Source organism: Chinchilla lanigera, unplaced genomic scaffold (genome assembly GCF_000276665.1).
Source record: "Chinchilla lanigera isolate Chin_1 unplaced genomic scaffold, ChiLan1.0 scaffold00107, whole genome shotgun sequence".
Taxonomy (NCBI): Eukaryota; Metazoa; Chordata; class Mammalia; order Rodentia; family Chinchillidae; genus Chinchilla; species Chinchilla lanigera.
Window position 1 is genome coordinate 374,548 of NW_004955508.1, and position 72,089 is coordinate 446,636.

The window sequence follows — 72,089 nt, forward strand, 5'->3', positions numbered from 1 at the left end:
TTATGTAAGGGACTTGAACATCTGAAAATCTGGTAGCCAAGGGTGTCCTAGTAAAATACCCCCTGGGTACTGAGGGATACATATACACCCATGTCTGATATAAGTACATATACATATTCATCTAACGGGGCTTTCAGCTTTGCTATTAAATATTATTATAAAGTTTTCATGTGGTAAATGTATTCAACTAAAGCCAATTTTTGTTTCAAAAATATGTTATATTTGAAGAAAATAATTATGAAAATTCAAGTCTCATTTTAATACTTAAACTAGTGACTTAGCAAAATCTGTTCTATTGGGGCCAGGGATATAGCTCAGTGGCACAAGCATCTGCCTGGCAAGTGCAAGGTCCTGAGTTTGATTCTTGGTACAAAACAAACCAACCAACAAACAAAAAACAACTTTAAAAACAATAACAAGAACAAAAAAACCTGTTCTATTTTTTAAATATGTAATGAAAGAAAAAAATGAAATAAAATGCAAGAAAATGTGCTGCTTTAAATTGCTTGGTTTTTGAATGAAATTTGCTAAAATTCATTTTTAATCTGAAGTAGGAATGGTAAATATTTGGAGATGTCATATATGAAAGTTCATGTTCATTATCTAACATCTTGAATCATCAGAAGTTGTGCTAAAACTTTTAGAGTTCATACATTTAAAAAAAAAGTAAAGTTTTTTTTTAAAACATCATTTCTTGAACTACTGCTATCCATTAATGTTGATAACTTTGTGCGAAAGGGCATGTAAAAAGAAAATATCAGGCTGAAAAACTGGCTAAGACAAAACCTTAGAAAAGTATTATTTTCCACTCAAATAGGCATTAAAATTATGACTGTAAATTAATTACTAGGGTACTGCAACAATCAATGAGATAAAATTAGTTTTTTTCAATGTGACATGTCACACTTCCCAGATGTGGCCACAATATCTTCCATTATGTTTCCTATTTTTGCAAAAGTAAATTGTGTATGATTTTGTGTTTTTGAGACAGGGACTATGTTGCCTAGGCTTCCTCAAACGCATGATGACCCTTCCTCAGCCTGCCAAGTTGCTGAGATTGCATTTGTGGACCACTATGCTCTGCTACAAAATCAGTTTGACACACCCCTCAGCAAGAAGTTGTGATGATTTCTCTTGTTCTAGTACCACTTTGTAATAATAATAACAGAAGTGACTTTTTCAGCTAGATCATAACATTCAATATTTACCCTGCCTGATTCTCTTAGAACATATTCTTTGAAACCCATAACCAGGCCTTGAAGAAGTTCCAGCTGTCAGTGAAGGAGCTTACATGGAAAGAAATAAGGGTCCAAGACCCACATCACTGATCAAGTCCTAGTTATCTTTCAGGGTCTAATTACCAGTTAGACCTGTCTCTTTTGCATATTTGTAAGAAAAAAAGTTATTATATTCAGCTATTAAAATTTGGGGGCAATTTGCTTCACAGAAGTAAGTGGAGCAAATCTTATTACTGAAATTGGAATATCACCATGCAAAAACCTGATGACATAACATCAGCTTTGTGGCCATGATGAGAATGCCCAAAACATTTATAGAAAAGTATTATTAACAAAAGCCTGAGGTGACTTTAAGAGAGTGTTTGCAATGAGGGCTTAAAGAAAAGTAAGGAGAATGCTATGGGAAGCTGAAGAGAAATGCACGCTTATTGAGGAATGATGAAAATTGGCAACAATTGAAGACAGAATGTATGAAATACACTTAATTAATGTGATGATGTAGACAAAAATTGCGGGTGGGACAGAATATTGGAGTGCTAACCTGTGTCTTTCAACTCTGCATAGGAAAATACAAAGGCAGAGAGATACGTTTTTTAAAAAACTTACAATTTTAAGCAAACATTAAATTTGAATTTTTAAGGAAATTTAAATAAACCAAGAATTAATAGGATTGGAATTAAAAGAGAAAACTGTTTCTCATCTCCATACTCACCAGATGGCAAAATATTCTAAAATTAAGAAATGGCTTCCAGACACATGCTGTGAGTAGACCTGTGAGATCCAGGAAGATCTCAGATATATACGGAAAGCTTCACGGGCCCTGACAAAGAGTTCCTCTGTAAACAGTAAGATCACAACTTTTAGAAATCTTATACCCAATTTCCCATGGAAATTTACAGTGGACTAGAAAACAGAGAAGAGCTTAACAAAGTATTGTGTAATATGAAATGATAGATTACAACCTAGAAAGTTTCTGAAGAAATTGCAAAATCTTCTACAGAAAATTTCAGAAATAGTTCAAAATAAGAGGTTGTCATAGACTCACAAAAGTCTGTGGGCAAGAAATGGCCAGAGAAAAATAAAAACAGATTTTTTTTACAGAAGAGAAAAGATGACATAGGAAGTATAATCAGTAGTCCATAGGGTAGAGAAAAAAGTTACCAAGAACAATTCCCAGAGCTATATCTGAACTAAATTCAAGGGATTCACAACATGTGCCTTTCTTCATTACACATTTTATACAGTGCTAGCTTCTGCAGTCTTCAAATTTCCTGCTTTTTAAGTAATTGTGTCCAAGTAGTTGTCTTATTGCTGTTGCATTTCCTACAATTTTTTGTGTGTGGTGGATAAATAATTACTCTTTTTAGTTTTCAGTTCTTTAAATCAAGAAACATGATATTTAAAAAGCTGTATCTTAGTAACTGTACCTAAAGGCTTCATTCTTGCCTGGACTTAGTTAAATGATGTATTCTACATTTCAAACTCATTTCATGGGATAGACATTGAGAAAAAAAATAATAAATTTTACACATAGGATGAAAGTAAATTGGTGTGGTCAGAAGGGAATCTGTGACATTGTATTTGCTGAAAAGTGTTGGCCATATTCTCTCCCACCCCACATATTTTTTGCTGCAAGCTGTTTGACATTTCAATTGAATCCTTTATTTCATGTTACTTATACTTGGATTTGGATAAGGTATTTACTGTAGTGAAAGTGAGACCTTCTGATGTCTGAACCTGCCATCATTTGGGACATGGTATTAACCTTTGGTGCAAGCCACAAGGAAAGCCACACCAATCATAGGGAGGCCCTTATTGAACTGATCGTCCCAGTCCTGCTTGTGTTATCCCAACATGCACCACTGGAAGCAAAGAGCTGTCCCTGTCAAACCTTCTCAAATGTCAGAATGGGGACAAAAATAAAGGATTATTTAAAGTTATTTCAAATTAGGGAATATGAGATATACAGATGAATGACTGACATTTTCTCACCTGAAAATTATTTCAGAGTTCACCTATAATGGAAAAAAGTAGAAAAATTAAGTATTAAATAAAATTTCTGTAGCTAAAATATTGCATTCCTAGGATTTTGAATGATATTATTTCTTTTGAAGTTAAATCTTTCCAACTCTTCAACACCTTGCATGTAATACATATTTATTTTAGATATAGTGTGTTATGTGCATCTGTTGAATGAAATAAAAAAGTGGATTTCACTTAAAATTATTAAAACATTATTTTCAGTATGTGTAATGGCTTTGAGAAAAATACTGAATCAATTTCTCGGAATAGTTCTGCATTCATTGATATAAGAAGGAAGTTTAACTATAATCAACCAATTACCTGGTTTATATCAGGATTAATGAAATTATCTAATAGTTATCATCTACTGCCTGATAAGCATAACATGTCAAATATATTGAAGAGCTTTTCAATAAAATGACATGAAATGCAAGCATAAACCAATCCATAGCTTGGAGAATTCCTGAACCTAAAAGCTATGTTCTGGAATTCCAAAGTTATTCTCTGAAAAAATGAAACTGACAGTTTATTTATGGAATTTGTTATTATAACAAAACATAGAGTAATAAAACATAAACAGTAAAACATATTTTCAAAATTATACTGATTCAGTAAGGAGACCAACTGGTATTATTGTGTGGCCCTATATATTCAATTTCATAGAGTAATTTAATTTAATTTCATTAGCGCCATCTGCTAAACCTTTCTCAATGTTGATTTCTTGCCAAATGTAAAGGAAATTCTTTGCAAATCCACGGTTTCTCATTAAATTATGAAAGCCAAAAAAGAAAAACAATATTAAGAGTGATCTGTAAGAATCTGATTTTTAAAAAATGGAAACTCAGATTTAGTAACGCTAGCAAAATCTCACAACATCACAAATCTCTTACTTGGGGAAACAGGGAAACAACACCTAGGGTTATATATCATTTCATCTTTCAGTAATAATTTACATGTAGAAAAGAATACAGCAATACTATCTCACTAATGAAGCAATTTCAGGAATAAAAGTCAACTAGTAAAACGTTAGCTGCATTATTTTAAAAAGGCTATTTGCTTAAAATGAAGAATTTCACATTATATATGTGGTTATGATAAAATGTTTAAAATTTAGAAAATGCTTACTTATTACTTCAGTTAAAAATAACTTAAGATTTGCTTTTCTATATTAGCCACTTTCCTATTGCTGGAAGAAGCTTCTGGGTACCTGCCAGTTAAAGAAAGACAAGCGGCTCACAGTTTTCAGAGGATTCAGTTTGTGGTTGACCAGCTGAAAGACAGAAATGGCATGGCAAAGGGACATGGGAGAGGAAATCTGCTCATTCTGTGGCATCCTGGAGGCAGTGAGAAAAGTAAGGAGCAGAGGACAAGAATAAACCTTTCAAAGTCATGCTTTCAGTGACCTACCTCTACCAGGCTCTATATCCTAACAACACATTTAGCTACTGATTTAACAATGAATGAATTGACTGATGAGTACATTGACATGCTGAGCTGATCACCTTCCAAGCACATGAAATGTTGGAGGGATATTTATATCTAACCCATAATATTCTGCTCCCGGCCAGCAAAAATTCATATCTATCTCATCATGCAAAATACACTTTGTCCATCTCTGAGTTTCCAAGGTAAGCATCATCATGGTTCCAGCACTGCTGAAAACTTCAAGTCCCAAATCTCCTCTGAGACTCAAGGCAAACTCTTCGACGTGAGCCCATGTAAAAATTAAAAAGGAAGTTAAATACTTCAAACATGCAATGACACAAGACAAACAGGCCCATTCCAAAAGGCAATAATGGGAAAGAGAAACAAAACACACAAAATCAAGACCAAAATCAACCAGGGCAAATATTAGCTCCATGTCAGGATTTGCTGACTTGTGAGTTCCAAATAGCATAGGCAGCCCCTAAGCTAACTTGCGAGCTGCAGTCCACAGAGCCTGTCTCCAACCACTGCATGAAATTTTTCTCAGCAAATATTCCATATTCCTCAAATTCCTAAATTCCTAAGGTCTCCACTGCATATGTAATTTCACTTCCCAACTTCTTGTGACATACTTCCCGGAACATGTTGCCTGGCCTCCAAAGACTTCCACTGAAATCTGGATGGAAACTTTTGTGGCCCCATAAGTCTCAGACCATGAATATCAGCAAGAAGAGCACAATGTGGATGAAGACAAGGTTTGCTGTCATTGAGCAATAGCCTGTCCTGTTAAAATATGGTTGTAGTATCTGAGTGGCTAGATGGCTAACCTCAGAGAAACATATCCCTAGGTAACTTCAAATGAGGAAGGTGCCCTGCATCTCTCTTCTCAAAGCAGTTTTTCTAAAGGACATGCCTGCTTACACCCTTGAGCTTATGATTCTCAGGGTCTGGGCATTTCTATTGCCTTGATACAAAGTATTTGGTTTATTTTTAATGCCAATATTTTAAAAAACCATACACAACTTACCTCCAAATTTGCAAGGTACTTCCTTTTTTGATCCCAAGTCTCACTGAAGATCTGGCCAAAAACATCTACAGTACTTACAACACAACCTGAATATTAGGCTGTCTTCTTATTTGCTTCATCATATTAATTAGTCAGCCACTTTTGAATACAGCCTCAAACAAAGTCTAAGGCCATGGATAAAATGTAGATAAAATCTTTGCAGAATAAAGCACACATAGTGTTTAGTCCATTTTTGTAATATAGTCCTTATTCCCACCTGGAATCTCATGAACCTGGCCTTTACTGTACACATTATTTTCAGGATTATGGTTTTCTGCACTTTGACCTGTATTGCCCACCAAGCTCTGGTTACAACATTCTAGTGCTTCTGTACCCTGCATCTCTGAAGTTTTCCAGACTCCTCCCACAAATCAGTTCCAAATTATTCTGAACTATGTGGTCAGGTATAGTCACAGAAGCACCCCACTCCTGGTACTAATTTTCTGTATTACTGAGAAGATCTTCTTAACACCCACTACTTAAAGGAGGAAAGGTTTGTTTTGGCTCAGAGTTTTCAGAGGATTGAGTCCATGATTAGTTGATGCCAAGGCAGAAATGGCATGGCTGAAGGTCACAGTGGAAGAAAATTTTCACCTCATGATAGCTAAGAAGCAGAGAAAGAGAGGAGGAGCCGAGCACAAGACTACACATTTCAGATGATGTCCTCAGTGACTTCTCTCTAATTAGTGCATTCAGCCATGAATTCATCAATGGATTTACCTTCTGATGAGCATAGAACCTTCATGATCCAGTCACCTTCCAAGAAAAACCCCACCTCTGTGTATGTAAACATTTTGTGGAACTTTTCAGAGCTAAACCACAACACTTTCTAATAATTTTATTAAAGTTTTAATGTACTTTATATTCAATTTTCACCTTTCTCCTTTGCCTTTCTCTTCATTACAAATTTTTGACATAGTTTGCTATATTATGAACTTTTATTTTAAATCCTTTGACACTTAAATATTTACTCATTTTTTTGTGCATAGGAGTAAAACTTGGCATCTTGGATACTAAGCAGGTGTTATGCCACTGAATTATAACCTTTGCTATATGTGATTTTTAAAAATTCCTGACAAACTAATTCACATAATATTTTGATAAAGCAAACAGAAATCATGAAGATTTTAATGTGTGTGACACACAAAATGTGCTGTTGGTTAATATCATGTTGTGGTAAACATGGAAAAGAGGTAAACATTTGTTATTTTAAAAAAATATTTTCCTCCCATATTGTCCTCTTTCAGCTACATTTGATTTTCTGAGAAAAATATCAATGTTAGACTAAATATGAGGAGTTAAAAATAGAGATGAGATTGTAGATAGGAAGAAAATTTGTATAGGAATTAATTATTTCACTAGTCTATATTATCATGGCAAACTTTCATATATTAATAGATCACAAATGTTATAAATTTTGACACAGAAACATAGTTTATTGTGTTTGACAAGCAGCAGGACCACAGATATTCTATGGCATAGTTTTTAGTTTTGTTTAACATTAAAAAAGAATTAACTACATATATTTAAAAGTTTACAAAAACAGTGAATTAACAGATTTAATTTAGACTTGTAGCTTTATTGTTAAGGAATTATGGTGTTTTGATCTGATTTTTGCTCCTATAATAAAATACCCAAGACTGGATACTTAGGAAGAAGTTATTTAATGCCTACTTTTCAAACTGGAAAGTCCAAGATTAGACAAGTCTTTCTTTACTCTCTGTGTGAGGACTTAAGATATCACAGAATAGTGGGAACATGTGCAGAAAATCACATAGAGAGACAGGAAGCCAGAGGAATTTGATGCTAGAGTCAGTTCTCTTATAACCCTCTCTCTCAGGAACTGTCCAGGACTCAGAACTAATAAATCCTTTCCAAGGGTTGTCCCCTTAGTGATCTAGACACCTCCTATTAAGACTTACCTCTCACAGGTTTTACCATTTCTAAACATCACAACTGTCTGTACTACATTTCCAGCACATAAGCCACAGAGAAATACACTCAAAACACATCCAAAGTATGTGGATAGACACAAGGGATTTCTAATCAAAAGACAAACTTTGGAGAACTGTGGTATAGCCTTCCAACCATGTCGGCAAATAACCAAAATTTACATACATAGGCTAATAACATCAAGTACAAAACATGCTGCCTAATTGTGTTCGGTTACTTTGTTACAGACAGTGTTGAACATGCCTAAAATATCCAGGAAAGTATCAGCAGCATTCTTTGTCAGTGTTCAAAGTGTCATAGATTGTTTCAAAATACCCAGCAATAAACCATATTAAATTTGTGTGCCCAAGTATTGAATGGGGATTTTTTAGAACTAAGGGGAATGACATGCTACCTTTTAAAAAGTAGCTCATCCGGGGCGCTTGAAATAGATTATCTTTGATCCTGTAATAATCTCTCAAGGTAAATATTATCATCAAAACCATTTTATGGTACAGACACTAAATGTTAGGAAATATGTTCGGAGTCAGTTTGTCAAAGCCTAGAAGCCTACTTACTGCTACTCTGATTCCAAAGTCTCATACATTGTTTTGCAGCCTATGTCTTTAACACCTTGATGATAAGGAGCAGGCGCTGTCACAGTTACAATTTTTAAAATTCTCAGTATTAACTACCATTCCTAGTGAGCTTGTACTTTTTCTTACTTTACAATATCCCCTTAAATCTCTGTGTAATAATACAGGATTGAAGGGATTTTTATTAAATCCTCTGTTATTATAGAGGAAAACATTGAGAACTGGAGCAGTTAAGTAACTTGTCCCAAATAATGCAGCTCATAAATCTTCTAGCTGGAATGTAAGCCATGGCTATATGAAGCCACAGCTCAAGTCTTCAAGCTTCACACAGTGTGGATTTCAAACTGAGGCTTGAAGAATGAGAAAGCAAAGCCAGAAAATAAGATAGGATCATCTTTTAGAATCGCTCTCATTTCTTTGAAAAGATTCAGTGAGAGCAGGAAAGTCAAGTAGATTTCCTTTCCATTTATTTGTTTCTTAAAAGAATGTGTACACTTGGGTCTCTTATTTTTAAGTAAGGCATTCAGGGATTTAGTTTCAGTTTTCTCAAGAAAGTAGTCATAAATAGTAAAAAGATAGATAGATAGAGAGCGAGAGAGAGAGAGAGAGAGAGAGAGAGAAAGAGAGAGAGGGAGGGAGAGGGAGCTCTTGAAAATGTGGAGCTTGTAGGATGTAGCCCTAGAAGTAATTATTATCTTTGAATGTATAAATTGTGAACAAAACTTCTACCATTTTAGGAATATCTTTAACATTTGAAATGTCTAGTGGGGCCAACAGGAGATGGACAACAGTGTATGAAAGGAACTACAAAATAATGCAAACTGTAGTACTATTGCCATGTCATCATCAGGAAGAAAGTGTAAGCACATTAGTCCAGGTACTGTAGAACTGACGGTCTACAGTATTGGAATAAAATATGAAATAGCAGAACACTAACATAATGTAGAATGAACAAATATAAATATTTGGAAGTTGGATGCTGTAATCCCAATTCTTTTTCTTTTTGCTGATGCTGGGGATTGACCCCAAATACTTCTCAATGAGCTACATCCTAAAAACGTTTACCCAGGTATAGCAGGAGATGTTGGCAATCACCTCTCAGTCAAATGTTCCCAGTTTGTTTAAAAAGAACTCTCAAGCAATTCTGTTGTCTAAAATAATCTTCCTGAAGGCAGTAAAAAGTGTCTACTGGGCTGCCAAGACAAAGACAGTAAGGGAAGCAATATCTGCTATGCTCAGGGACACTTTCTATTTTTCATGAGCACTGACTCTTCAATACGGTGCCAAGGACACAAACTAGTCATCACTCCTCCTGGCATGCCTTTAGTAACCTTTAGGTGGTATTTCAATAGTGCATTTCATTTCAGAGGTAATATGTAGAGGACCTTTAGCATGTTCAATTTGCAGGATCCCACTTCTACTAGATTTTCAGGGGTGACATTTCCTATCCTATATTTGGATCATCCCCAGACTACAGCAGAGACTACAACAATCCTTGGGTGCATATAGCACCCTGTCTCCTGCTTGACTGTTTACAGATCCCTTCATGAGTATGGAAGTACTGGTGCTTGTTGGCCAAATCTCATTGAAGATGCGGTTGATTAGCGCTATCTCAGTTCTTGTCTTTGTTGTTACTACTGGAATAGTTCTTTTCGTGTCATCAAAGGCATATCCTGCATTACCTCCAAGGCTTAGTTACCTGTGGTCACATTAATCATGATGGACATTGTGCCACAAAGTAAGGTAAGTTAAAAAAAAGAACACCTCTCTTTTCACGTGGTGGGGGCCAAGTATTTTCTCAGTGACCCTGGGATTGAGTGTTGTTGGTGCACACTATGGCACTAGAAAAGCTGGTGTAGGTCTCCACTGGCAGGATATGAAGGGCCATGTGGACTGTGACAAGATCTGTTGTGGTGGATCCAACTTGGGTTACTGTCAGTTGCTGGAGCTCAGAAAATTCTAGGAAGGAAAAATGATTGTAGGCCTCTGTTGTCATTTCTTTATGGAAAATCAAATTGACATGTCCCACCTGCTATCCCATCTCGGTTCTCAAATGTTCCCTACCTATCAGAGAGGAGGGAGTGCACTGAGGTAGTGATACAGTGCCTGTCCCTGTCTTGAGGTTATTATTTTGTGGACCCCATTTCCCTTGTTGCTTGATCCAGACCTCTACTACTCAGTTCACAAATGGATGTCATGTCTTGTGCAAATATGACATGTCTGAAAGTCTAATTCTATTCCCTTCTCTAGAAGGATTAGAGATCCTTGGTGCTGCTAAGGAGAACTTAGCCCCTTGATAATCTTTGATGCGGTCCTCCATCCTAGGGGTATCCTGTAGAAGGCAGGCACCAAGGATCACAACTAGATTAGAGTTAGAGCTCCCTACATGAGAACTATTGTGGCCTGAACAGCAAAGTACTAGGGCACTTACACTTTCATTTATTGATTCATGTGAATTTGGGATGTATAATAAATATATTCTTTTTCCTTTTGCTTCCCCTCCCTTTCCTCCTGTATCCTCTATCCCCATGTCTCCTTCCTATTTCACTACTTTAAATGGAAAAAGGAAAGAGAATAATTGAGAACATGAGACTGAGTCCAAACAGCAGCCAAGTCAAGTAGCCACCTGGGTCGCCTCCAGTCCAACCAAGCTCCATGTTTCCCAGCATGCATGTCAGTGCCATATGTGCCCTGGGCTGGGGAGCAGTTAGTATCTTCACTGTCCTTGTCAGATTGAAGTATTATTCTGTAAGTAGTCTGCCATCGGGATCTTGCTACAGAATTGTGAGAGTCGGCTTCTTGGTCAATGGGTCTGTTCATCTGCAGGTGATGAGGCACATGGAATACTCATTGTATTCCATGAGAGTGGACCTATTGTCATGTTGCTTGTTTAAGGAAGGATGCCCTTTGCTCAGAATCAAATTCCATCAGATATCAAAAAACATGACATAAATTCCTCTCACAGTTGTGTATGGTTGCCCAGTCCGAGTGACATATATTTGTATATCACACCTAGCAAGCCTTTTGTCTCAAATAGGGGAATCCTTTATCTGCTCAATTATTCAGTTACCATTCACTTGAGAAATGGGGAGACTATTGGGAATAGCTCATAATTCGATAAAAATGTAATAAGATATGGTGTGATGGTGACCTGTGTGACATCACTACTGCACATAATTTGCTTCATGGGGAAGAACGATTATGTTAGACTTAGTCAAAAGATGTTTTTTCACTGGTTGTATGGCAGTTGCAGCCCAGTGGACCATGTCTGCTTGGTATTTCACAAAGCTCCCTGACCATGCCATACTATCATCAACTATGTTTGTGAATCTTTGGCACCAAATTACAGGAAGAGGAGGAGGAGTCAAATCATCCCCTAACTTTCCTTAGTTCCTCTTGATAAACTGGTCATTTGGTCATGTAACCTACTGATTCCTTGAAGTCTTGGCTGGTCTGATTATGGAATGTATTATTAACCTTTGACAACTGAACTCTGCTAATCTATCCAATTTCATTGGTGGGGTTTCTAAGGGCCTAAGTGAGAATGAACAGTTCTGGTTGCAGTATCATGTGACACATTTCCCATAAGATGCTCAGATTTTACCAGTGCCCAAGAGTAAACAAAGAACTGCGATTTAAAAGAGATATATATGTTCCCCCTGCTCGTGGTAATTTATGTGTCTAAAATCTGACACATACATAGCCGTGTGTAACCAGTGGTAAGTTTGTACTGCCACAGACCTTAATCAGCATGCATTTAGGTTACAGATATGCAATTCCACTGGGCTGACTGGCATTAAAGGTTTCCCAGGAAGTTCCTGGGCCATGGCTTGGTGAATACCAAGGCCTTGCTGCTGCAAATGGCCTGCATTCAGAGTTGGTGGCTTTGGCTGTCAGTGTGACTAAGAAGTTTAAAAGAACAGTCAGGTGATAATACATTATTTCTGGTACTCAAAAAGGCATAAGAACCACCGGGCCTCTGCTTTATTAGTGCTGACAGAGACAGTAATTTTTTGCATGATTGTATCTTGGATAGTGTTTTGGTTTCATGCCCAAGTGGCCTTGGCATCATATCTCTGATAGTCCATTGTTAGTATGACTGAGATAACTTTTTAATTAGCTAAACTGAACTGACCCACTGTAATAGTGTGGATTATGACATTGTAATCTGTAACAAGTATTATTCTATACCGAGTGTATCGTATTGCTTTTTCATGTTTTAAATAACCCATTCTATAATTTGGCTTGCAGCCAGGGATGGATATGTCCCACAGCTGTGGGCCAAATATTAACTATGAGGGGACACGCTCACTCAAATGGCAGTAACATTCTGCCTACAAGTAGCCACAATGTCAATGCCAAAAATGCACTTAGCAGTGGGAATCATGATTACTGAGACAGGGATGCCTCAGAGAATCCCATTCACATGTAACTAAGCACTACCAGCAAATAACAGCATGGACAAGCTTGTTAGACTCAAGATCACCAAGTGTCACCGTTTTAATTTTCCCCCTTTGAGCCTGTTGGGCTTAGAGGAGCCATTGGCATCTCATGATGACCTGGAGGATCAGGCACAATTCTTATCTGTACAATTAGTCCAAAACACTGGGGTGTGCATTGTCTGCCTACCAAACAATCACAGTAACCAGGCTGCAAAAGATTTCCTTGTCCTTTCTGCACGTCTGTGTAGGTGGCGGTTTCCATCTCTCTGTGAAGGCCTGATTAGTAAAAGTTTATCCCTTTTTAGATACCTCGGAGATGGTCTGAGTAACTTCTTTTTCCCTCTGAGGTAACCCAGGGTCCAAGTGTTTACTTTCTGACTTTCCAGCCCTGGGAATGAACGATCACATCAAATCCCCAACAATTAAGAGGTCATGGGCTACACTCGTCTATTTTTATATACCTTTTATTCTGCCTCAATTAATGCAGCCAGCTCATTTAAATCTGCCAGGACGTGGCATATTCCATTTACCACCTTCCTTTCCCTTAACACCCAGCTGCGTGTCCAGGCTCTGCGCCCCCAGGAAAATATTGCTGCTCCGGGTAAGGTGCTGGGAGGAAGTTATTAGCCCATCCTATTCACCAATATGCGATGATTCTTTCAGACTACATCTTGCTTGGTGTGCCAATTTTGTGAAGCAGATTCATTGCAGACTAGTTACTATTTCTGAGCCTTCATGAGACAGAAAACACGTAATAACCTAAGTGAAATAAATATGTTATTTGCAGACAGACAAAGGACTCATTGAGAGGTGATCTTTCAAAGCTTGGGGTGAAATAGGTCTCCTTGGCATACGCCTTCCAATTCACACTACAGCTGAGGGACCCAGCAAACAGCAGTTGGGTTTTATAACTTCAGGAAACAGAATGCTCTGGGATGAAGTGTGAAAAACATCTTGTTTTTATGAGGAGATTGAAACAAAGTTTGGTCTGTCCTGGCCAGTCAGCCCTTATCTCAGTTTATTGCATCCCCAGCATATTCTACCACATTTTTTAATAACTACAGGCACACACACAAAAAAGAGGACAAAACTAGGTTACCCTCAGAACTACAGAACTGTCCAGGGGGTGGGTACTAATCTCTTTTATTAACAATATTATCTTTTCTAATATCTCATGTATGCTATAGTTGACATACCTATGTAAAATTTGAGAAGTGCTACTATCAAATGCACATTAACACAGAAACAATGAATATAAATGATGGAAATGTGAACTACTTATTGAAAATCTACTATACGACAGCTACTGCATTTTTTTGTTGGGGAGAGATGTGGTACGAGGAGTTGAATCCAGAGCCTTTGTACTAAGCTGCATCCGTGACCCTGTTTTACTTTTATTTTGAGACACAGTCTGAGATTTTAGATCACAGTGGTAAGGCACCGCATTACAATTACACTCAGTGCTTGCTAGAGCAGTTCAGAGAAGTGGTATGTGTATATTTTAGGATGAGGACACTGAGATTCATACTAAATATTGTTCACTACTTCATAGCACATTACAATAGTAAGAGTGTGGAATAAATTCCAAGTTGTCCACATTTTGGAGGGTTTATGGTACCTGGAAATCATGATGTGAAGCTAAAAGATGCTAAGATGTTTATATAAAAATCTTTCATCTTTTGCTTCTGAAAAGATAAGAGATTACAAATACCAAATATTTTAAATCACACAATTTGGTCCAGTTTTGTTTCCTATGGTACAAAATTAGTTCTGCTGCAGTAAATGAAATTAATAGCTCTTGCTCTAGATATTACTATAGATGTTCTTACACATGATGGCAAAATAGTCTTCTTTTTATCTTGATCCACTGTGGTCAGAGTGTTCCTGTCCTTTGTTAATGTTCTGTGAAATTGGTTGTTTTTACCAGGCAAACACCAACTGGAATGGTAGTGGATGGCCGACTCCCAAATGTCAAGAGCTACCTTTGCTTCCTCAGCTTGGATTTTCATTGCTACAGTTTGTACTTCCCACTACCCTACTGTAACTACTTACTCTCATTTCTAGAATCATCTTGGTTTACCTTCACTCACTTTGCAGTCCACGCTGGCCTCGAACTCCCAGTCATCCTCCTGCCTCAGCCCCGCTAGTGCTGGAATTATAAGCATGTGCCACCATGCCCAAGTTTTTCCTATCACTTTTAATCATCTTTATTTTTTCTGTATATTACTGATAATTTTATAGTATTAATTAATTTTACATTTATTATATTTTAATCTTTAAGCAAATTAGATTACTCTTATTACACAATTACAAATAAATAATTATTTCATTCATAGGGCTAAGATAGGAAAAATGAAATGAATTGACTAGAAAATCCATGTGACTATATAAAATATAAAAGTATAATTTATAACTTAAAAAATGCCGTGATAATGTTAGCTATCTTGCCAGTTGACTTTCAGTGAATTAAAGATAAATCTTTTTACAAGAGATATTAATACCATGATTTTAGGGGATAGTCTAACAATTAAAATAAAAAGAAATGAAGTCAGTTTAGGGGTGAAGAAAGATATAAGGAACTAAAGATAAATAGAAAGGTTTTAACTGTTAGAATCTCTTGAAAAAAGCAATTTTGACTGATACTAACCTCAGACATGTTAATGACACTTTAAAGGAAGAATATGCACGTAGAAAATTACATTATTCATGAGCAATATTGTAACTTTTTATAATACTAGTGTTATATACATTTGAATAATTTTCACTCAGCATAGGATTAATGTTTTCTTCCTTTGGGTCATTTGTGCTGTTTGTAAAAATTAGAATCTAGCTCAAATTTTTTACGTCAACATCTTTTTTTTCTTAAAAGATGTTCAAACCATTCTTTAAACCTGAGATTTATTTTTTTTCTCTAGTTAGAACTCATCAATATCTTTGTTTTGCTTAGTAATGAGCAAGTGCATTGTCTGCGACCTTACAGCTATTTTTTTTTTTTTTTTTTGGTTTTTCTCCGGTATCAGGAACCGAACTCACGACCTTGCGCTTGCCAGTAGGCGCTTTGCCGCTGAGCTAAATCCCCAGCCCCAACTTACAGCTATTTTAAATGATCTCTGTGGTTGGGTTCATCCTCCCGCTTCAGACAGTGACGCTTCAGTGAATCCAATCAGACTCAAGAAATGAAAGTGTCTCCCGTGAGCACCAGCCTAAAAGCCTCTGTAACATGGGTAAGAAAGCAATATTTATGGTAAGCAAGTGGAACGTGGGCATTATTAGTTTTTATACTAAGTGTTTGCTCATGTTTTCCCTGCTGAGTGGATGGTGTGGCTTATCCAGCAGCTGTCTGCCCCTCCCCCTTGCATCCCTTCCCTCCCCCTTGCACTCTGAAGGACTGGGACCCTCACTTCAGTGTCCTCTCTGGCTGTCACACTACCATGCTCCACACCAACATGAGTGCAGCTGTGTTGTGTGGTGTGTGGTGCCCCTCTTCACCCCAGACACTTCAGATGGTTCTGTTGGATTTTTAAAGAGGGGAGAGGGTACCCTGAAGTCTGTAAAATCAGGAAGGGAAGGATGTAGACCTTTTATTTGCACGTCCAACACTTACAGCAAGCCTTCCAGAAGATTCCTGGTTTCAACGCTCACCTTCACTGGTATAAGCCTGCAAACTGCCACATACACAGCCCTCCTCAGTCACTTCTAGGGCTTTACTCTAGCACAGGCTTTGTTAAAATAGATTCTTTTTGGTGTTCCTGTAAACCTGATCATGATTTCTTTTTCAGGCAGTGAGAGCCCTAAAGGTGCTGTAAATCTACTTAGGAGTTTTACCTTGAGTAGTATGGACAGAATGGTCTTTAAAAAAATAAAAACTCAAAATCATTAACACTGAAGAGTGCCAGAGACCAGCAGGTAATGAAGACCAGCAGCAGAGACCGGCATCTGGTGGAGTTGATCTACTGTGTCCAGCAAAGGTGGCATCAGACCATGATGCTTAGCAGTGGCAGTGACCAGCAGCTGTGTCAACTGCTACCAACCAGGATCACCCAGGGTCATCTGGTGATGTCAGGACTGCTAGCAGAGCTGCACTCTACCCATTTAATTCATGATTTTAGTCTGAAGCAATGAAAAGAATCGTAGGCTGATTGGCAGTGCTAACATAGAAGAACTGATAACAGTCAAACTTCTTATGTGTTCTGATAATGGACATGTGTCTTACTACATCTGTGAAAATACAACAAAGTACTACCAGCTGGGGAATTTATAAAGGCTATAAATTTAAGTGGACATGTGGTACATGGTGGTAGTACCAACTGTTCAGGAGGCTGATGCAGGAGGATCTCAAGTCTTAGACTAGCCTGGGCAACTTAGTGTGCCTGTCTTAAAAATAAAAGCACTGAGGACGTAGCTCAGTGTTAGAGCACTTGCCTAGCATGCCTGTGGCCTGTGGTTCTTTCCCAGCTGGAGGAGACAGGGAGATGGAGACAGAGAGAGAGAGAGATAAAGAGAGACAGAAACAGGTCAGGAGGGAGAGAAATAAATAGAAAGTTTTCACATCTTTGAAGACTTGGAAGTACAAAACCACAACACCAGCATGTCTAGTTGTCTGAAGAAGGTTCTCTCTCCGTCTCTAAGATATGCTGCATGTCCTCACGTGTCAGAAGAGAGGAAAGAGTGCATTCCTTTGAGCCTGTTTTATATTATCTCTAATCCATTCATGAGGGCTCCACTAAAGTACTGGAAAGGCTCAATCTCCCAACACTGGTGCATTACAGAGTAAATTTCCAGCATATGAACTTGAGAGGACAAATTCAAAATAGCAGCCTATGAAATATTTATTTCCATACCTTATCGCTAAGTTACAGCATGAGAGCTAAGAGTTTTCTATTTTATTTGCTGCAGTCCGTGACCTCTGTGGAAAGAGTCTTGCAGGACATCCTGGTGCTGCTGCTGCTTCTGTTAAATAACTTCTGCCAGCCTTTCCCCCACTTAACTTAAGGGGGGATTTTTTTCCCCGTGAGGTAATACCCTGGAATATCACATCATTGCTTTAGCTTACTGTACAGCTGATATGGAAAGTCCATACCAGGTGATAAACTTATTCCATCTATCTGCCTTTGCCTTGTGATATTGTTAAAGTTGTACTCATTCATGTACTGAGAAAGACTTTATAAATAACATTTTATTAAACTTAATTTAGAGTGTTAACAGAAATCTTCATATTTTTTTCTGGTAAATTGAAAGTACCATATTAAGTGAGAGTAATTATTTTATTGTATTGTTTTTCACTGTTCTGATCTTTGAATTTCTTGGCTGAGAGTCAAAACTGGGCTGAATTGTGTAAAAATTAATAGGAAATATAAATTGTTATTATTTTTAAGCAATGTTAAGATAAATATACTGGGTAACTTGCTGTAGAAAATGAAATATTTTAAATTTTAGATTTCATGAAAACTGCTGAAACTGAATATCTTTTATGAAGCATACCCCTTTCATGATCTCTAAATATGTAGATTCAGTTGCTTTAATTTGCCAAGTTAGAATTATAATTTGAATTTTCAATGTTATGACTTAGGATTCTTCTTTTTCTAAAATTGAATTTGACAGCATCCAAATGTGTTTATATCTAAAATATACTTAATGAGTGCATTAATATAGAATAATTAGCACTCAGAAATCTCCATCAAAATGTAAAATGTAATTATGATCATTATTTGGCAAAGTTAGACCATAGTTAATAAAATGAAGAACCAAAATGTTAATTAAAGTATTAAAAGTTTGAATATAGATTGAAACTAAAGCTATTTTTTACTTCACTTAAATTACACTTAACATAAATTTTTCATCTTTGTTGCTTCACTGGAACAAAAACTGTGAATAAATTTAATTACTCTTAAAAACTTGTCCAGTTTTTTTCCAATTTAAAGCATGTGAAAAATATGAACTTGGCTCTAAATATACCTTGAGAAATCACTAATATCCAACTGATAAATTTTTATTTTTTGCTTCTGGCACTGTCTTTATCTGTCTTATTTTTATAGGAGTACAATTACTATCTTTCAATTGATTTACTAATGGGTGGTGGTAGCTTGGCAACTTGTGGTCAACTTGTAACCCCCAGCTGAACTGAATCAGCGTGGTGCTGGGTGTGGGTGGCCCACCTCAGAATTTTTGCCAACATAAAAAAGAGAGCTGGAGAGGAAGAGGTGGTGTTGTTGATTCTCTTGAAGAAGTTTGTCATGCTGGTTTTCCTGATATGAACTCAGCTGTTCCCATCTTTGGAGGAGCTCAGGACCTCGCTGTTGCAGAGGATGGCTGTAGTTCTTTTCGGGGGAGCTCTGGTCCTTAATTTGAGCTTTGCTTTCTGGCTCCAGTGCAGATCCTTCAGCCTGCTGGCATAGATTCTTCATCTCACTGGCACAAACTTTCTTCCTTTCACTACTGACATTTGCACCTTCTAAATGCAGATCTTCGAAACAGACTTGCTTGAGACATTGTCTTGGGCTCTAGGTCTTCAGCTGGATCCATGCAGGGCATGGCCTTGGGATCCAGAGCCTCAGCTGATATTTTTGAGTCTAATAGGTGGACAGATCTCCTGCACTCTTTCACACTTGACTCTTTGGGTCAATATTATAAAATAATCCTATAAATTATGTGTCCCGTATTAAAGTGTTTCCTTGTAAGCCTTGTCTATACCATGTCCTAAAAGTAGATACAACTTTAATCAAGTTGGCGGTCAAGTTGTCAACTGTTATTTTGTGCTAAACAATTTTATAGCCATTTCATCATTATAATAGATTAATTTTCATTTTTTCATGTGTAGTGTTAAATTTTATAAATTTAATCTTTTATATTTGGTAAATATAGTTATTACTCTTTTAGATGTGAAGACATTGAGACAGAGAAATGTAAAGCATGTGCCTGCAACTTAAGGCATTATAAGGAATTTGTTTTAAAACATGGATTTTTCTGACATTCCACTATTGTCAATTGATTAACTTTCATGGTATAGTGCTTTGTATGGAGCACTGAAAATTGCAAATTTTCCTGTCTTAAAAGGACCTAGTCAGTTTTATGAACATAAAATTTAGACTGTTCTAAATGACTGGGCGAATCAGGCAATTTTTAAAGAGACCTAAGAGGTGAGCAATTTTGACTATATCAAAAGTGCTCTGTGTCAGATGACATGACAATGAACATCGTAATTACCTACAGTGCAGGCCAAATGGGCAGCCACATCTCCCAGAACTTTACAGAGAAATGCATATTATTCTCAAAACAGTTCTAAGACAATTACAGTGATAACATCGAGTTTATATGTGGGAGACATAGCTTTAACTGTTTTGCAATCCTCACTTTGAAATGGAAATGTGATAAGATAAGGAAATGTACATACTGAACATAATCCAAATTACTTAGTCCACTTGATTTCTCTCTGCAAGGGAAATTGGATTTATAAACAAAGTCCTTTTGAGGCTGAGCACAACATAAGGTTTAGATTAAATGAGTGAAAATTCTGTTCTGCATCATTGGCTGTGCAACATTTATCCACCAGGTTTGGAGTATTCTGTTTTTACATTGTGCCTTCAGCACAAACAAACAAGATGAATGAAGATATATCCCTTGGCTCATCTTTGATCTCATCCCTAGTAGTGGTAATTATATTTTTCCAAAGCAAACTCAATTCTCACCTCTGCAAGATGCCCAGTTTTCCTACGTGAAGTGACACCACAAGTTGTTCTGCTTATTATTTCTCCATCGCTGGTTCAGAAGTTGTCTGTTTTAATGATATATGATTGCCTCACCAATTGTGAATCTAATGATGGAATATATCTGGAGGTTACAGGTAACATTTCCTCAGTCTGTTGCCTTCAGGCTAAATTACATGACCATTGATATTATAAATTTTCTTATTCCTTACTAAAATGTCTGCATTTTTGAAATAACGGAAGTTAGAGCTATGATCCTAATAAGAACACTTTCCAGGTAAATACGTGCTGTAGCTTGTGCAGAGATAACTAGTTTTTGTAAAATTAAGTGTCTTCACTTACAGGGAGCTTTGTCAAAAGACAAGGAAGCCAGGAAAATGCAAATGTCAGGAACTTATCCATTTAGATTTCACTCTCAGCTGAATTTCAATGAAAATAGATTAAATATACATTATGTAAATATATTTAAATATGCAGCACATGTATTTACATTTAAATATAAATTGACATAATTTACATGTTTATTTCTGAATGTGTCATTAAAATACACTGATTTCCTGACCCAAAGCTACCAATCAGAATGACGTATGAATATGCTTCTTAATTAAGTACTGACTGCACAAAGGTGAAAATGCTGACCCAGGTGCACAGGGCAATTTACAGAACTGTTCTTTCCTTAAATGAGCTAGCAAGTGGAGCTTGTGAGGGTGGGAAATAATACTGATGAACACAGAACTAAACTAGGAGAGTATAAGACAGAAGTCAGAATGTTAATATTCACCAATATTGCACCAAATGGCTTCAGATTTCCAGAGGAATCTGTGCCATGGTGATTTTTAACATCTGATTTTAGAGAAATTATTGAGCAGTGAGTTCTAGCTACACAGGTACATAGAGAACAGAAAATATATGTGCTCCGAACAGAACTTCTTATATAACAGCAAGAGCCAACAAATGGAATTATATCAAATTTAAAAACTTCACAACAAAGGAACCAAACAACAGAGTGAAGAGATAGCCTACAAATAGGAAAAAAATTTTGCCACCTATACCTCACCCAGAGGACTAAGATCTAGAATACACAGAGAATCTCCCCCATATTAGAGTAGAAAAATAAAAGAGCCAGTCACATATAGGCAACTGGCATAAATAGACCCTTCTCAGAAGAAGTACAAATGCAAGGTTGATCAAACCACTGAAAAGAATAAAAAATTTAAAAAGAAAAAAATTAGAAACAATACAGAGTTTCACTAGACAAGATGACAGAAATTCACCCATGGTTGTTATATTGCATATTGTTGTCTTCAAATTAGTTGTTCAGATTACTAGATATAAGCATGCAATCTTACATCTGGTAATCTGGGCAACTTCACTGAAGATAACAATATGTAATATAACAACTACTGTTAATTCCTATCATTTTGTTCTGAAATCCTGTATATTTTTATTGTTTTTGCTTTGTTTTACTTTTATCTATGTTGTTTTGTCTATTGTGCTATTGTTCTTTTTTATTATTCTCTTTAAAATAAAAATGAAGTACAAATGGCAAATAAATACATGAAAAAAAGTTTGCCTTTGTTGACCATTAAAGAAATGCAAATTAAAAGAACACTGAGATTTTATCTTACAACAGAAAGAATGGCAATCATGAAGAAATCAAATAATAATAAATGCTGCTGAGGTTGTGGGAGGAAAAGAGAACTCTCTTATGTTATTGATGGGAATGTAAATTAGTATAACCATTACGGAAAAGAGTATGGGGATATCTCAAGAAACTAAAAATAGAAGTTCAACCTCACTATTCCCCCGATAGATATCTTCTCCAAAGAGTTAAAGACATCATTTTACAGCATGAATACCAATGTTTATAGGAGCACAGTTCATAATAACTATGTCTTAGAGGCAGTCTATATATCCATCAACAGATGAAGAGATAAACAAAATGTGGTAACTATATATGATGGAATGCTACTCGGCTATAAAAGAGGATAAACTTGAGTCATTTGTAGGAAAGCAGATGTGCATCGACACCTTAATATTAAGTAGAATGAATCAGACCCTCAAGTTTAAATACTCTATGTCTTTTCTCACGCGAAAAATCTGAAGTACAAATAAACAGCAAAGTAAAAGACTGATAAAAAGAAATAGGGAGATAGATCTTTTAAAAATGGGAATGGGGCCAAGACATTGAGGGTGTGGGGAGGCTTCGAGGTAGAAGAAACATAGAAAGATTTAAGACAAAGCATGTACATGTGCCAAATAACCACAGTAAATGTAGTCATTATGTGTAACCAAAAATGAGCAAAAAGAAAAGAAATAAAGTCGGGGGAGAGCATTTAGAGACAGGACAGAAAGGGTAATTGAAGCAACAGGAGAAAAAGAAAAATCAAGATATGTTAAGTACCTGTACCTACTCCCTGAGAGGAACAGAAATACCATGTACTGCAAACATATACCAACAAAAATTATTTAAAACATATGCATATGTACTACCTTTTAATGACAAATCATGAGTTATTCATGTGACAGTTGGTGGTCTCATGTAATCTCTGTTCAGACTCTCAGTATTCATGCTGTATAATGTTAAGCTGTCTTCCTTTCAGTTTTTCTTGGTTCAGGTGTGAATTTCTATTATCTATCTTACACACTACAGTAGTTTCCCTTTATCCATGATTTCATTTTTTGTGATTTCAGTTACCTGTCTGTAACTGTGGCCTAATAACATTAAATGGAAAATTACAGAAAAATGGTTCACAGGTTTTAAATTGAATGCCATTCTGCATAGCATAATAAACTCTTATGCTGTCCTGCTCAATCCAAGGTAAAACATGAAGCATCTCTTCATCCAGTGTATGTATGCTGTATATCTACCTATTCATCAGTCTCTTAGTAGCCATGTGTGATAACAGGTAATCCTTTTTGAGAGAAAGATAGGTCACATTTATATATTATAGTATATTGTTATAATTGTTCTATTTTATATTAGTTATTTTAATTTCTTATTGTGCTTAATCATAAATTAAATATTATCATATGCTACCATATTTTACATAGGAAAAATAGTATAGACAGGGTTAGGTTCTATCTGTGGTATTAGACATCCACTTTGGGTCTTGGAACGTATCCTCTAAGAATAAGGGAAAAACTAATGTATCCTGAATAAAATTTCTATAGACAAAATCTAACCATATTATATTTCTCTTTGAAGAAGTCTAATAAGTCCCTAATGCCCACCTGCCCACTTGCCTGTCTTTCCTTTCCTTTCCTTTCCTTTCCTTTCCTTTCCTTTCCTTCCCTTCCCTTCCCTTCCCTTCCCTTCCCTTCCCTTCCCTTCCTTTTCCTTTCCTTTCCTTCCTTCCCAGTCCTGAGATTGGAAACCATAGCCTCACATATGCTGGTCAAATGCTGTACCACTAAATTACATCCTAAGTCCTCCTTTTCTGATTTTCATGTGAGCACATCCTATTTGTGCTTTTGAAATGCAAGTTAAGAGAGTCTCTCCTGGGAACTCTTTACCTCTATGCTCCTCAAGACATACACAATGCTAGAATCTTTTCTTCTTTATGTTCCTGTAAGGAGAGAAGTACTAAAAAGAATAAAGTTGTGAGACATTGCAAAAAATGAGTTACTCTACAACTTTCTCAGAGGTGTGTGCTTCCAGGGGCAGCAGGAGTGGAGAAATCCACCCCCTTTTGTGTTTACAAAAAACATCTGTCCCTCATGTTGAGAGAAAGGTTATCTCTACCCTTCCTCTGGGCTCCTTATCTGTTCTTTTCCACTGTTTTCCCTTTAAATTAGCTATCGTATTATCATTTTTCTACATATACTGACTCTTCTATTTGTGGATTACCAAGTTTTAAAAACTATTGGTTTCAAATTTAATTATACTAATTCAGAAGTGCAGAAAATACAATGTATTTACTATAATTTCTTTAATTATCGTCTGGAGCTTCCATTCATGAAGCTAATTAAAGAATAACTATTTTTTAAGATTTACAATCATGTGCTTTCTGGGGTATGGACAATATTAGAGTTGATTGCTTATTCTTTCACAAACATGTCAAGTTTCCCTTCGTTGAGATATGATACCTGATACCAACAAATTAAAGGAGGAGCGATTTCAGTGGATTCAGTCCATGTTCAGCAGCCTCCAAGCAGCAATGCAATGGTAGAGGGGCGTAGTGCAGTAAGGCTACTCTCCCATGGTGCCTAGGAAGCAGAGAGAGAAGGGAGGAGCAGGGATAAGAGTGCACCCCACCAGGTCATGCACCATGCCAGTAACCCACCTCCCACAAGGCCCCACCTTTCAACAGCACATTCAACTATGGAATTCATCAGTGGATGAACCCTCTGTGATCCAATCACTTTCCAAAGACTTGGAACTTTTTGGTGACATTTTCGATCTAAACCATGACAGTTATAGCTTGTGTAGGACTTGTGTATTTGGAGAAAAGAACAAATCTAGTACAGTGAAGTATCATATTCTGAGTAACTTCAATAATAACAATTTGTTGCAGTTCTGCAGCCTAGAAATCTGAGATGAAGATATTAGCAGGTGTTACGGTTTGTGTCTGGATGTTCCCCCAAAGCCTCATGCAGTCATGGGGCAGCCTTCTAGATTTATGATTGATCCCTGATTCAGTACTAGGATTATGGGTGTGAGTGCTACACCTGCCCTTGGGCGGGTAGTTTGCATATGTAAGGGAGACAAAGAGGCTGCTTGCTGCCACCCCTCCCTTTTTTCTATGGCTGCTTTACTGTTTTCTGCCACCATGAAAGGTTGCCCTGTGCCATGTACCACTCTGCCTTGGAGCCAGCCAAGTTTGGACTGAAATCTCCACAAACATTGAGCTAGATAAACCTTTCCTTCCTTAATATTGGGTATCAGGTTTTTTGTCTCAGCAGCAGGAGAAAAGTAACCAAGACAACAAATATGGATATTTCTGAGGTTTCTCTCCACAGCTACCAATAGCTACCTTCTCACAGTGCTCTTGTAAGATCTTCCCCCTCTAGGTTTCTGTGTTCTAATCTCTTTTTGTAATGACAATATTAATTGTATTTGGTTAAAGGCCACCATAATGGTCTCATTTTAGCTTAGCTGCCTCATTAAATTTTCTGCCTCCAAATGTAGTCATGCTCTAAGTTAAAGAGAGACAGGTCAGCATAATGAATTCTACATAAACAAATTCTGCTGTAATAATAATGGCCCATCTATTTCAGGCTTTTATTTCCTGACAATGTCTTGAATTATGGTGGTGGTTCTATACCCTCCTTTTCTTTTTGTATTTTTTTCTTCTTTTTTTTTTTTTTTTTTTTGGTACTGGGAATCAAACTCAGAAACTTGCACTTGCTAGGTACGTACTGTGCCACTAAGCTATGTGCCCAGCCCTCCTTTGCCCTTTCTGAATCTCTGATTTTGACCCTTATATGATCTATTTCTACCCACAGCATTTCCAAAACCAGCTATGTGAGCTTTTTTTTCCCCCTATCAACCAATTCTGTGACACCAGCTGCTGCCTTACAATTCAATTAAATTCTGACAATAGCTACCTGGAGTTAGCATCTGATCCCACATGTTAAGAGCTATGCTCAATCTCATAAGATTGCCTCCAACCCTCAGCTTTATATGCTAGTCATGAGTCCTGAACCAGGGGCTTCTTTAGCAAGTTGTACATTCAGAGATTGCAAGAACCTCTGGGTTCAATAATTTGCTAGAATGACTTACAGAATCAAGAAAACATTTTAGTTATGGTCACTAGTCTATTACAAAGGATAAAACTTCAGAACAGACAAATGGAGGAGGAGACACTAAGCACAAGGCTGAGGAGAGGAGGGTGCACAGAGCCTCTACATCCTCTCTGCTAATGTCACCCTCCCAGCACCTTGATGTGTTCAGCAACACAAAAGCTCTCTGCATCCCGTCATTTAGGTTTCTTATGGAGGCTCCATTAAGTAAGCGTGCTTGATGAAGTCATTGCCCACTGGTGATTAACTCAACTTCCAGCTTCTTTTCCTCCCACAGAGACTGACAGTATGTGGAGGTAAGACTGACATATTCAAATGCTAAGATCAGGCCTTGTTCTTCTTGAGGATCATCCCCCATTCTTTTTTTTTTTTTTGGTTTTTCTCCTGTACAGGGAACCGAACTCACGACCTTGTGCTTGCCAGGCAGGCGCTTTGCCGCTGAGCTAAATCCCCAGCCCCCCCTCATTCTGAAGCTATATAACTTAGAGGCCCCAGTCACCATCACCTCATTAGCATACAAAAAGCCATCCTTGTGTCTTGGAGATTCTATGAGTCTTAGAAACTGGGTACTAAGACCAAGTATTATAGTGAAAAGATACTCCTTTTACCAATAGCATTTAGGAAATTAGTAGGATTTTTAAGAGCTCTATGCTAATAACCAGAGACAAAGTGTGTGTGTGTGTGTGTGTGTGTGTGTGTGTGTGTGTATATGTGTAAGAAGTATATATATATATGTAAGAAGTATATATAAAAAGAAGTATATATATACATATATACATATATGTACATATATGTATATGTATTTTTTCTTTTTTTCTTTTTGTACTGCTGGGAAGTGAACTCAGGGCCTTCTCAGTAAGCTAATTCTCCAGACCTTTTTCTCTTTTTTAAAATTCTGAGGGAGATTCTCTTGAAGTCACTAAGTTGCCCAGGCTGGGATCATAGGCACTATCATACCTGGTTCAAATACATACTTCTTATGATATCACAGCATCACATTTTGTTACAGAACTCTTGCCTTAAGTGAGTCAGTCCCTGCACTACTGTGATGTTTGCCCAGCCCATCCTTGCCTTTGGTGTCTCCATACTCTGGAGCACTGTGGTAAATTCCAAATATAACTCGTCAGTGCAAAAGAAGACTTAGGAGTAAAATCTGAGGCCTTATTTTATCTATATATGAAGTTTTGATCTTGTCACTAGATTAGGGCTACCTTTATATGTGCCCTCAGGCCAAAAACGGAACCCACCTTTAAATCTCATCAAAAAACTGGAACCAAATGCACTTCCCTTTCTTAATTTCCTTAACTTGCTTAAAACTTCCCTTCCCTCCTTCTCTTTTTGAGGGTTGTGTCTGTCAAAGGTGAACCCAAGCAGGACAGTATTGAATTTAAATATCTGATTCCGCTTCTTTCACTTCTTTCCCAAATCCCCTAGGTGAGAAGGGATAAGATAAATTTTTCTAGGGCATGTTTTCTTTATACTTTAAAGCAGGTAGCTTTATAACCTCTTACTCCTATGCTGTAAAGATACATTATCTATGAGAAAAATTCCCTGTTTTGAGTCATCAGGTGTCTTTTTGTTTTGTTTTGTTTTGTTTTATTTTGTTTTGTTTTGTTTTGTTTTGTTTTGTTTGAGACAGGGTCTCACTATGCTGTTCAGGCTGGCCTTGAGCTCACTTTGTAGCACAGGCTGGTCTCAAACTTGCAATGATACTCCTGCCTCAGCCTCCCAAGTGCTGGGCTTACAGGCATGTGCCACCATGCCCAGTGAGGTTTTGGTTTTTGATGGAATAAATTTCAACTAAATGAGTTTATAAAATTATATTTCCTCTCAATAAAGTGGCATTGGAAACCATTGTTAAAATTAAGTGTAATGCACTTCTACTGCAGTTTAAAATGTTATAAAATCTATCTAGTCTTTCTGTTTTTCTGGTAAGGTACTTTATTCCAATATTTTATTTTGTTACTTACTGACACTTTTCTCAGAACCCCTGGAAACATGAGGTAGAGTAAGAAGAAGGTTGAAACCTGTAAGTACGAACAAACAAAGAAACACATTTCACTAATATTTTGTGTGTCAGGCATAACCTCAGAGAGACTTTCATGCTGCCCTCTACAAACAATAGACATCCATGCTGCTTTCAGCAAAAAAGAATTGGTGGCCATAAAGAAATTTAGAGAACTATTTGTTGGACGCGTATCATCTTGTATGGTGAAGCTCTGCATCATTCCCAAAGCTTTTTTTATTTTTAATTACTTGTTACTGTCTTGGATGGTTTGATCAGTCTTACATTCTTACATCTGGCGAACTGAGCAACTTCGTTGAAGACAACAGTATGGAGTGTAGCAACCGTTGTCAATTCTATCTCTTTGTTTTGAGGTTATGCATCATTTTTGTTGTTTTGTGTTGTGTTGATTTTGTCTTCATTGTTGTTTTGTTTGTTTCTTTAATCTTTATAAAAAATTTAGGACTCGACCTGCAGTCTGCTGGAAGCCGGAATGTCCACTAGTGTTGATCATCCTTGCAGCTTTGACCTCAGACATTCCATCCATATTCTTTGGGATTACAGCCTTCATCCCAAAAGGGAAGTACACATAGCCTCTCCTACAGATATTCGCTGATGTCACGCTGATTTCAGCCTCCCTCTATGTAGATGGAATTAAATCTAGCCTTTCCCACAGTTTTGGTCTTCAGGTGTTTCCTCTTGTGCCATTAACACTGGTATGTTTTTCATTGTATGCCCTATTCTATCATGTCCTATGAACATCTTTTTAGGAAGTAGCCAGGGGGAATAATAAATATGCTAACTTAATTTTACTTACTGCGTTATAGCCACATTTAAGGTATTTAGAGGAACACCTTTTAGATGAGACATTTATCTACAAATACTTACTGTTCAGTACCATAGTTCAAAGATTGTTATTTCTTACATATATTTTGTAAAGAAAGTACAGCATGACTCTGCTCAGCAATACCAGTATATTTTTTTTTAAAGAAGAACATGGTGTCCAGGTGTTTGGAGGTAGAATTAGCCAATGGAAATTAAAAGAACATGGAGTGAAGTTTTCACTTGTAGATTTCATTTTGCAAATTGTAACTTTTAGTTTTGTAATTAATCTCACATTCAAAATTGCATACACAGCTAATTAAACCTCCAGGTGGCTTATTGTGAGGCTATTTAATTACTTGCATCTTATTCTGAGGGCAATGGTTAATTATCAAGTTGCAAGTGAAATTAAATATGACAGTATTTCCCTGCCAAATGAATTGTGATTGAAAAGAAAGGTTAACGTAGGTCAAACTGAAAGACTAGTGTTAGATAAAATACAGTGATTGCTTTTAAATTGCACAATACAGTCTCAGTTTTAAGCCCCATGCCAATTTGAATGGCAAAAATTGTAATATCACAGTGAGATTCTTGTGGGCTTTTTCCCATTGTATGTTAGTAAAATTATTTTTTGTCTTTTTTTTTGAAACAAGATCTCCCTATGTAGTTCAGGCTAGCCTTGAGCTCACTTTTTAGCCCAGGCTGGTCTTGAACTTGGAATGATCCTCCTGTCTCAGCCTCCCGAGTGCTGGGATTACAGTAAAATTGTTTTGAAGCCCATTATTTGATATATCTCATGAAAAAATTTCCAAGATCCAGTAAGTTTAAGAATATTTAATTAAATGGATATGAAGATTACATTTATTATTTTTAATATGTATCCTGAGTTTATGTTCAAATTTATTTGAGTAAATACAAGGCGTGTTACAGATCGGGGACTGGAAGAATCCCTAGGTTTCATTGAATTTATTTTAATAAATTCTACATTAACTCATCATTCACAACATTTACTGACAGAACTTGGCAAATGACATGTCTAAGCAATTAATGTTGTCAGAAAAAATATATATTGTAAAACATTTAGAAGTCAAATTGATTTTTTCCAGTGTTACTAGTTTTAAATGATTAATTGCTTGTTTTCTAAAGTTTGAAAAGATATTTCAAGTGCTTTAGAACTAGAGTAGTCTATAAAATTGGGTAGCAAACTGCAACTCTGATTGAATTTCTTTTAGACATTGTGGATGTAAAACTTGGTAAACTTTGGACACATTTATGGACTTGGTAAACTATCAATAGTTTAAAGACTAAAAGTGAAAAAATGCCGCAATCTACTTGGTACACTTCTTGTTTCCCCAGAGCTATTCCTAGTGCCCGTTCTTATTTCCTAATCAAATTTCCTACTCTTAAAGCAGTAAAAAATAACCTGTCAAGAATATTGTCTTCCGGGCTGTGGATTTAGCTCAGCAGAACAGCAAGGTCATGAGTTCGATTCCCGATACTGGGGGAAAAGAAAGAAAAACGGATACTGTCTTCATGAGCTTTTATTCATTCATTTTAAAACATAATTTTTAACACAATACTGAAAGATTAGATTTTCTAATAGTTTTCAATAATGACTTGAGTCTGTACAACTTTGAGATAGATAAAAATGGAACATTTTTCACTCCTATGTAGGAAAGCCACATAAAATTTGACTTTTCTCAAGAAAAATCCAAAGTATATTAATGCTAGGAAATGATTATTGTAATGTTTCTTTGTTAGAATTTAAGCAATGGATAGATTCTTGACTGTCTGAAATAGGTTAGATATGGAAATGACAGTTAAGGAATTGTGACAGAATTTTATTCTATATAACTGGTTTGAATTGCTTCATAAATTCCGGCATATATACAATAAACAATAATAAATTTATACATATATATATATATATTTCACATAAATGAAAGTGAGCAGTAAAGCCAATATTATATATCTAATTTTTCATCTGTACAATATCAGAGTTCAGTCACCTTGCAGAAGGCATGCTGAACTGGCTTTGGTATCTATCCTGTCTTCATTTCCATAGCTAGTATGTAATTCCAGGATGTGTATATTGAGTTGTTTTTGTTTTAATAATCAAAACGTAACTGAACTGTTTACTTACTCCTCTCCCAAACTGCTGATTTATTCAGGCAGCCTGGTTTTTCCTTATAAGACGCCCTAAACCACCAACCATCCAATCCTCTCTCCAGAGCAGCTTCAACACAAAAGGCATATTTTGCCTGCATTCTTGTAAACTAGGCTGGATTGATTCTGTTATACTCAAGTGTCTGCAAACAAGTAACCTGTTTAAGACTTCTGCAAAGAAAAACTTGCCTACCTAATTAAGGTAAATAGACTTAGTTCTCTTTTGGAAGACAAAGCAATAAAACTGAGGATAAATAACTTCATAAGATGTCCACACACATTGAAATATTCTGTGTTTGATGGGGCTGTAAAGCATACTAAGGGGAATCATGTAGTCAAAACGTGAAGACTAAGCTATTGATGACTGTTAGACTTATGTACTTTGCCATGCTGTCTGGCAAAGCTTTTAGGTTTCACTTTCCCCAACTGTAAAATAAGTTTAACTACAGTGCCTGCCTCACATATTGTTTTAATAAATGAGTTATTTCATGTAAAATTGCATATAAATCAGTTGTTAATTTTTCCATTTAGGTTAATATCTACTAATTTGCCAATAACCTTATTACATTCACACAGTTTCAAGTAACTAATAGTTTTAATAGTCAAGTCTTATTAAGTCTCATTAAAACTATTAGTTACTTGAAGCACTATGCCAAATACATTGAAAAATAGTTTGACAGTTTCTTGTTAAATGTATATCATGTCCTCCTAGGTATTAATCCCAGTTGTGAATCACATGTCCCTCAAATTTGTCCGACTACTTATAGCAGTTTTGTTCATAATTGCTCCAAAATTGAACATTTCATTGGCAATAACTGGTAGGTAATAAAATAATGATGCAATATAGCATTACTTCTTATTAAAAAGGAATTAAGTATCAATGTAGACAATAACACAGGTGAATCTCATCATTATACTCAGTGAAAGAATCCATATTCAAAGATTTCTGCTGTATGATTATATTTGTATGACATTCTGTAAAAAAGAAAAATTATAGAGACAGTGGAGTATTGAGGGAATTGGTTCCTTCTAAGGGCTGTGAGCGAGAAGGTACTCTCTGTCTCCGTCCTGGCTGCTGACAGTCTTTGCACTGCAGTATTTGTTGTTTCTCAGATCTTACTGTATAGTCATGATCTCTTCCTCTGTCCTCACGTGCCAATTCCCCTGTGTACTTGTCTATAACGTCATCTTCTGTACAAAAGGAAGGGCTGTTTAGGACTTTAAAACATGAATATAAAGGGGACAAACATAGCCCAGTATGGTTCTAGTCATATATTCTAGAGACCTGTTCATTGAAGGCATAGATCTTAAATATAACTTTCTAAGTATCATTCTAGGAATACCTAAAGAAATTAGTACTTAAAAATCACAGTACTTAAAAATTTTATTTTATGTTTTGGAAGTTCTGAGAGCTCTGAAGGTGATAGATAAGTATTGTATCACTGAGCTTCATCCCCAGCTCACACAGGTAATATTTACACTTCCTCCATGCTGCAGTCAGTAGGGAATAGAAGGACAGAGGTCTAAGGCTTTTCCTGTTTGTACTTTTGCCTTTAGCCATTATATTCATACCTGTTACTACATAAACTATTTTTAATTGAAATAAAAGAAGATAGTACAGAGAAAGAATTAAATTATTACACTAAAGAAAATGCTTAAAACTCAAATTAAGAATAAAATAAGAAATGAATTATTCCATGAAGTAAAATGCCTAAACTTAAATTAAAAATAAAATAGGTAGTAAATAAAACAAGATGCATAAAATCAATTTAAATTTTCAGTAATATATTTTCAGAAAAAAGATACAATATCTTTGAAAAGAAAATCATTTTAAAGCAATCAAAATTTAGAAACCATGACATTAAATGTTGAATGTATAAAATTGAGAAAATATACATACAGGGAACCAAGACACACACGTTTTCCCGTGTGTGTGTGTGTGTGTGTGTGTGTATGCGTATGTGGAGGGGGTGTGACGGGAGGAGGTTTGGAGGATCACAGCATCAAGCATGCACTCTGAACCCCTACTTGCTCAATGAGGAGGACCAGCAAGAATTTGGCAAAGGATGCACCTGGAGTCCATAATGTAAAGTAAGATAAATCAGACACACAGCTTCAAAACCTTTATTGTGTCTCTTACATGAGAAACCTAAAGTATAAATAAATCAAGGACCACAATAAAAGATTGACAATAGGAAATAGGGAGACAGATTTTTGGCAAATGGAAAGGACACTAAAATATGGAAGGGGAAGGCAGTGGGAAGCGAAAGAGGATGTATAAAACATAAGGTGTATCATGTGTATGTACCAACTACCCACAATGAATGTATTCATGGTATACTGCAACCATGTACTAATAAAAGAATGAATTTGGGTTTTTTTGTTTTTTTTCCGATACCAGGACTCGAACTCATGACCTCGCACTTGCCAGGCAGGCACTGTGCTGATGAGCTAAATCCCCAGCCCCTTAAGAGAAAGAATTTGGAAGCCAGGCATAGAAGGATTTTAATTACTTACCTTGCACTTACAGGCAGCACCTGCATTTCCTTACTACAGTACCCTACCTGCTGAATCCCACTGACAACTCATCTCTTCACCATCTAGTTCCCTGCGTGATACTGACTTTTCAACAGCATCATTTCCTGGATGCATTGTCAAATGCTGCCTTTGTGCTCCTTTAACCCAACATGTCTCTTTGGAAAGTAACTTCCATCATCTATTTTCTGCCAGGTCTCTGCCTGATAAAAGAATATAAATAAATAGAATATAACTAAATATTAATAAGAGAGAAAATATGCAATAAAAGGGAGAAGGATAAAGGACAAAACTAGGCCACAGAAATAGAAGAAAACTTTTATAATTGCAACAGGATATGACATAGAAATGGGCCACAGTCTCACTCAAGTGTACACACATTCATTTAGTCAGGTAGGTACAAAAGGGGAGGGCAACTGAGGCCTATGGAAATATAGGAAAAGCTAATGGAAATTACAGCATGATATTAATCACTTTCCCAACTCTGGTGTAAATTACTAGATACTTACAATTTTTTTGGGGGGTTCCCAGTACTGGGAATCGAACTCATGACCTTGTGCTTGCCAGGCAGGTGCTGTGTCACTGAGCTAAATCCCCAGCCCTGTAGACACCTACCATTTAAAGGAAGAAATATGCATGTGTTTTTCACAGGATTCAGTCCATGGCTGCTTGGCTCCAAGGCAGAAGCAGCATGGTCGAAAAACACGGTGGGGTAAAAGTGCTCAATCTATAGCAGCCAGGAAGCAGAAAGAAGGGAGGAATCAAGGCCCAGAATATACCCTTGCAGGTCACGTCACACCCACAGTGACCCACTCTCTCCAGGCAGTCCCTGCTTTGAAGCACATGAGACATTGGTGGACGCTGTAGTTCTAAACAATATGCTTCATAGAAGCCTTATCTGTGATAAACTGATTTTTGGAAGAGAAGTTTTCAAATCCACTTTGAAAAGGAGGCCCTTTTCTCTGGAGGGAACTTGATGACTGTGAATCATACTTCCTTTAAACTTCAGCTATTTCTTTTTACTACTTGGATCTATATTTAGTTTATCTGTCTTATAGATACAATCATTTTTGAAAGCAATAGCAGGTGGAACCAGGACTGAGATGATCACTTATGTAGAGAGAAATCATGTTATAGCAAGAAAACAATGCATTGAATAAATTCAATCACTGGTCATGATTGAGGTAGTTTTAAAACATGTATTTCTTTTTTCTCAAACACTTATAACAATATAGGAGACACTATTCTAAGAGCTTTTCTAATAGGGCCTGCTTAAATTCTCATTGCCTATGAAGTGGATACTACTATCATCACCATTTTATATAGTGAGAAAATAAAGCATGGAAAAGTTAGAAAAATTGACCAAAGGCTCAAGACTAGAAAGTGGTACAAAAAGAATTCAACCCAGCCAGGATGGCTCCAGATATTGTACCCACTCACAACTGTAAGTTGATAAATATATAAATTTAAATCTCTTTAGAGAGACAGTGGCATTTCCCCCAAATAAGGAAATATGTACAATTCATGTCATAGTTAAGATACTATGGAGGGAACTCATAGAAGTCAGCAGAACTTATCTAGTAAAAAAAGATACAAATTTATATACATACAAAAAAAGATGTTTTGCAAAACCAGAAATATGAAGCTATCAGAATGTAAAAAGATAAGTTACTAAAAAATAGAAATGAAGCAACCTGAACCCTCTATGAAAGAAAACCTCTCCATCTCTTCTTTCAGCTGCCCAATTATTTCTCTTTTCTTTTTAAGTCCAGACGTAACTTTAACTTCTACATTTTCTTCATTCATAATTCTGCCTCTCAGCTCCATTTAAAAAATTATAATCATGATCTCTGTGGTTTGATTTTGACAAATTCTGCATCTGAAAGACAAATTCAGATTGATAAGGAACAGAGATATGAGGACTGGGGAAGTGCATGGAGAAAGCGTTTCTCTTAACTCTAGAGAGACATCACCAAGTGTACTTACCACACATGATATCAAGGTAATGGTGACATATTGACTATGTGGACATTCATTCTGATGGAAGCTTAAAAATGGTTCAGTTGTCCAGCTGTGAGGATGGCTTTTAAATTTAAACATAAGATCTAGTGGCTTCCAGTGTTAGAGTGAAGCTGCCAAGTTCAAGTTGGCAGGAGATCAAGGTATGGTGTTCAAGCCAGCAGGAGACACAAAAAACTTTAAAAGCTGAACAAATCAGTCTTGCAACCAGAAACTAGTCTGAATTTCACTGGAACTAAAGGTGAAGGCCTGCTGGGACTAACTACCCCACTGTTAAGCTATGGCTGACTTGCTGGTATTAATCAACATGGATCAGGACCCTGCCTACTCACTTTGTCTACCAGTGACAATGGAGACACACCTTTTTTCTTCTTCCATTGCCCACCACCTTTCTAATCTTTTCCTCTTCTTCTAGTTCTCTATATTTTATACAACCTCTTCTAAATATTTTCCCCTGAGGGCAAAATTGCCATACTGAAGGCTTCTATACTGCATACAATTTTCTGCTTCATTTTAGATTCTGATATATAGCCACAAACTTAGTTAATACAGTTAAAGGTGGTAAATTAATAGTATGACCACATTTTGTAATTTTCTGTGCTATTTGATTGTAGTGTTAATCCTGATTGTACTACTTTAGCCAAGGTGATGTAACTGTTCTAATAAATTCCTCCTGGTTTGCCAAGACTGAGATTGCCTAAGGGTCTTAAACAACACTACAGGTCAGTGCCAAAGAACCAGGGGCTGGACCAAGTAAGCAGCTACTTCTTATCCCCAGTAAACTGAAGTGTTAGGATCTTGCAAAAGACTCAAAACCAAAAAGCAAGGAACAGCTGGAAGACGTCTCTGAGAAGTAGTCATTTCCTAAGTGTTCTAAATACTAGCAATAAAGCTTCTCACCATAAGCAATTTATAAGGATCTATCCAGGTATTAAACTAGAAAAAATAACAATAATAAAATAGAAAATGAGGAGACACTTAAGCAAGATGCCACCTAGACTTTGGGCTCACCAAAGATGAATCCAGAGGGAATAAAGTCAACCAACTTAAAAGCCACTCACCTGAACTCTCTCACTTAATAACAGTGGAAGTAACAAAGCAGATGAATGAAGCTGTAGAAAAAAGAACAAATCAGAAATAATTTGTCAGATAACTTCAGAGATGGAAAGACAAGCTGTGAATTCTAGAGAAGATACAGATAAAAAATAGAGGAGCTTAAGAAAATGATGGAAACCATGAATGCCCAACATAGGAAAAAAATGGAATCCATGAGGCAGTTTTAAACACATATCTAAGAGATTAAACATTCCACTGAAAGTACCACATAGCAGAATAAGCCAATGTGCAGACAGAATCTCAGACTTAGTAGACATGATTGTGGATAGTGATCATGAAAATAATATTTCTTAAAAATATCAAGAAATCAGCAAAAATTAATCCAACAGCTGCTAGATTATGTAAAGATGAAAAACATAAAATCTATAGTAGTCAATGGAAAAGCAGGAGATAGTGCAATTGACATAAAAAAAGCCTGTTTATAGAAGTAATGTCAGAAAACTTCCCTAGCAGAGAAAAAAACATTTGACATACAGTAAATGATGCCAATAGAATTCTAATTAGCCATGATAAAAGTATAATCTACTCCAAGGTATAAAATAGTCAAGATTCCAGAAATTAAACATACAAACAGGATATTAAAAGCTGTAAGAGAATAGAAAAAATTACCTGTAATAGAAAGCCCATCAGAATCATGCAGACTTCTCAATGCAAACCCTCACAAAAAAGTAAGCTTGGAATAAAATAACTCAAGTCCTAAAAGAAAACAATCTCCAACTCAGGCTGATGTACCCCACAAAACTGTCTTTCAAGTTTCATGGAAAATTAAGATACTTCCATGGAGAAGAACACCTGAAGAAATTCATGAACACCAAACCGGTAATCTAAATTGTTATAAAGAAATACATACAGCAAACAAATATATGAAAAAATGTTCAGTGTCACTTGTCATTCAAGAAATGCAAATTAAAACAACACTGAGATTCCATCTCACCCCAGAAAGAATGGCTATCATCAAGAAATCAACCAATAACAAACGCTGGTGGGGTTGTGGGGAAAAAGGATCCCTTCTCCACTTTTGTTGAGGGTGTGAATTGGTGCAACCACTGTGGAAATTAGTGTAGAGATTCTTTGAAAAACTAAGACAGAGGTTCCATTTAATCCAGCCATTCCTTTACTTGGTATCTTCTCCAAAACATTAAAGGTGTCATAGCACAACAATATATGCACACCCATGTTTATAGCAGCATAGTTTGAAATAGCTGAGTCCTGGAAACAGCCAAAAAGCCTATTAATCATGAATGGATAAAAAAGATGTGTGTTTTTATATAATGGAATACTACCCTGCCACAAAGAAGGTTAAACTTGAGACATTTCTAGCTAAATGAATGGACTTTGAGACCATACTCTTAAGTGAAATGAATCACACACACACGTGTGTAAATACTGCATTGTTTCTCTGGTGTGAGAAACTAAAGGGGTAAATAAGCCTCAAAATATATAATAGATATTGGGAAATAGGAACAAGGAGGGAGAAGGTGTAAAGGAAATGAGAAAAGGAAAGCACAAGTAAAAGAGAGAACAGAAGGAAGAAAGCAAAGGACAAGAAAAAAGAAGAGAAGGAAAAATTGGAAACAAAGCTTTTGAAAATAAACAGGAGAAGTGGGGTTGAAGGGAGGAAATGGAAGTGAAAAAAAGAAACAAGATATTTCATGTACAGATATAAATTCCCTATGATGAACACTATCATTATGTATATCTAAAATGTACTAACAGAATAAAAAAAGTCCTAGAAATAAAGTTAAAGATAAACATATGCTAAACCACTTATTCATTCATTTACTTTTAGTTTCTGTGCTTTAGGGATTCAGACATAATTACTTCTCTTCTGGCTTGCTGAAAAAATGTCAGATGATGCTTGCAACATTAATGTCTGTCAAAGTGGCTGGCCCTGAAAGTTCTAGCATCACATTCATCTGACAGACATTCTCAGTAAAGGCAAGTGCTTTGCCCCTCTAACCTACATACATCACAGTATTTGAGCACATTCAGCTCTCTCTTTTCTTGGTGATGGTATAAAATTGCCTTTTGTAGCCAAACTACAAAGTCTGAAAAAATATGAAGAGTAGATTTCCTTGAATGTTATAGTCAGACAAAGTACATCTATCTTCCACTCACTTGCCAGTTAAGATCATTCTTATGTCAATCAGAAGTCTCCTCCTTGTCTGCTCCATAGCTTTTGCACTTTCTATTGTACTGAAAGATTCAACTGCAAGGGTATTTATGAAATCGTGTAATTTTATTGCAGTGCCATGGCAAATGGCAGATACAAAAGCAAGCTAATTGTTTTTTGAAGACAAACATAAATCATCTTGAAAATGCTTGCATCTCGACACCATATAGAATCACATTTTAATTAAATTCTTTTAGGGGCTGGGGATTTAGCTCAGTGGCAAAACGCCTGCCTGGCAAGCGCAAGGTCGTGAGTTCGGTTCCTGGTACCAGAGAAAAACCAAAAACAAAAACAAAACAATAAATTCTTTTAAGTTTGCAATTTTGACAATCAACTTTTAAATTGCTGTGTAATCTGTTTCACATGACCTTCATTTTTCATATGCTCCAAATACAATAAAACTTTTGAATTTTAAAGCAGAGGTTTCTCTTTGTAAACCTATTGTTTTGTTTTTCTTCATATGAAATTCCATCATGGCTTCTCCGTGACTAAATTGCTATTGTTATTGTCCTGGCTACACTGATACTGATGACAGTGTCACTGTTGAGGGTATCTTTTGGACTCAGACTGTTAATTCCATCATTGTACATAGTTGAGTAAAACAAGATACTTTTTAGCTATTATGAGAAAAAAAATAAATCTCATGGGAATCGGTTTGTATAATGAAACAGATCATGCATACAAGGCTTCGAAATTTGGTGCTAAGGCAATAACAGCCTCTGTCAGATCCCGGTAACTTCATTTGACAGGCATAATGTTTCTTCTTTGTCTTCATTTAGGATAGCTTTGCTTCAGCGACTAGAAAACACAACGATGAGTTGTAACAGCCAGCTGTTTAAACTACTTTTCGGCTGAATCCTCAGGTAAAGCTAACAAACTTTTGCAAATAGGAAAATTAATGGTTTTCACAAGTTATTTCTTTATGGCATTATTAGAAGGGTTTTTTAAAAGGGTGCATGCATCATGATCATTGAAATCATTATGGAAACTATAAAGAATGTTAAAAAATGATTATAACCAAAGACACTGCCTACAAAGGCTATTTTGGCATGGAAAGGTTTTTTATAAGCCATGCTTTATATAGCAGTGTTCTTATTCAGCAATCAGTTTGGACTTCAAATCAAGCAGGCATAGTACAATTCTTCAAGGACTGAGGCTAACCACTCAGAGGTCTACTGAAAAAACGTTAATGAAGAAAACTAAGGTGTTTTATTGGATTAATTCTAGAGATAAACATCTTTAAGTTCTTTAATAAACCTCTGATTTTTCAGAAAAACACAGGATGAAGCTATTCCAGTTCAAATTGAAGTAGATTCAGAGATGTGAATTCTAAATCTTCTTTGACAGTTGCCAGTTTTGTGACCTTGTAAAATAAGGTTCACTTATTTGGGCTAGAATTGTTTCACCTGCAATATAATAAAAGTCGATTAAATTTATTTCTGGGTGCCTCCTATGAAAGAAAATTCCGAAATTCTACTGAACACTAATTCTAAATTATCTTAATACCATCAAACTGCAACAAGTTGAAGATTTCTAAAACAAGCTATTACATATTATAGAAACATATTGAAAAATGCCAAATTCAGTCATTTCTGCTCAGAAGATTATAAATTTCAAATATGGATTACTAATAAAGGTGATACTTAAGTATAAGCTTATTTGTATTATGTAATCTGAAAACGAGTAAGATTCCATTTTTATTTCTCTTTGTTCTATTTAACAGTCACTATCTAGAACATATAAAGAATCAAAAAACAAAAAACAAAAACAGGCCCCCAAAATTCAAAGACACAATCTAAAAATGGGCATCTGGGATGAACACACAATTCTCAGATAAAGAAATACTAATGGCAAATAAATATATGAAAAAATGTTCAATATCATAAGTCATTCAAGAAATGCAAAGTAAAACAACACAGAGATTTCATCTCATCCCACAAAGAAAGTCTATCATTAAGAAATCAACCAATGACAAATGCTGGTGGGGCTGTGGGAAAAAGGAACTCTTCTCCACTGCTGGTGGGAGTGTAGATTGGTGAAACCACCATGGAGATCATTTTGGAGGTTCCTCAGCAAACTAGGATTAGATGTCACACTTAACCCAGCTATTCCTCTTCTGGGTATTTTTCCAGAATTAAAAGCATCGTACCACAGCAATATATGTGTACCCATGCTTATAGCAGCACAATTTGTCATAGCTAAATCTTGGAAACAACCCAAATGCCCATCAACTGAGGAATGGATAAAAAATTTGTGGTATTTTTATACAATGGAGTACTCAGCATTAAAAATGATGAACTCGAGGCTTTTATAGGTAAATGGATGCAACTAGAGACCATACTCATAAGTGAAAAAATTGGACCCACATGTGTAAACATCACATTGTCTCCCTGGTGGAAGAATATAAAAGAGTAAATAAAATCCAAAATGTACAATAGATAATAGGAAAGGGAAAGAAATTGATCAAAGGAAGGAACAACTGGGATGGGGGAAAGAAGTAAAAGAAATTACTAAGGCATTATATATATGTGTGTATATATATATATATATATATATATATATATATATATATAAGGATTGGAGGCATAACTGTACTGCTGATGTCTGATGGCTTATTGAGGGGAACAGTTAATGATTAAAAGTTTTTTTTGTGTGTTTTTATGTTCTGACCAATTTTGCATGCTTATATTAGGTAATCTGAGCACTTTACACGAAGACAACAATTTGCAGTATAACAACCATTGGTGAATTCCTATAATCCTGTCTAGTAAAACTATGTATTGTCTCTAATGTTCTTTTAAATTATTATTTTCTTATTACCTTTAATGATTTGATCAATCTTCTCTTCTTACATCTGGTAATCTGAGCAACTTCAATGAAGATAACAATATATAATAACCACTGTTAATCCCTATCATTAGGTTTGAAATCCCGTATCATTTTTAATGTCCTTGCTTTGTTTGGCTTGTATGTTGATATTGTTCTTGTACTGTTTTCTTTAAAATAAAAAAATAACTATCAGTATTTTGTTACATTCAAAAGGCACAAAAATTCAAATGAAAAAAACTAAAAGGAAGGCATGAAGTCATCTTGAAAATTAAGTAAAGGAGAACTGTTTCTCATCAAACAGAACAAAACTTCTGAAATTTCCTTTTATATATTACTCTTTACTTCAAAATTCCACACACAAGACAAATAATACAGAAACCATTTTTTGACCCCAATCCCCAAATAATCTTGATTTAAACTTAAACTCTTCCATGCTTCTATAGTTAAGATATTTTTTTAGTTTCAAATGTTTACTTTCAGTGTAAGTTATCATCTGTTATTTATCCATAGATCAAAGTAAGAAATAGGGCAAGCTAAAGTGAAAATAATTAGAATAGTTATTACATCTAGTCATGTCAGTTTATATAATTGTATCTCAGATTCAAGTCACTACTTTATGTAGGTATGTTATCATTCAAATACTAAAGAGGAGGAACACTACTGCCATAGTATGATGACCAGACCAACATTTGATAGCTTACAAAATGTTAGACTTGGGTTTGAAATCTATCAAATTTTCTTTTAATGTCTGAGATAGAATTTAGAAAAGGGATAATTTTGATTTCAAATGATAAAGTAATACAAAAACATGGCCAGTCTTTTAAATTAATAACTTCATATTGTGAATGATTTAAAATTTAAGAATTTTTCTTCAGTATACATATTTTTGTACTAGTTTATAATTACATGTATATGCACGAATATACTAGGAAATAAATATCGAGTGACAGTTAAGATGAGAGAAAAAATAACACCAGAACACACACACACATACATCCCATTGTATATGCTAATGTTGGCACACACACACACACAAACCAGTTTTATCCTTCAAAGAAAGAGAAGAAACAGGCAAAAACTAGAGAAAATCCGGAGTGTGGTCTCATATGGAACACTAATTCTAAAGTCCTCCATTGGAGATAATCTATGAATTTTGATCTTTCTGGACACTGACCTTGGTGAAAATAAAAGAAAGAAAAAACTGTCATATGTACATGCAATCAAACCCTAAGACAATTATAAACTGCATGAATAGCAAACATGTACTAATAAAATAAAATAAAATAAAAATACTTTTAAAGCTGATAATCAAAAAGTCTAATTTTTCACTTCATCACTTGAAATGTAGAGTTGAATGATTTTAAAAATCTATATTGAATATAATTTTTCCTTATCCCCTAGAAGAATTACTGTGAAGTTTTAGCATACTGAGTAGCCATAGAGAATTTAAAAATCATCTTTATTTGTATTTCATTTTATACAATTGGTTTTTGATGACTGGAAACTTTCAGGGGTTATTTATTGATTTTGGGCTCACTGAAAAGTGAACAATATGACACAGGACATATATTTTATCAGGTTGTTTATAACAGTCACCCAAAGAATCATATACAAGAGAGTGCAGGAAATTGGTCTACACACTAAAGACCAAAGAATCCAGTTCAGGGCCTGGATCCCACGATAATGTCCTGTGTGAGTTCAGAGGAAGACCTAGAGCCTATAACAATGCTTCCCATGAATCCAGCTGGAGGACTAGAGCCCAGGACAATGCCTCACGCAGGCCTGTTTTATGAGTCTGCACTGGGAAGGCTTGAAGGTCAGTGGTGGAATCCAGAAAGTCTGTGCCAGCAGGATGAAGGATCTGTGCAAACAGGCAGAGGGATTTACATTGGAGTGAGGAAGCGACACTCGGAATAAGAACTCGAGCTCCCTCAAAAGTACCACAGCCATCCTCAGCAACAGTGAGATCTCGAGCTCCTCGGATGGTCAGGAAAACTGAGTTCCCATTAGGAAAGCCAACACAGCAAGCTTCTCCAGGAGACTGACCGTGCACCATCTTCCTCTCCAGAGCCAGGAAGCAATGCTCAAAGTGAGGACCAGAGCTCCCCAAAGTGAATCAAAGCTATTCTCAGTGCCAGCAAGGTTAGGGTTAGGGTTAGGGTTAGGGTTAGGATTAGGGTTAGGGTTAGTCCTAAGCTCCTTGTACAATGGGAGCAGTCAAGTTCATCAGGAAAGCCAGCATGAGCAAGTCCTCCAAAAGACCCACAGCTTCTTAAAGCTTCTCTCAGCTCCCAACAGTACTTTCTTGGCTTTCAGCAACCTTACTTCTTGTCCAGTTCTGCCTCTTATGCTGCTGGCAACAAGCTTCAGGTGGGCTTTCCACACTCAGCACCAGGCTTACTCAGTTCAGCTGGGTGTTATAAGTTGACCACCAGTTCTCAATCCACCACAATAATCTAAAAATTTTATTGCATAAGCCGGCTGGTTTCTCTATTAACCTTGCAGCCAAATATTTACTATCTGATAGGATTCTACACTCAAAGGAGGGCTGGGACCACACTTTAACTATTACTGGTGATTAGTATGGTGCACAGAATAGTTATAACTCCTTAAGTGTTGTGTGAATGATTTATAAATACATACTTGCTGCATGTTTATATATATAATCCATATCTTCAAAGTTAATCACCTGTGACAACACATCTGCTTGAGTCTCCTATTATTTTTCTTTCTACCTGAGAAAATATTTTCAATATCAGATCAAGAACAGGACAATTTCTCCAGAAAAAAACAATAAATTTTCACTTATACTTTCTTAACATTTCATAATTATTGTGTGCCTAAATTATTTCTAGTTGGTGAGAAGGATGGGTATTGCGGTAGATCAGTGAAGGGGTTGAGTACAGAATATTAGTGAGCATTGTGCTCTGTTGCTGGCTGGGACTCATCATAGTAATTTCTCAGTGTAGAATATAAACTTGGAGTAATTCTTTTATATTTCTAATGGCCCTCTTGAGAACTTAGAAAATGTTTAGCTGGGCAGGGTGGCACATGCTTATAGTCCCAGGACTAGGGAGGCTAACCCAAGAGGGTAGCTGCAAGTGCAAGGCCAGCCTGAACCATCAGTATAATACATTCTCAAAAACAAACCAGGCAATGTACTAAAATGATTAGAATAATGTTTCCTGTACCTCCTACTCTTCCAACACCACATCACACTTCATCAAATGGTATAGTCTGTGTCTTCTTTGGTTAAAAGTCTTGAGACTTTTGTACCTCTTCAATCAACAGAGCACTCAGGGAATTTCAAAGCAATACAGTCTCTCTCTCTCTCTCTCTCTCTCTCTCTCTCTCTCTCTCTCTCTCTCTCTCTCTCTCTCTCTCTCTCTCTCTCTCTCTCTCTCTCTCTCTCCTGTTTTTATCCTGGTCATCATACGGGAGGCCATGTGTAGATAGATACTCGTGTCCCCATTCCAGATGACAGACAATATCAAATGCTAAAAATGAGAGAGGAACCCTTTAGAAAATTCTAGCCTCCCTCCATCATCCATCATCCCATCTCATGTTGAATAGCACACAGGCAAGCTGTTCCATCAAACTGGAACAGAATCTCTCAACAAACTGTACATTCATGAATTAAATAAATGACTGATAAAATGGAGGTGATCAGTGATGAAGCAATTGATAAATGGGACAAGAGGTCAATACATTTTCCTCACGTGATTTCCATGGACTATCTTGTGTACTCACTTTCTGGAAGATGCTAACATATTAGACAGTTACTTGATATAAGTGAAATGCTTCTAAATATTTGGTTGTTTTTCACCATGGTACTCACTGAAATAAAAAAGAAATTATTTTTTAGTAGATTAAATAAGTGATTTTCTGAAGGGAAAGAATAAATTGGGCATATAGGCTTCAGCTTGTGTAATTCTGGTAGCTTGTGCTGAAGATCAGAAGTATCAAGGATACTTACACAAATCTTTGAAAGGAATCCTGAGGGCCTCCAAAAGACAAATTTTATACCATAGATATTTTTTGTTGGAAGGGTGTTGCTTATTTCTGTCAGGACATTTTCATTTCAAAGATATTTTAAATTTTTTCTCCTCTTCTTTCATGTTTAGGAATTCCTTTAATAAAAGTTCCTGCTGCTATTGTTCGTATGATTGATAAGAATACAGAGAAATTTTAACTGGGGGCCAATGTTGCTTCCAAACTAATTGAGACATCTTTGTGGATATTAGGATGAATGGGTCCTGATAATTGAAAGAAGAGGAAGAGATGAATATCGGGGATTTACAAGACTTAGTCATAGACTGATGTGCCGCTGAGAAATGAATCCAAAAGAGTATGAATGTGCGCCAGAGGTCTCTGATTCAGTGATTTATGATACATATTACTTTAGAAATTTTGTTTTATTTTTTCTTGTCAAAATAATAATAATAATATAGAAGGAAATGCTCAAAATTTGAGAAGTCTAAAATAACGGACTTTGATGCTCATATTCTTCAAGCTATAAGGAAGTGTTGTATATATGTTGTGTTAATGTCCATGGCTGAAATCTTAGCTACTTGCTATGTAAAGTAATCAATTCTTTGACACTGTGATCATTAAACCAAAACATTCAATATACTTTCTCTACCCAAGCAAAACTTCATTTTATTGTAAATGTCATAGTCTTCAGTAATACAAATCCCTTCACTAAGATTTTGCTTAAATTGAAATATGGTGCCTAATACATAAGGTGGATACTTTGCAGATTTTTCACCTTCAGATCATTTTTGACATTTTGCTGTATTATGTCTTTATTAACATCACATCATATGTTATAAACAATCTCAGTGTGGTAATTTAATAAATAATGAACTCACATATAATAGTATATTTTTAGATGAAGTTCATTTTTATTGTTTGTCATTTTGTGGTTTTGCAGTTATAAACCATTTGTCTAGTGGATATTTTTTTTTGTTTGTTTGTTTTTTTGTTTTTTTGTTTTTCTCCGGTACCGGGAACCGAACTCACGACCTTGCACTTGCCAGGCAGGCGCTTTACCGCTGAGCTAAATCCCCAGCCCCCATAGTGGATATTTTGATTAATTTTCTAACTGTGTCAAAGTGCAATGATTCAATATATTATGTTAACAAATCTTTGTATGTCAGAAATTTAAGTAGATAAACACAGGTGAGTTTGTGTTTTCCAAATTAATTCAGCAGGTTTTATATTTTAAAAAGTAGCTTTCCCTGTCATCTTGTTTTAATCATGCAGTAATAGCTAACACCATGCTTTTATGCAATTTAATTTTACTTTATGGAGATGTCAAATTCTCAAAAAGCTTTTTTTTAATTTAAAAAATTGAACTTTATTTTTGATAGGAAATGTGTAGACTCACTGTAAAACCGAGCAAAAGATACAGAGAGTGCCTACTTTATAGGATTATGTAGGATAAAATAAAATATATTCATAGCCTCCACCATGTCATATGTATTTTACAAGTGTTAGCTGTAATTATTTATTCTCGGTATAGGTCAGAGTGGCACACTTGACCATTCTGTGCCTACCTATCTCTATCATCCAAAGTTCACAGTTTACATCAGAGTTCATTCTTGATGTTGTGTATTCTGTGGGGTTTGATAAATGTATACTAACATTGATTCATCATTGTGGGGTCAACCTAAAATTTTGGTCCTCGATAGTTTCCTTAGTCTAAAGTATCCTTTAGAATCTGACCATTCATATTTCTCTTTCTCTTAACTCCTGGCAATAATTGATGTTTTACTATATAAGTTTAGCTTCTAAAGAATGTCCTATATCTCATAGTGTTTGCAGATTGGTTCATTTAATTTAGTAATGTGCATTCCAATTTCCTCCACATCTTTTCTCAATAGTTTACTTCCTTTTAGTGCTGAATAATTTTCTGTTGTCAGGATATACCAAAAAAGCTTTTGGTTTACACATTCACCTATCAAAGGGCATACATTTTGGTAATTCTGAGTAAATGTCTAATAATTATCTATGTAGTGCTTTTTGTGTGGATGTAAATATTGACTGTGTGTAGACATAAATATTCAGGCATACAATTACTGCATTGCATGGTAAAAGTATTTTAGATTATAAGAAACTGTCAAACTGTCTTCTAAAGTTTCTATACAATGCTAACCTTTTCCTAGAAATGAGGCAATGTTCTTATTTATGTCTTCACCAACATTTGGTGTTATCACTGTTTTAGATTTTAGCCACTCCAACATGTGTGAAGTACCATCTCACTGTTTTGCTTTGTGATGTTCTAATGATGTTAAACAATGTTTATTTGCTATCTGTATACCTTTTGAATGAGGTGTCTCTTATGGCTTGTATCTAGATATCCCCTCAAAGCCTCATGGGTGAGGCTTTTGGAATTGACTGGATCATGGCTGTGTGATAATGAATTACAGATGTGATAACTAGATTAGTCCACTGATTGGTTAGTGTATTTCTGGATATGGGTCATGGAAAGGCCCACCTTCGGTATGGGTAGCACCAACAGGCTTGTAGCTTGAATGGAATAAGGAGAGAAAGGAAGGTTAGCTGCTCACTGCCTCCTGTCTGCCTGCTATGGACTGTTTCTCCTCTGCCATGCTCCTCTCCAGCCACCATGGCTTAGAGCTGATTGAATACGGACTGAATTCTCTATAATCTTTCCGGTTGCTAGGACAAGATAAACCTTAAGCCTAAAGAAGTCTTTCCTCCTTTAATTTGTGAGTACTAAATATTCTGACCCAGAAACAAGAGAGTAACTAAGTCAATGTCTCATCAGGTTTTTGCCCTTTTTAAATGACATAGTTCATTTTCACATTTATGTTTAAGTTTCTTTATATATATTTGACAATAGTTTTTATCAAATATATATTTTGCAAATATTTTCTTCCACTGTTATTAATTTTTCTTTAACTTTATCAGGTCTGTTATAAAATATGTTTATAATTTCATTAAATCCACCTTATTCATTTCTTGTTAAACTCTTCTTGATGGAAATTTGCTCATATTGTCTTATGAAGTGTATACCTATTAAGAATCATGGTCTAGAAATACTTTTATTATCTGATTTGCATTTTTAAAAATTTCCTGCTATACTTCTCTACTCTACATTCGGTAATAGTACTATATTTTCCTTGAAAACAAAGATGTACAGTTCTCCAAGTGTAATGGCACACATCTATAATCCCAGCACTTGAGGCAGAGGCAAGAGGATTGCCATGAGTTCAAGACCAGACTGACTACATACCGAGTTCAAGGTCAGCCTTCACAACACAGAGAGATCCTGTGTCAAAAAATATATATAGTACATATAAAATTTATATTATATTGTTATATATATTATTACATATATATTTTTTTCTTCTTTGGGAAATCCTTAGTTACAATGTTAAAAATTTTCATCTTATTTAATCAATCCACAAATTATTTCTGTCAGTCTCTTATTATAATATTTCACATGAGGTAATAATGGAATGAAGAGAAAATAAAATATACTTTGTTTATATATACATATATACATACCAGTATGAGAAAAAATACATGGTTTTTAGATTTCTCACTTCTATAATTGGATGTTATTGTTACTGGGACATTAACTTCCTTTCTGATCATTCTGTATTTCCTATGTTGTTGGGTAATGTTGACTCAAATCTTCATTTTATAGGGTCTGGGGATTTAGGTGTATTGTCTAAATTAGTTTGTTGTTATATTTCAATGGCCTAATACTACTAAAGCATCCCTAAGTGATCTCTTGTATTCCAGACATTGTCTTCCTTATGGTCTTCATGGAATAGCCATTGGATTTCCCATTGGTAATCAGGACTAACCACTACAGTCAATACTCTCATCTGATTCTACTTGTAGACTCAAAGCCTCAAGAAGCTCAAATTAGGCTGGTGGGAGTTTTAATTTCCATCTCAGTGAAACTGTTGTTCTGTTTCCTGGTGGAAGCATTCATTCACTGGGCACTATGCTGTTTAAACCATCAATACAATTTAAGTTTAAAAATAAACAGGAAACAAAACTTTTTGCTAGTGAACTACTGTTATCAAGTGAATCATTAACAAGTAATAATGAGGCAATGTTACTTATATCTCATGATTCCTAGGCCACGAATCCTGGTTGTGAGGAAAACACCATTTGTTGAATGCTGGTTTAGAGCATGTGCTGCATTCTGGAGAATGCTGTCTGAGTCCTATATGGTTTTGCCACTTAATTTATATTGCTTCAGTCTTGAAAAGGCCATTTCACTCTTCTATTGAGCCAGGTACTTTAGAATACTTCCCCCTGAACATGGTAAGAGCAGTAAATTCCATGAGCATGGGTCTATTACTTTGCTGCATTTACTATGAAATCAGTTCCTTCAAGAGAAGCAGTGTCATATGGATTCTCATATGTGTGGAGAAAAAAATAATCTGTAGACACATAGGTAGTGATTTTGGCAGAAGCTTCTCATGTAGGCAAGAGAAATCCAAATATAGAGTAAGCACTCATTTGAGAAAGAAAAAAAGTTTCTGCTCTTTTTATGATAGGAAAATACAATCAAGCTTTTAGTAGATAATTAGCAGATCATCCCCAAAGAACTGCACTTACTGGAGACCTATTGTTGCTTTCTGCTACTGGAAGACAGAAAGTTAACAGTGACTTCAGTCTAAGTAGCCCTGGTGAGGGGAAATCCATGTGGAGGAGTACATATATAACCTCCATTCTTGCTCTCACAACTAACTTTTTCTTAAGACCATTGAACAATGACAAGACTAGATGGACAATTGGCTGGTTGGCATTCACCATATGTGTCACCCTAATCATTTAGTTACTAAACCCCTGAGCTGAATTCACTTCTCAGCACATGGAAGGAAAACATCCTCATGTTGCTTGCCTTCAGAGGTCTACATCCACAGACCTAATTCCCAGAAGTCTTTCTCAAAAACCTGTGTACATCCTTGAACCATCCTGCCAAGCTACCGGGCACAGCCAATGAACCTGTTTACTTGTACATTTCCTTTGAGGAAAAATGAACATAGAAGCATTCTACTCAGATTTGTGCCCTATCCTCCAGGGTTTTCCCTAAAATGGATGGCAAAGTTGCAGCTATCCACTTTCAGGAATTTATGTTCATAAGGATAAATTGTAGACAGCAACATCCTACATGCTTATAGTAAGAGAGAAATATGCATTATTAAGAGATATATCATAAATTAATGAATGTATGATACCGGAAGAGTCTGGTTCAACCAAATTTCTTCTTTTAAGATGAGTAAGGTCTATGGAATGTTCTGTTGCTTTTATAGTAACACTTTCTATCTCAAATCGACAGCAAACGCATTAATCAATTTGAATTCCCTAGGAAATAATTTGTCTTCTCTGTTTCCCCATGTTTCCAACTGTTATAAATAGTTCATATTAACTGGGTGAGGTGGCAGACTACTGAACGCCTAGCCCTGAGGGAGGCTGAGGCAGGAGGATTACAACTTCACATTCCATCTGGGCAATTTAGTGAAACCTAGTCTCAAAAAAAAGTGAAAGGGGCTGCAGGTATAACTCAGTGGAAGAGCTCCCATGGGTTCAAGCCCCAGTGCTGCAAAAAAATAAGTTTATAAATAGCACAAGAATAGAGGAATACTCAGGAATAAATAATTATATTGTTTGTAATATATACATTCACAGAATTCATACCATATGAATTGTATGACATGAAAAAATAATGCAAGTTATGAGACACTATTTTGTTAATTTAAAAACATTCACCTTGTTTGAAAAAAAGACCATAACGTTATGATTACCAAAGCAGTCTTTGGATGGCAGCATACATGTGAACAATTAAGTTATCTGTTCCTTTACCAACAGGAAAACTTTAGGAGCTGTCATTCTTAATAGTGATAGAAAATATCTTCTTTACAGCAACAGATATTAGTATTAAATCCATATAGAAAAAAGAAGTATAATTCATTATTTGGTAACCTTGATAGACAGGGGTGATTCACAATTTCTGGTTTTCTAGCTAATGCATTTTAAGCTATCTCTTCTGAACAAGAAAGGATAAACTCAATCCATAAAGTAATGCTGGCTTTAGCTTTCATGTAAAATCCCAATTACTTAGTTGTAAATGCCCTTTAGTCTTTTAAAATATGTGTTTCCAGCATGTATTCAAAATTCCTGTGTTTTTATTCTTGATACAATGTGGAGGAATTGTTTTGATTTTTTAAAAAAAATTACAATTAGTAATGACTATCCCTAAGTTCAGAATACTATCCAAAGATTTTTACCCTGATTTGTACATTTGTACAGAATTTTCCTGCATTTTTTAAATATATAAAAGGATAACCAGTAGATATCTGTGTCCCTGGCTGTAGGGATACATAGATACATTTTTCACTTGTACTCGCTCTTTTCAAGAAGGTAAATCCATTTCTATTCCCAGCTCAAAGGCTGCTGCCGGAGGCAGTTTTACCATTAGGTTAACTTTATTCCTGTCCTGTGGCTCCTCATCACCAGAATGGACTTAATTCAATGGAACTGCATTATGGGAATTATCAGGTAATTATCAGGTAATAGGCTGTATCGTCTAATACAAAGTTTGGAGATGAAAATCAGAAATGATATAACAAAAAGTAACAGTCTCATTGATGGTAAAACATTTTTAGAAATTCAGTAAAACAGTGCTGTGGGTAAAGCTCTTCCTAAATTTTTCTTGAAAGCTGACTAAACATTGAAATTTGGGTTTTAGCAAGGTAATTACACATCTGCTTAAGGGAACTTTCGTGTTTTGAAGACCTGATATATCTCTTGCCTATTATGGTGACCAGATTGTTCTTTTCCTCCTCCTTCTTGTCTGTCCACTTGTTTTTTGGTATACATCCTAACCACTTCTGTGATGGGCACATCATTTTCACTTCTGTCCATCGCTATGACCTCCAGCCACAGCCACCCACTCCTGGATGCATTTGGAGCCCAGTGCAAGCCAGGAAAGGTTAATACCAAAGAGGAAAAGAGACCTTCCTTTACACTGGGCTTGAAAACCTGAAGATATGATTCAGTAACCCTTGATGGATTCTTGTCACTTCAAAGATTGCTTAAGAAGCCAACTCCTCAAGAAAGCAGAGTTGAGAGGAAGAAGTGAGTGAGGTAGGAGAGGTAGAGGGAGGAAAAGAGAGTAGGAGGAAGAGCAGGAAGAGAAGGCGAGAGAGAAGGGGTAGAGAGTGAGAGAGAGATTTAAGGGTTCTAGCTGTGTTTTCATAAAATCTTTTGTCTTCACTTACAAAGAAAAAAAGCAAAAGCAATATTATGTATACTATTCTTTCGGGGGTGAATGTTCAGCTTTTCTTAGTAAAACTTTGTGTAACCAACCACATACTGTCCTTTCTTAGTAAAGCAGAATGATGTCATACCACAGAGTATATAAACCAAACTGACTTTTAGGGTGAAAGGGGAAACTCCTAATAATTATACAGAATTACAATATGTGAATTGCGCTATCTCAGGCAAAACCGGAATATTTACGCTAAGCATAGGGACTGAGTGGGCTGACAACTCCAGAACAAGCTTAACATAAGAACATCACCTTCTCAGCAGTCTTTTTGTAGAATTTCAAACATTTCAGGACTCTAACTCTAGAATTTATAAAACTCCAAATATGTATAAAACAATAAAAAAAGAAAGAAGAGGAGGAGGAGCAAATAAGTGCAGTTTTTATAGATTATTGCCGTTATTTATTTTTTTCTGCCTGTGATTTCCTGGCTTCTTTTTTGTACTCCATTGGTTTTTCTCTTCATGCTTGACTAACCTGTCATCATTATTCGTAACGCATGTTAGAAGCTTGCTAGTGGCTATTATTTTTAACAAATATACATTGCAAATTTTACATTGAAAATCTGTGAAAAATAAAGATAAATAAGAGAAAGTAGAGTTTATACAGTGCTCCTTATGGAATTAAATATGGTCTAAAATTTTTCAGAAAAATATGATTTGGAAGTTTCTTAACACTTCAAACACATTGGAAAATATTTTTAAACTGTCACAATAGGGCTTAACAAGAACATAATTAAAAAGTGTTCTTCATTCTATTTTCTCAAATAATACTAACAAAGACAAAAGGTTTTTTAAACACTGTGATGAACTCCTACTTTTTAAAAAGGAATCTTTTCATGATATTTCTTTGCTAGAGTTAAAAATTAGAACAATTCTAATGAAGATTAATAAAATGCATTGCTTAAAAGTGAACGTCCTATTTATTTTTCTCAAATCCAAGGACTGAAAATTTTTTACTTAGCTACATGTTTTCCTTAAATGGTGTTTATGAGATTTAAGCAATTTAGAACTTAGGTGTAGTGTACATAGCTTTTGCTCATGATAGTTTATTTCACAGGTAGAGGAAAATCACCACAAATTTATATTCATTAATTTACATTATCATTCTGTCATTTTTATGTCCATATTGATATTATTAAATTTTATTTGGATGTTTTTCTTTCTTTGCAATAACAGCTTATGACCCATACTGCTAGCAAAATTTTTTGTACTGATTTTGTATTCTTTATATAGTGCTTTTAATGGAATGAAATTAAATTAAATGCAGATCTAGTAAAGTTAATAATCATGATTCATAATTATTTATGAATATGTTTCTAATAATGGGACCTTAGAAATTCACTGAATTGAAGGTTTATTTTAATTTTTGAGAAAATTTTAAAATTTCATAATTGAAAATTATAGCTGAGTATCATTGCTATCTGAAAGTTATATATTACTTCCATTTTGATTGTTAAATTCTTAAACACTTCTCTTTTCTACATGTATAGAAGTAAAATACAATGAGTTCAATTTATTTCAATTAAACTTTTGAAACTCTGAATAGTCAAACTAACATAAGCTTAATAAAGAACTAGTTTTTTCTGCACACAACTAAATTTCTAGTTAGTGTGTTTTTCTGTGGTTCTGATTTTAACTAATGTTGATATACAAGTAAGGAAACATGCATAGGCCTTTGAAAAATAACACCAACAATACATCAGCATAGATAATGTACAAGCAAGGTTTTTAATTTTGTGGCTATTTCTTTTCCCAAATCCTACTCTCCTAAGGCAACGTTGCCTAGAGTTTCTTTTAGTTCTTCAAATGATTGTTTTATAAATTTATATTTATGTGTATGTGAATATATTTCCTTCATACAATAACTTTTGGCTCTTGTTATAATTAAAATTCAGTCTTTTACTCTGGTATCTGACTTAAATAAGAATTTTTATTACAGTTTTTTATTTTAAAGAGAAAAAAGCAAAATAACAAAAAGACAAAAGCAAAATAATATAAAACTTGGAAACAAGATGAAAGAAAATTAATAAGCGTTGTTGTATTACATATTGTTGTGTTCAACGACGTTGCTTAGATTATCAGACATAAGACTGTAAGGTTGATCAAACAATTAAAGACAACAAAAAATAATAACAAAACAGAAATTTTACAGAGCTTCACTGAACAAGATGGTAGGAATTCAATAATGGTTGTTATTTTGCATATTATTATCTTCAGATTAGTTCAGATTACCAGATATAAGCATGCAAAATTGATCAAAAAATTTTAAGCACTGACTGTTCCATTCAATAAACCAGTAGACATCAGTAGTACAATTATCCCAGCTATCCTTATGTATACATATATATATTCCTTTCCTTCTTTCTTTTTTCTTTTCTCTTTCTTCATATATAATATTTTAAAATAATTATTAAGCTGTTATACTATTATATAATTTAGGCACATGTTTCTATTAACAATGCACAGTATATTTTTAAAATTGAATAGTAATCTAATTACACAATTAAAATAAATTTTATCATGCATTCATTGACCACAAACTTTAGTCATTTTTGGCCAATGAGAAAGGCTACTTCTTATTTCACATTATTCCATCTTCTAGTTTCTATTTGTTATCATGTTATTTCCATGTTTAACACAGATACAAAATATTCTTTAAATATGGAAATATGTTATTGGTAGTGATTTTAAAAGTTCAAAATTTCTCTTCATTCTTATCTTCTACAACTCTTTATGTGAATCAATATGTTGAAATATATTTTTTATCAAAGTATTCCTCCACTTTCCCTGGTTTTGGCAATTAAGATTTGTGCATGATTTGCATTTTTTTCTTCAAATATTTCATGTTTGGATTGTTGCTTTTACAGATTACTCAAGAACTATAATCTTTGCAGATGTTTCACTTTGGTCTGTGTAGGAAACTTACGCATATATGGAGTAGTTGCTGATAAGCACAACCTGATCTCCAAGCTTTCCAAATAAAGAAAAGTTAATTTGGGCAACAGGCTTCCCTGCTGCTGTCACCATAATATATTTAAGTTACAATCACTTCTCTTCATGGGTCACTTCTTTGTAGCGCTTAGTAATATCTCACTATCTGAAGGTACCATAGATTTCTTGCCCATTTACCTAGTTAAGGACATGTTAGTTTTTTCCCAAGTTTTGTCATTTATAAATACAACTGTTATAAAACTTCCTAGTAGGAATTTTGTGAACAATGAATTTTTTCTTTTTTAAAGTCAAAACCAATATTTGATTTTCAAAGTATGTTGAGTTTTGGAGGCCAGTTTGGTGAAGCAGCTAGAATAAAAATCTCTAAGACAACTAATCATTGATTATGTTGAGAAATTTTGCCTAGTACCCCAATTTTACATAGGGATCTTAACAACTTGTAATTCATTCTCCAAAATAAAGGAATTTGGTTTTCATCAGCAATATAAAATAAATTTCAGTCATTAACAAGGATTTCATGCCCAGTTCTAGTGTGCAAATCTTTTGTTTAATTTTGTTTTATTTTTAAACCTGAAGGAGTATCAGAAGTCACATTCATCAGGATCAGGGAATCTTAGCCTTAAGGCAGATATAAATCCTAAAATGTCCCACAAAGTTTCTTATTTATGAGCATGCATAGAGTGCCCACTGATTTCACCAGTGTTTGAAAGATTATTATAATCCTCCAAAATTTAGAATTACTCTCAGAAATTCTTCCCAAATAATAGTCCATGAGTACATTTGTGCTTATCCCCTACAAAGCACTACTTTTAACTTTTATTTGTTTGCTATTTATACTCATTCGGAAAACAAATGAGAGTAAAGAGATATTTAAACTGAGTTGCCTTTACTGATATGTCTTCAGCTTTCTTTGGTGGATACCACAAAAATATATCCTTGTAAATTATTTTCACATGTGCTGTATAAATGCTCTTGAAATAAAACAGGGTTTCTTCACATTCTCTACATCAAAGTCTAAATAATATTTAAGAATTAGGAAAGCTTATTTCTGTACAAGAATTCTTAAGACTTTCAAAATTTTCTTTGAAAATGTACAAACCATAGAACTTACTGTATTACTTTTATTTTCATTTAGTCTCTTAAAACAAAGTCAAAACTTTCATTCGGCTATTGCTTATCTACTTTTTCATTTTGACCATATAATTCTATTCTAGTTTGTAACTTTCTAAACTCTGATTATTTATTTAAAATGTTAAAATATATTTTGGTGTCCTTAAATCATTTATAAAATATGTGCATATGGACTAGATGTGGTGGCCCATGACTGTAATTCCAGCTACTTGTAAGGCAAAGGCAGGAGGATTGCAGTCTAAGAAATTTAGACAGATCCTATCTCAAAATTTAAAAAAGTTTAAAAGGACTGGAAATATAGTTTAGTGATTTAATGATACAATAACAAAATAAAGATTAAAAAATATATATAATTTTTAAGTAAGTAGCATTTGAAATATACCAGGCAGCCTTGAATATAAAGCTTTTAAAATATTTAGACACATGCATATGTATCATACATAATTGCTATTGATTAGAAGTTAATAAATAGAATATATAAGCTAACTAATCTTCACTATGTTTTCTAATTAGAAAGTTTAGTGATGTTAAAAATTATTTAACTAAAAAATACATTAGAAAAGTTTTAAATAAAATAAAAGCTAACTCCATGTAATTATTGCTTACAAATGAAATGAAAAATAATCTCTGCCTAACAAAGTATTTGCTATAGATTGAACTGACATATTTTAAAGTAATAACACTAAACAGTTTTTCATTTTATTTTGCATGTGAAATTTTCTCACACTCATGAGAACTAAACATCCACAAAAATGCATTAGGAAATTATGTCGATTACCGAACAAAGCACAAAGGTGTTGTGACCTTCTATAGCATTTGTGATGTAACTCGTATAATTCATTTTGATAGCTCTGCAGTAATAAAAATATACTCTATCCATATTGTCAGTGACTGCATTTGGCATGGGGATGTAAGAACTCAAACCCTTGGACTCTGCTTTCAGGTAATTCAATCTTGTAGGAAAAGCACATATAAACAAGCATAGTACTTGTGATAAGGGCATCCATAAATGTCTTAAGCATATTACAGCAACAGCAAGAGCAGCAATGCAAGGTTACCAAGCACATAACTCTACCGATTGGAAGGTCGGGTGAGGATGAAATGAGTCGGGGATATCCGAAGAAAATTGTGAGTAATGGTAAGCAGAGGTATTATATCTGTAGCTATTTACAATTTAAGGCCATACAACTAACATAATTACCTTGCCAAACCTTTCAAATACCTATATAGACATATTTTCTTTCTCAGAGGGATAAGTTGAAAAGATTTTGAGAAATGCACATTTACAGCTACTGTCTTTGCTATAGTAATGTCTCCAAACTAGCAACGAAGCTAGAGGTACATTCTCAAGTGTCACGAGTCCCTGTAATAGCCTCTTCGATGACTTGCTCCCTCGTTTCTGATAATATGCCTTGAAAACAATGCCCTTTAGGGTTCAATGGACCATGAAATAGTCTCTGCAGAAGTACCTCTGGTGCCGGCACTGAGACAGACATTTATTCTGGCTGTCAGCTGGAAGAACTTGGAAGAAATGAAGCACATTTATTATGTACTGCTATATTCTGACCAGATAATCCTTCTCAGTTGGAGGCACTGTAAAAGCAAGCACAGACTACTGTTGGCAAAATAGTAAAAAATAAAATTCAGTTGAGCTGTAGTAGTTTTGGTTCCAATTTCACAGCTGGATAATTTTTTTATAAACTTCCATTAAAAGTTTTCCTGGCAATAGGCATATTATTAAATAAACAATTTATAATATAGTAAAATCAAAGGAATGGATAGGCATTTTATATTTTCAAAACGTGATATTTTAAAATTTAACACAGTCAGTAGTTCAACTAAGTAATTTAGTAAGGACTGTCATTATTATTAGGGTGCAATGCAGTTATAGTTGATTTTTTATACATTTGCTATTTAGAAAATGTTAAATAAACATAATTAGTGTTTGTAATTGTGAAAAAATACATTATAAAGATTAACTTTTCAATATTCTGAAATATTAATATAATAACCTGTACTATGGAGCTATAATCTTTAAAAATCATGAGAAATGTTCTTAGCAAACATGAGGATGACTGTTTTCATCACCCCCCCAAATACAAAGACTCAGTCCAAAAACGGGCATCTGAGATGAATACACACTTCTCAGATAAACAATACAAATGGCAAATAAATACACAAAAAAGTTCAACTCATTAGTCATTAAAGAAATGCAAATTAAAACATCATTGAGATTTCTTCTCACCCCAGTAAGAATGGTTATCATGAAGAATTCAACCAATAACAAATGCTGGCGAGGCTATGGAGCAAAAGGAACTGTTCTCCATTGCTGGTGGGAATGCAGACTGGTGAAGCCACTGTGGAAATCAGTTTGGAGATTCCTCAGAAAACTAGGTCTAGAGGTCCCATTCAACCCAGCTATTCCCCTTCTGGGTATTTTCCCAGAAGAAGTGAAAACATCATATCACAGCAATATATGTGCACCAATGTTTATAGCAGCGCAATTTGTAATAGCTAAATCATGGAAGCAACCCAAATGTCCATCCACTGAGGAATGGATAAAAAAGTTGTGGTATTTTTATATAATGGAATATTACTGAGCTATAAAGAAAGGTACACTCAAGGCTTTTGTAGGTAAATGGTCACAACTAGAGACCATACTCATAAGTGAAATAAATCAGACTCGCATGCATAAACAATGTATTGTTTCACTAGTGTAAGAGCCTGAAAGAGTGAGTAAAATTAGAAAGTATGGTAGACATTGTGAAATGACAGGAAACTGCTCAAAAGTGAACAGCAACTGGGATGAGGGAAAAGAGAAAAGAAAGAAGGGGAAAATTATGTATATATGTGTATACAGGATAGCTAACATAGTTGTGCTACTGACTTCTATCACTTTATTGAAAGGAACAGTTAATGATTAATTATTTGCTCCATTTTACATGTCTATATCTACTTTCCTGAGTAACTGCTTTGAAGAAATCAATGTGTAATACAACAACCATTGTTAATTTCCTATCACCTTGTCTGAATTTCAGCATTGCTTATATTGTTCTTGTGTTATTTGGTAAATGCATGTGTTTGTTAATATGTTTTCATTCTTTTATTTTTAAAATAAAAAAAGAAAGTTTTTAGAAAGGTAAAACTACAGGTTGCCTTGCTGGCCATTATTTGAAGGAAATAAACACGCTTTTATCTGTATTTTGTATTATAACTACCACTTAGACATTTATTTGACATTTCTAAATGGAAGATTACTTCCTTTAATGATCCACCCAGACCCAACATTTTGTTCTCTCCTTCTGTGGTTGAGAGCCCTTTAGAATCTCCCTGAGTTCTATATTTATTCCATCCAAGAGTGGTATAGGAATAGACCTTAAGATGCTACTCAAGTGTTCTAATCGGTAGTGAGGTGGATGTTTAAATCAAATGCTTCTGCTATTTTCATAACTACCTCAGGCCACGTTTCAAGTCACAATACTGTAAGCTCACTTCTCTATTTGGATAACTACAGTGGCATTTGAGAACACATCCAAATATTGCAAATTGAAATTGCAATCAATGGAAAAACAATCTCTATAAGCAAAAGAACATTTTTGTTTGATTGTTTTTTGTTATCAGACTTTGGAAAATGGCTTGATGCACTTTCAAAAGATATATAGGTTTGGGATAGCCAAAATTGGAATGCATGCAACGTGATACATTGAACATTTATACTGAAAGCTTCAGACCATATCTCAAAGAAATCATTCCTCAAAAAAGCTTATGTTGATAAACACATACCTAGATGTACACAGTTCATCCAATGAGTAGTGGAAACGATTTGTTCACTTCACAATGGTTAATGATTTCCATAATCAATGCCACAGAATCCATGGGCATAGACTAACTGATTTGCTATACGTTTCATAAATATAATCAATAATTATTAGTGTGCATTGATTTTTGAATTAAACAACGGGTAATTATACTTAATTACCTCTTCATTCATATAGATGTATTTTTTCTTGATTCAGACAAGTTCATCAAGTAAAATAAAACCATTACTGAAGTATATTCCATCAAGTTTCATATGATACAATTATTTTTATCAACCCTTATGTTATTTTAAATTAAATGATAATATAATACTTTCATCCTTAAAATTTAAAATCCATGCTTTTGGAAAGATGTTTACAATTCATTTAGGCAAATTTTTTTTAAAAATCACATACAACAATTTGCCATATTGTATAAATGTCTTATTTTTCCCATAACAAATCGTCATACACATAACAATTTTTGAAAAGTAAATCTATTGTCTTACAGTTGTGAAAATCAGTCATCCACACTAGGTAAACGATACTGTGTGAGGATCGAGGGGAGGTTTGGTTTCCTTGTCTTTTCCCACACTCCTTGGTTTATGGCCTTGTTCTCTCTCTTCAAGACCAGCAGCAGAGAACCCTCACATTACTCCTCCCTCTCTTTCTCCATCTTTCTCCCCCTCAGTCCTGCTGCTTCTCTCCCTGTTCCCTGCTCACCTGTCTTCCCCACCCTCATATCTGCTTCCGTGATCATATCAGTGTCTCTGATTGATCCCCTCCTAGCTTTCTGTAAGAATCTTTGTGATCACATTGGACCTGCAGGACTTACAGGACAATGCAAAATGACCCTTCCATCTCAAACTCCTGAACATAATTGTATATTAAAAAGCTATCGTAGTATGCAGATGATATTTTCAAGTTTTTGGGAGTTGGGATCCTAAATTTTGACCTGCCAACATATATGAAAAAGAAATTGATAAGTAAAATTAATCACTTATGGTCTTTAAATTTTCATATCCACAGCCCACTTTAAAAATGCTTACCACTAAAAATGTAAAGTACTATTAAGAAAATACAACATTTAATCTATAGTGCAACAAAATATTCCAGTGTGAACACCTGAGGAAAATAAAAATAGAATATGACTTAGACACAAAAGTTTCTTTCATGTCATCTCTAAATTCCTTCTTGTTCTCTTCATCCCAAGAGTGGCTACTTTGCTGGCTTACAAAACAGTTCTGTAGTTTTTTTCTGTTCTGAACTCTACAGTAACTAATATGACATCATTTTATGTGCATAGCTTCCTTTGGTTAGTATTATTTTTTGAAAGTAATGCATTTTATTGTATGAACTATACCGAGTTGATTTTCATCACTGTATATTTCATTGATAGCCTATTCCACAAATGATTTATCCAGTCCATAGATAAAAGACATTTTGGTTGTTTCCACCTTGAGAGTTTATCTTAAATACTGCTTATTTCAATAGCCAATTACATCTCTCTTGAAGCAGACTATGCATGTCTTTGTTGAATACATATGTGGTAGTGAAACAGTACAGTTAAAAGCCTTATTCAATTTTAGGTGATGTTACCATGCAATTTTCTAATGTGATTAAAATATTGTTACTGTTATAGGCAATGTAGGAAAGTTGTAGTTGCTTGCTTTGCATCTTGGCCAATAGTTTTACCATTAGTACTTTACACTTTGGGCCTTCTGGCCTATATATGATAATGTTTGCATTAAACCAGTGCTACATTTCTAATTGGCATTTTCTTGGTTACTAAGAAGGATGAAGATAAAAGCATATTTTACAATGTGTACTAGCCTAGAGATAGCTTCTTCTATGAAGTACCTACTCAGGTATTCCTATTTTTATATTTGTCTTTCTATACCTGGTCGAGGTTCTTTTCTATTTTAAAGATTAAAAAAAATAACAAAATGAAAATAACTCAAAAACAATAAAAATGATACATGACCTCAAAACAAAATGATAGGAATTAACAGTGGTTGCTACATTACATATTGTTATGTTCAAAGAAGTTGCTCAGTCCACCAGATGTAAGAATGTAAGATTGATTAAACAGTCAACGACAATAACAAGTAATAAAAAAAAATTGGAAATGATGCAGAGCTTCACCATAGAAGATGGTAGGAGTTCAACAATAGTTCTTATGCTGCATATTGTTATTTTCAGATCAGTTTTTCTGATTACCATATTCAAGTGTGCAAAATTGGTCAAAAAAAAGAAAATTTTAAATATTGACTACTCCTTTCAATATACCACAGACATCAGCAATACACCTATCCCAACTATCCTTGTATATTCATATAAATTTTTTCAAAGTTCTTTATATATTCTGGATCCTAGATCTTTGTTAATGATAACAGTGAAAAACATCTTCCCCCATGATATGGCTGGATTTTTTTAGACTCATATACTCTATGTCTGTACTCATATTCGAAGGTTTTTTATAAAAAACATTTACGAATTTTGATTTCTTTTATGAAGAGTGGTGAAATGTTTCAGGGTTTCATTCAAATATCTTTATTTTAAATTAATACATCTAAAGTGTATAACTTTCTCAAGAAATATTACTCCTTTTACATTTTCATAGGTCTGTATTATGACTATAAAATTAATTTTCTCTATATATGGGATCAAGTTATTCATATTGACCTCTAACCAGTGCAGCACATTTATTCTAATCCATAAAAATAATACATCCTTCTAGTTATTTTGTTATTCAATAACTTCATTTTAAAATATTTTGTCTATTAAAGGTGTATATGCGTTACTAAGGATTTTTCTAGTTGCATCCATTTACCTATAAAAGCCTCCAGTTTATCTTTCTTATAGATGAGTAATACTTTGTTGTACAAAAATATGGCATGTTTTTTTATCCTTTCCTCCACTGATGAGCAGTTGGGTTGTTTCCAAGATTTAGCAATTACAAATTGTGCTGCTATAAACGTAGGTTGCTGTGGTATGATGTTTTCAATTTTTCTGGAAAAACACCCAGAAGGGGACTAGCTGGGTTAAGTGAGACTTCTAATCCTAGTTTTGTGAGGAATCTAAAAATATATTTTAATGTCTCTTTCAATTGCAACCTTTTCAAAAACTTTCTATTTTTTTGTTACTCTCTGAATCTTATTCTTCAATTCATTTATTTACTCAAAGATGTAAATGCTTGCGACTTTGTCTCTTTAGACAACACAAAGTCTCCCTGTGTGACAGAGAGCATCAATAATGCATTATTTCTTCAGGAACCTCTGCTTTTCTCTGTCCAAATCACTAACAGTCATTATGCATGACCGAAGTGCTGTACAAGGCGACATTAAATACGTGCTGCTACATGGTCTACTGAAATTGTAAGACAAGTCTGCTTTTAAACATTAAATATGAGTAAAAGCTAGTGCATAAAATTGCTAAAATTGATAATATAGAGCATAAGTATTGTCTTTTTTCCTACTTGCTGACAACATTCTGCATAAATCATTCACTGGTCAGCCTTCTCATTCTGTATACTTCCTTTAGCACTTAAGTACTTTTTCACTGATTGATATAAAATGTATGTTACATGTATTCTTTTATAATTTGTTTATTTTGTCTGGATAATTTTAGAGATCGTGCATGTAGTTATATATTTATGGATAGATAACATTTACTTTTAAACTGCAAGTGCTTCTCATAGCTGCTTTGAAATATTTGAATCAATTCAAAATATTTACCTTTCATGAGAATTTTTACTTTGAGGGAGAGGCAGGAGTTCCGTGGTGCCAAACCTGGTGAAAGACGTAGATGGTGATACATCGTAGTGTTTTTATGAGCTTGTCTTTCCACTGAATGGATTTGGTAGCAGCATTCCCATGTAGTTTTGATCACTTGTAAAGACACACAGGAATGGGCCAGGGATACAACTCAGCACCGTAGCACCTGCCGGGCAAGTGCAAGGTGTCCTGATTTCAATTCCCTGTTCAAAAAAAAAAAAAAAAAAAAGAGAGAGACAGTCATGAAAGAATTCCAGAATTGTTTCAGAAAATGACAAGTGGGATAATTGTTTACTCTGTGAAGTGGAGTGCTTTGAGGGCGGTTCATGGCATTGTAACTTTTACAGTAGTAATTTTTAATCTTTTTTAGTAGTAATTTTTTAAAAACTTAAATAAAACTTTTGATAACACTTCATATATTTATACATAATTGAATCTTCATGATCACTCTTTACATCGTATTTGTGAAATTTCCTACTGAGAAGGGTTTCAAGGCTTTTATAGGTAAATGGATGCAACTAGAGACTATATTCATAGTGAAATAAATCAGACCCACGTGTATAAACATTATATTGTCTCCCTAGTATAAGAACCTGAAGGAGTAAATAAAACCCAAAAAGTACAATAGATATTGTGAAAGGGAAAGAAATTGCTCAGAGGGAAGGAACAACTGGGATGAAGGAAAGGAGAACAAGACATAAAAAGAAAGGGGAAATATATTATATATATAATGTATGGATAGCTGGGATAATTGTACTGTTAATGTCTATTGGTTTATTGAAAGGAACAGTTCACGCTTAATTTTTGACCAATTTTGCATGCTTATATCTGGTAATCAGAACAACTACTCTGAAGACAACAATATGCAATGTAACAACCATTGGTGAATTCCTACCATCGTGTTTAGTAAAGCTCTGTATCATTTCTAACTTTTTTTGTATTTATTTTTTATTCTGTTTAAAGGTTTGATCAATCTTGCATTTTTACATCTAGTAATCTGAGCAACTTCATTGAAGGTAACAACATATAATAAAACAACCACTGTTAATTCCTATAGTTTTCTTTTAACACCCTGTATCATTTTTATTATTTTTGTCTATGTTGTTATTATTTTTTTATTCTCTATAAAATAAAAAAATCATATGTATACACAGGACAGCTAAGATAGTTGTACCACTGATTTCTATTGCTTTTTTGAAAGGAACAGTTAATGTTTAACTGTTTGATCAGTCTCACATGCCTATATTTGTTTATTTGAGTAACAAATTTAAAGATATCAATATGTAATACAACAACCATTGTTTGTTTTCTGTCACCTTGTCTGAAATTCTGTATTGCCTGTACTGTTTTTGTGTTATTTTGTAAATGTTTGTGTGTCTGTTAATATGTTTTCATTCTTTTATTTTTAAAATAAAAAAGAAATGCACTCCTAAAAATGAAATAAATAAAATAGATAGACTACACGGATTGGTTATTTGCTGCTATAGCAACCTGTGGTTGGAGCAAAGACAAAATAATTTGAATAACCATGGGCTGGTAGTGAGTTAATCACTTATCCACCTAGTATTATCTCTCCTCAAATCTCAGACTGTGAGAGAGCTCCACTTCTCATTCAAGGAGGGATCCAGTTCTCATTAAAGCTCAGAGAGAATGGAAAATTTCTATTATTTTTCTCAGAGTCCAAGTAATGTTGTGGCAGCAATCGTGACACCCTTAAGGGAAGGGAGTTATCGTCTCTCTCAATGAGACAATTGTTCCTAGAGGACAGGATCAGCATATTTTGTCCTCTGTGTTATCGCTAGAGAACTTCTTTTCCAAAAGCAGCAATAGCCATAGCAATATTTGAAATCTCACTTACTCTTCCAGACCTAGCTACTCTGAATTAAGAAGTAGACTCTAGTTTCTAAACCCGTAAATTTTGCCAAAGTTGTAGTTTGTGACTATATTCACAAGTAGAATGTAATAGAAGTCGCTGCATAACTTTGGAGGCTGGATAAAAACAAATGGTATTTCTTGCTATCATAGGTTTCCCTGAGCCGCAGCCATGACACTGTAGGAAGCCCACATTAGCCCGCTCAGACGGGCCACATGGAGAACCCCACTTGGGAAGGAACAGCGGCCTGCAACTGAAGGTGATGATAAGCTCCCGGACAAATGTGCACATGAGACTTCAGAAGACTCCAGTGCATCTTTTGGGTCTTCCAGATGAGGGTCCGGATGTCATGATGGAAAGATAAGCCATTTTCCTTATGTATGAGTGTCAGTGATAATTACATCACAAAGTTGTGGATAATTTGTTTCTAAATCATAGTATCTGTCATCCATAGTTCCATTAATTCAGAATTAATTCAGCCATTTGGACCTTGAAGCTTATGATTTATTATTCTCAATAAATTTTTAAAATTTTGCTAGTATTTCTAATAAAATATATTTTTAAAGACACCTAATTAAAAAATGACAAAAGTGATTTATAATAAATGTCATTAATTAATCCTGTAAGAGATAACTAATTGTGAGCTATGCTACTTGCAGAAAAGCACTTGCATTAGGAACTGAGGAATACATTCAAAACTCTCTACTTATAAGTTTTCTTTACTCAGGAAAATATCTTGAGAATATTTATAAAGTATATATTTTATCTTGAGGATATCTTGAAAAAACCTTGAGACTAGGATAAAAGAATTATCCTACTCTAGTGATGGTTTATTGCATCTATTCTTTTACTGTTTCTTTCCCAAAATTTTCTAAAATAACTAGGCATTACATTTTGTAATTGGGACACATAAAATGAACTACTACTTTAAAATGTTTATTTTTACAGGAGATATATATTTTGAACTAAGAAAATGTCAGAGAAGAGCATCACAGGGGAAACTGGGTGGAAAAAGAAACAGAAATCCTAAATTCATGATTTCTACATCTAGAATACCTCACTCTGCAATTATTGCATATTTGCATGTGTGTGCGTACCCATGTGTGTTCTTATTTAGATGATACTAGCTTTGATAGCAGTCTAAATAAATCAAATTTAAAATGGGGCAGGATATATATTGTTTTCCTCCCTTTTGGCTTAAAAATGTCTGAATCTACTGAGAGAAAAAAATGAAATGAATCAACCAACAAGTATAAAGCAGCACTACACCCTGACTGAAACAATCCACTTGACCTAATCTCCTGAGTACTGAAATGTTGTAGGAGACCCTGGGGGCAGAGACTGCTAGACAGTCAGGTTCAGTATCTGGTAGAACTCCTACAGCAACGCTCATGCCCAGTTTGTACCACAGAAACAGACATTATGTAACTCAAAATAGAGAGGTTCTAGTATATCAGCTCTGTCAAAAGCAGGCTGTAAATGTGTAGCCACTGTGAAATGGTGATCAAGCCAAAAATTGAAACAGCATGAAATATAACGGTAACAACTTATTTTCTTGATAACCAAGGAGATTCTCAATTAGTATTTCCTGCAGAAGATTTCCCCTTCAGCATGATATATCGGATGCATTCATAAACTTTGCTCAAAACACACAGACATAACATAATTACACCGTGACTCGAGGCTTAATTTGAAACAAGGATGGGAAAATCTGAAGACCACAACATAAATGGAATGTAGGATTATCTGCCTTCACTCAGCCTGCTTCTGAGAGGATACGAGACTGAGACAGGCTGAGTGTAGGAGTATCAACACGAAAATCTGGAATCACCTTGCGAACTGTGATCACATGTCTTGGTTGGGCTCTATGAATTACGAATGTACAAATAAGCTTCTACGGGAATATAAAAAATCCTATGGTTTGACATCAAACATTCAGATATCAAAAGAAAAACAAGGAAAAGTAGTTGGTGAAAGGAAAATGCCACATAAGAATACTCTATCACCAAATTGATGGAAGTCACAATCAAATATTTACCCTTCAAATAAAACTAAGGTATACCAAGAAGCAAGTCCCTAAATTAAAAATAAAGATAATAGTCTAAAATGTCCAAGTTACATTAAAAATCATATGGAATAATTATTTTATGTATATTCAGCTATATAACAGAATCCCATAGATGTGAGAATTGGTGACAAAAATGTAGTAAAAGTACAAAAACAATCTGGAACGGTTACATTCTAATGATTATAATGATATGTTCTATAGAGAAAAACTAAGGGAATTAGGAATGAGATGAAATCAAAACTTCATATATATGCATATATACAAGTATTTAAATATTAGATAATGTAAAATGAGCTAAAATTTTTTAGAAGTGATGTCTATACCCCCCATACTGCTATGTTATCTTTTCATTATTATCTTTATGTTAGTTTTTTTCAAATGAAAAGAAAAATATACTGTACCAAAATGATTTTCATCCCAAGGTGATAGTCTTCCTTCAATATAAAGGTGTCTGTTAACATTATTCGTCACATTTTTCAGTGCTGAAATCAATATTGCTATTTATATATTGAACAAAAAGATATTTAATGAAACCAAACTTGATTCTGACAAAGAATTCCTAATCAAACAGGAACCTATAGACACTTCAGTGAGAAAGCAAAAATTAACGCCTTAAATATAAATGAAATTGCAGAACTTTTTCATTTATTGTTAGGAATAAGACAAGAGTGCTCTGTGTTATAAAATTTATTTAATGTTGTTCGGTTACTGTTAAGAAATGATTACAAATATACAAGTTAGTACTATTTTATAATATATGATTTTTATACTGGAAAACCTCTAAAAATCAATCCAGTATGAACAGTTGTGGAATTAATGATAATTCCTAATAAGATTAATACAAAAGAATATGCCTATTCAACTCATCAAAAACTCTGAGTAATTTCTCCCATAAAAAGCGCCACTCATTTTAATACCAAATGTATCTCTACCTTTCATGGATTCAAAACTACAATGATGAGGCCTGTGTGTTCACTGAAGTGCATCCTGTTACTATGCTTATACGAGGCTTACAGTATGAAAAAAAGAGAAGAGAGGCAAGGGAAGGTAGAGAGAAAGAAAGTGATTACTTAAATCCGATCTTCTTATCCTTTCATATTTATATATGGAATTAAGTTACTTAAACCCGCTACATAAAGAACTTCTTTAGGTAGCTTCCTCTCAAAATTATCCTCATATTTTTGTATGTAATTTATTTACTAATGGCTGCTACAAAGTGTAGGTTTTTTTTTTTTTAGATCTTCCTCATTGATGATTTCATAATATGTTTTCCACTCATATTTGTAGTTTTTCCCTTTTTCTCCCTAATCCTTTAACTGATTGTTCACTTAAGTAGTATTGGTGACGCTTGGACTTTTGAGGTCATGCACACATCACAGGCTTGCTGTACTTATCCCTCTTGGTATCCCCACTCTGCTTGCAAGCAGGGGCTGGGAGGTCTTACGGTAGCCAGCAGCCTGCAGTAGCATGGTGTACTTCAATCTGAGTTCCTTTACAGAATGCACCAGGCCAGTTAGTAACTCTTTCCTCACATATGCTTTGTTTGAGGCAAAAATGTCAACTAGTTATTGGAACCTTGGAGGAAAATCAGCATTGTAGAGTGATTATCACACTATAGGATTCATTGCTTACCTTGACAGGTGATAGATAAGCAGTAAGTGTACTATATTCTTTAGGTTCTGAAATGTTTTTCAGATTTATAGAATTAGATATATTTCTATATATACAGGGTCCACCAAAAGCAGATTGCTGTGCTAATACATGTCTGGAAGCTAATGGCCATCGCTCTGAGCATCTCTTGTGGAAGTCAAAGGTAACTCGTCTAAATCTCAGGGTGTCTCAATAAATTTAGTATAAAAATATGTATACATTTCTATTGTCCTGATGTATATATTTTTTGCAGACACTGTATTCATTATATAATAGTAATATATATTCTATATTGTTATATTAATTCATATTTTATATATATATAGTTTAATGATCAAAATATCCAAACTGAAAGACAATTACTAATGACTATGATAAACACCAGCTGGAGTTCACATCACATGTTTAAAAACTGTTCTTGCTCTGTGCTTCTGTCTTTTGATGAAGGCCTTTTACTTCTGCTCTTAGATTTAGGCTTATAACATATTTTGTTTCTAACATTTAACCTCATTCAAATCAGTTTTAAAAATAATGAGTATATGTAAAGACAAGTAAACAAAAATAGCTAAATTATCATCCCTCCCCAAATCAGCATTCACTAGTCTTTTTTATATGCTATTAAATATATCAAAGGGCTGGGAATATAGCTCAGTACCACAGTGCCTGTCTAGAAAGCACAAGGTCCTGAGTTCGATTCCCAGGACACACAAAAAAAAATCATTAAATATATCAAAATATTTTCCCTTGCTTAGGTTTAAAAACCTGCATTTTTTAATCTAATTCTTAATCTAGGAAACTGTCCAATCCATAAATTCCAATTCTGCAATGTTCCTTCCTTCCATTCCCTTTTCTGAGAACCAAAATCTTGATCTTCGGGCTCTGTCTAGAGGATATATCAAGCCAATCACCATAACATTAATAGATCAATTTTCTCTGTGTATCGATTTAAGCGTGGTCTATGTTCTCAAAACTCAGATGACTCCCTATTGTTGTAAATTAATGACAACTGACTTTGAAGAAGAACTTCTAAATTACTCCTTATTACACTTGGAAGTATACCACTCTCTAACTCCAATAAGTAACTGAGGGTTATAGTTGTTGTCCAAAATGTTCCTCCAAAATATTCACACAGGCAGCTAAAGGGTGTTCTGGAAGTGTTTGGCTCCCAAGGGTGCTAACTTCATCAGAATAAGAATCCAGCAGGGGCTGGGGATTTAGCTCAGTGGCAAAACGCCTGCCTGGCAAGCGCAAGGTCATGAGTTTGGTTCCCGGTACCGGAGAAAAAACCAAAAAAAAAAAAAAAAAAAAAAAAAAAAAAAAAAAAGAATAAGAATCCAGCGATGAGGTTATATACTATTTGGATTATATACTATCTGGAGGTGACAGAGACAGAAAATAGAACCTACCAGAAAGGAGTGGATCTTGGAGTGTGACCTTAAGGATTGTATCTTGTCCAGGCTCCATCCTTTCTGGCTGTTCCCTCATCCTCTGTCTCCTGGTTGTCATGGTTTGAGCTACTTTCCTCTGCCACATCCTTCTTCTACTCCTCATACCAGGCCTGAAAGCCACGGAGTTAGATGATTGTAGACTGAAACATTTCAAACTGTGAGCGAAAATAAATCTTTCCTCTGTTAAGTTGACACCCTCAGCTATTTTGTTACAGTGACAGAAAGCTGACCAATACAT